The following is a 72,089-nucleotide window of genomic DNA, read 5'->3' on the forward strand; positions in this document are numbered from 1 at the left end:
GGGATATTAAAGGGGGGGGCATGGAGGAGGCAGCTGAACATGATGCACAGCTTAATGCTTTCTCCGTGACTGGACTGTTAAATTCTACCCTGAAGCAAATGCTAAAGAACTGGAGGCTATTGTTGATAAAGCAGGGTTATTTATATATATATATATAAATGCAGGAGAAACAATATTATCCTATTATCCCTGAATCTGTTAAAACTCCTTAACTATGCCCTTACTTGCAATGTCACAATCAACAGGGCACACCGGCTACCCAAACCAGCTCATCTACCAGAGAGGGTATCTAGGAGCATCATAGCAAGGATATCTTTTTTCCATATCAAAGATCAGCTGATGTGATTCTCTAGTCAACACCCTGCCCTGCCAAATCCCTACTTCGAAATATCCCCCATCACTGATTTTCCACAGGCTACCATGTCAGCACTTAAGAATCTTATCCCTATCACCAAAATCTTGCGCAATCACAAGATCATATACAGGCGGAGATTCCTCGCCAAGCTTCTAAAAGACCAGAATAATGAAATCTTTGCTGTGACCTCTTTGGAAAAAGGGTTGGATTTATGCTGCAGATGGGGTCAATCACTATTCCTCATGTTTTCTTATGACCCATTTAATCTTACAGAGCAAACTGGGCTTCCCAGTGTATGGCGGACCACAGGTTTTATTCCCCCAATGCCTAATTACAGGGGAATCCTATATTCAGTTTAATTGACTCTAAGTTGCCAGCCTTGTTGCAGTTTGGTTTATTTTTGTTTTTGTTACACCCACATTTTGGGCCACATGGTTTTCCTTACAATCTGGATGGTTTTCCTTACAATCTGGAACTCATGCAAACTTAACCCTGCTAATCCCTCTCTTCCTATTCCAAACATCAATAATTTGATCAACAGCAGACAACCATCCAACACTTCTAGTATCCAAACAGCCGATTTTTTATTTTTTTTAAAAAGACGTGCCATTTGGAAAGAAGCACTCTCCCAACATTGTGACATCTTATGCATCCAAGAGAACCACTTTATGGGCTCCAAGTTCCTAATTGTTCACATACTAAATTTCCCTTTGTTTTTTATTGCTAATGGTACCTCTAAAATGAAAGGTATATTAATTATACCTTTAATATTAAGGATTCAGTTACTTTTACGTTGATTGAAAAATGTATTGATGGTCAGGGCAGGTATATTATCATAGTAGCAGAGTTAAACAATGTATTACTTACACTGGTGAATGTTTCTGCTCCCAACAGGAGGCCTATACAATTTGTTTATGGGATCATTTTCAGTCCCCAGAAACCCATGGACTTGTACGTAGCTGGGAAGAGGTAGCTGTGGATCATGTCATCCTTAGTGACCCAGAGGACTCCGGATCGAATGCCTCAGCAAACCTTCGCTATATGGCCTCCCTGATCCTGAAAAGCCTGCAAAAGGACCCCTGAATTTTGGTATCAAGGAGAGGGATCATTACTGGCTGGCAACCCTTCTTGATCCACGTTACAAGGGTAATATTGTAGAACTTATCCAGCCTTAGCAGAGGGAGCAGAGGATGAAACATCTTTGGGAGGCCTTGCAGAAAGGTTTGTACAATGTGTTTCCAGAGCCTGGGAGGTTTCAATTTCCTGGTCCTCCTGGACAACGTGTTGCTGAGGCTTCGATCAGTCACAGAAGGAGTGGTGGAGAAGGTGGCCGTCTGACCGATGCGTTCAGACAATTCTTTAGTCCACAGTCCCAAGGTCTGATCGGTTGCGGCAACCATTGCCAGCATCTGATTTACATGGTGCAGGAATACCTAGGGGCAAGATCATTTGGAGACTGTTCCAACCGAAAATCCACTGGGTTACTGAGCGTTGAGGATGGATCACTGGCCAGAGCTTGCACATCAGAGGGGGGCAGGGTCACCCACACGTCATTGGGGAAGCCAGGCTTCCCCCCTTGCGTCAGAGGGGGGCGGGGTCAGGTGACGGGTGGCCCCGCAGTGTCTCCGCCAGTGGAGACAGAGGATGGATGGACTGCGCTTTACCGGATGGAGAGATCACCCGTCGCTGGATCAGATCAGCCATCGCTGGACCCTGGAGAGATGATCATCCGTCGCTGGATGGCAAGAGTGGATTACTGCCGCTGGAATCTTTTTTTTTTTTTAATAAAGGACTTTTTCAAAAGTGTGTTTGTCTTTTTTTAAATTCTTTTACACTTTCTTTGTGAAATGGTAGGGGTACTTTTGTACCCCCTTACCATTTCAAACGGGGGGCTGGGATCTGGGGGTCCCCTTGTTAAAGGGGGCTTCCAGATTCTGATAAGCCCTCCGCCCGCAGACCCCCTGCAACCACTGGCCAGAGATGTGGGGATGAGGCCCTTGTCCTCATCAACATGGGGACGAGGTGCTTTGGGGGTCACAGACCCCCAAAGCATCCTCCCAATGTTGAGGGCATGTGGTCTGGTATGGTTCAGAAGGGGGGGGCTCTCTCTCATCCCACCTTCTTTTCCTGCAGCCTGCCAGGTTGCATGCTCGGATAAAGGGTCTGGTATGGATTTTTAGAGGGAACGCAATTTTTTTTTAAAAATTTGGCTGGCGTGGAGTTCCCCTTCGGGTCTGGTATGGATATTTAGGGGGAACCCCACGTAATTTTTTTTTTTAATTTGACGCGGGGTTCCCTTAATATCCATACCATACCTGAAGGGCCTGGTAATTGAGTGATTTTAAATGACTTTTTTTCCTGCAGAAAAGACACTTTGTGCAGGGACAGTTATAAGCACGGGTAACATGCGCCCCCTTTACAGGCATACTATAGACACCCCCCGGGGGGGGGGGGGGGTGTTCGGCTCATCCTTAGTCACCACTGATGCTTTATCATCAATCCTTCTTTTCATAATATCCTCAAATTTTCAAAATCCAATTGGCATAGGGACAGAAAGTGAGGTGAAATCTTCTGAAAAAGGGCACAGACAGCAAAAAAAGTTACAGGGGTGATAACCCTGCCCTATATTATCCAAAAAGCTTAAACAAAGATTTTGGGGCTGGAGCTACACTTAAAAAATGTACCTGTTCCAAATTACAAACAGATTCAACTTGACAACAAACCTACAATCCCTACAATACTTCAGAGTATATAGAGCCTGGGGGGCCCAAGGCTTCCCCTTAATATCCATACCAGACCCAAAGGGCCCATGGCTAGTGAGCTGGGGGGGGGGGCAACATTGCATTACAGCTGCAAGCAGTTTTAAATGACTTTTTTCCTTTAGAAATGTCACGCATACTATAGACACCCCCAGGTACGATATTTAAAGGAATATTCCACTTTTATTTTTTTCACTTTAAGCATTATTAAAATCACTGCTCCCAAAAAAGGCAGTTTTTAAAATTTTTGTTTGCATTGATACATGTCCCCTGGGGAAGGACCCGGGTTCCCAAACACTTTAGGATAATAACGTGCATATAAGCCTTTAAAATTCGCACTTTTGATTTCTCACGTTCGAGTCCCATAGACTTTAACAAGGTTGGCGTGTTTGCACAAATTTTTGGTCTGTTCGCATGTTCTGCCGCAACCCGAACCGGGAGGGGTTGGCTCATCCCTATTCTCCACCTCTACCCTGTGCTCTCCACTCCCCATGCTCTCCACCTCTCCCTCTGTGCTCTCTGTCTCTCCCTCCCATGCTCTCCACCCTCCCATGCTCTCCAGACCCCTGGTGCTCTCTGCCTCTCTCCCCCTGTGCTCTCTGCCTCTGCCCATGCTCTCTTGGCCCCCCAGTGCTATCTGCCACCTGTGCTCTTAGCCCCCCCAGTGCTCTCTGCCCCCATGTACTCTGCCCCACCCCGTGTTCTCCACCCCACCCCCTGTTCTCTGCCCCACCCCCTGGTCTCTGCCTCTCCCGTGTGCTCTGCACCTTGCCAGTGCTCTACGAGCCCCCCCCAGTGCTCTCCAGCCCCCTCATGCTCTCCACCTCCCACTGTGCTATCTGCCTCCCCAGTGCTGTCTGGCCCCCCTGTGCTCTCCACCCCGCCCCGTGTTCTGTAATGCCCCCATGTTCTCTGCCTCTCCGCTGTGCATTCCTCATTTCCCCTCATGGTCTTCACCTCTTAAGCCCCCACGGTGTTGTCTGACTCTCTCCTTGTACTTTCTGGCCCCCCATGCTCTTTCCCAGCCCCCTCACCCCCCACAGTTCTGCCAGGGCCTATTTTTTGTCCGGTCCCGGTCTGGAGGGAGACATCCAGACCAGACCAAAGAGAGAAGGATCCTTGTGACTGTTGCTGCTGCTAACCTCTGCTGCACTAGTATTAACCACTTCAGCCCTGGAAGGATTGTGTCCTTTTTTTCCACGAATAGAACTTTCTTTTAGTGGTATTTGATCACCTCTGCGGTTTTTATTTTTTGCGCTATAAACAAAAAAGACTGACAATTTTGAAAAAAAAAAACTATATTTTTTTACTTTCTGCTATAATATATATCCAAATATATATATATATATATATATATATATATATATATATATATATAAATGTATTCATCAGTTTAGGCCAATATGTAATCTGCTACATATTTTTGGTAAAAAAATTGCAATAAGCGTATACTGATTGGTTTGCGCAAAAATTATAGCATCTACAAAATAGGGGAAAGATATAGGAACTTTTTTTTTATTGTTTTTACTAGTAATGGCGGGGGTGAGCGATTTTTAGCGGGACTGTGACATTGTGGCGGACAAGTCTGACCCAAAGTGACACTTTTTGGTGACTGGTGACACAAATACAGTAAGCAGTGCTATAAAAATGTACTGATCACTGTATAAATGGCACTGGCAGGGAAGGGGTTAATGGTAGGGGCGATCAAGGTGTTAAGTGTTCCCTAGGGAGGTGGGAGTAGAGAGTGCTTGCTTTCCTGGTCACTGGGAACAACTGACCTCTCTCTCCCCCTTTGTCAGAACGGGGATCTGCCTTGTTTGCCTAGGCAGATACCTGTTCTGGCTCTCTTCACAGTGTTCGTGGGTGGCCAGCAGACATCAAAGTCGGGGATTCACACATGCCCATAGTACGACATGCCCAGACCGACATATGAGTAAGTCGGTTTGGGCAGCTTAGCCGCCTTGCCGCAGTATATATGTGGAAGGAAGTCGGCAAGTTGTAAAAGTTTTTTTTTAATAACAAACATGTTATACTTACCTACTTTGTGCAAGGGTTTTGCACAGAGCAGCCCCAATCCTCTTCTTCTGGTGCTCCTGGCTCCTCCTCTTCATTGGGTGCCCCCCCTTGGAAAGACACTTTCCATGGCGGATCTGTTTCACGAGTCCTGCTGCTCTGTCCATTGACACAGACAGCAGGACTCGGCCCCATCTCCCCATCTCCCCACTCCCGTATCACTGGATTTGATTAACAGCGGCAGGAGCCAATGGCTCCTACTGCTATAAATCTATCCAATGAGGACAGAGACAGCAGCTGGAGTCTCTGGGCTTGTTCACATTGCTGGAACAGATGGGCTTAGGTAAGAAAAAGGGGGGGGGGGCTCTAGGGGCAGCTGCAGCACAGAAGGGTTTTCACCTTAATGCATAGGAGACTTTACAACCCCTTTAAGGCTTGCCTGGCCTGGAACATTGTTTATGGTGTTCCAATACTGTCCACTTTTCTTAACTCATTGGCGCCAGCTGCATTGCAAATATGTGGCCTCTCGGTGGGTAGGCCTTGGCGCCGAAACAGGGCATATATTTATGTGAATTGGTGAAACATAGCTGTGCCAAAAGCCTGTGCTCTACGTGCTCCCAGCACAGTTACCACAGTTATATATATATTCTACAGGGCACCAGGAATGTGTCCTAGATGGCAGATACATTCCCCCAATATTTGAGCTGTGATCCCTTTAAGAGGGACAGTTGCAGGGCTTTGTGGTACTCAGGGGTACTCACCAATACAGGATAAGGTGTCCCGGGTTAGGTTTGGCTGGAGAGGACTGACTTCCAGGACTCTCTGAAATACTACATTTATATTAGGGACTTGGGATTTCGAAGGTTCAATAAGACTTGGGTTGGGGGGGGGGGATGGGGGGCTTCAAACCCTGACTAGCAGGACTTTGGTCCCAAAGGGTTTAAGTCCCAGATGAGGGAGGCTTGAAAGGCAGCAGAGGGAGATCAGCACCTGTGTCAAGGAAGTAATTAGAAGAGAGAGAGACTCACAAGCTGTGCAGCAAGTGTGAGATCTCAGCCAAAGGGAGACACGGGCTGCTAACCCCCTGTGTGGCCTGCCTTGCACCCCTACTTGAAAGAGCCTAGCTCTGTATGGAACCAAAGACTAGCAGTGAGCATGCTGTTTAATTACCACTACAAGGATTTGGACTGTTTATTTACTTTGGCTAAAGTAAGCTATCTTTTCTCAACTAGAGAATAGAATGGAGGGGTTGTAAAGAATCTACTAGCTAACGCAATATGATACAATACTAAAGAGGAATCCTAGGCCGGCCTATTCAACCTTTAAGTCCTAATGAGAGACCAGATAGAATAGGATAAGGATAAGGGCCCTTTAACCAATAGCAACAGCAATGTCCAGAGTGCAGGCCTGCAGTAGTCTTCAGGTGGAGCTCATTGAATTATATTCAAAATGTGGCACAGTGATGTGATGGTATAACAGGACAGCTTAAACTGGCTAGTGATATTCCTTAGAGTAGTTCAGGCTATGGATGTCTAAGTACAGTGTCTTACGTAATGCAATAAAGTGTTTCCATGGGCAAGGTGTCTGTACACAGTGTTCAAGCAAGATAACCAGGTAGGAATTGTGAACGATGGGCCACTGTCCTCTCACCAACTGCAGAGCCAAATAGGAACTTCCTGAACAGTGGTCCTGGATTAGATGTCCTGGATTAGATGCTGGATGCAGGCGGTCGTGGTATCCATCTGATGAGGTGGTGCCGCAGGGACATTTTGTGAGCAGCAAGCAGAGTTGGGCCCACTGGGGCTGGGTCGAAGTCACTCAATAACCATGTGGTAGGCTGCAGATCTCTCACCTAGCAGCCGAGAGGTGCTTACTTGATCAGGTCACAAGGTAACTGTAGTCCATTGTCGACTACATCCTCCCCCCACTGTCTTTGGTCCCCGAAGACAGGACACAACCTGTGAAATCACTTTACTACCACATCGAAAAGTAAACAGTTATTTTACAAACCAGAAGCAAAACAATTGACTTAGAGAAGGGTTCTCTAACAATAAACTATATACTGTACATTGTCAGGCAGAGTCATATAATTTTGATGACAGGCCAGTAATAGATTAGTGGCCCCTCTAGTAATGTCAGGAGGTGGATCAAGGTCATCCTCTATCAAAGGTTTGATAAAGGAGGCAAGTGCTTGACTAGAACATTGAGCGGTAGTAATAAGTTCATCAGAGCTTTCCCCAAAGGCATAGTAAGTCAGTCTCTTAGGAGGGCAAATCTTCCGTCTCAACCTAGAATAGATGCTTTCCAATGGTTCCTGCTCACAATCTGTCCCCATAAACTACATCAGGGTTCTTGCTCAGGTTCTCAGGAACAATCTCACTTTCTACTTCATGACTGAGGGGAGTAGGAGTTTCCACAGGATCTGGCACCTTTAGATGATCACTTGATTCAATCTTAACTTCCTCCCTCCCTCTCAAAGGGGTGAGTACAGGCCCTTAAGCCTCAAACAGCAGAGGTTCTGTCCTTCTACATGGGGACGTTTTATTACTGTTCTCCCTAGGAACTTAAGAAACTGTAGGGTTGTCCTCAGGTGAAAAAACCCATAGTCAATAAATGATTAGTTCTTCTTCATCACCCTCCTCTTGAGGTATGGGTTCATGACTCCGACAGGTCCTGGATCTTAGAGTAGGAGACTGAAATATCTCTGGACAGGAAGGTGGGGACACTCTATTGGCTTTGGATATTGGCAGCAAGTGGTTTTGATGCCAAGTCTTGAGTGGTCCAGTCTTCCCTTCAGGAAAGATCTGATACACAGGAAGCCCTGGTAAGCGTTTGCAGATGTAGAGCTATGAACTCCATCGATCAGCCAACTTGTGCTTTCCTGGCACTTCTAAGTTGTGCAAAAGCTCACCCCAAGCTGTAGGTCTTGAACCCTTACTTTAAGATCAAAGTTGTTTTTGTTTCTCTGTTCTCTGACAGTAGATGCTTCCGTAGCTTTCTCATAAGAAGTCTACAAGTTTTTCCAAAGTCTATCAACGTATCCTCGGTAAGAGGCTTGAGATGTGTGATCTAAGGAGGTTCCAAATGCTAGATCCAGTGGCAAACGAACTTCCCTTCCAAAAATCAACCGGTAAGGGCAGTATCCAGTGGAGTCATTCTCTGTGCTATTGTAAGCATGAACTACTGCAGCGATGTAATCACTCCAATGTTGCTTCTTCTCCAAAGGAAGGGTCCCTAGAATGTTCAACAGGGTACTGTTGAAATGCTCACATTGTGGGTCCCCTTGGGGATGGTAAGGGGTAGTTCTTGATTTTTGGATATTCAGAAGTTCACACAATCTTCTGATTAACTTGCTCTCAAAATCCAGACCTTGATCCGAGTGCAGTAACTGAGGCAATCCATAATGATCAAAGAACTTCTCCGCTAAGGTCTTTGCTTGCTGGTCCCTGGTCCAATGATCTGTCACAACCAGGATAGACAATGATCTGTCACAACCAGGACATAACTCCGCCCATTCAGGTCAGGTTCCAAACACAGGAAATCAATACACACCAACTCCATTGGTCCCTGACTCTGCAGATGGCCCATTGGAGCTGCCCTGCCAAGCAAAGTCTTTCTTTGAATTCACCGAATGCAAGAGCAACATTAACTTTCCACTTCGACTCTCATAAAATTGATCCCTAACCAGCTTGAGAGTTCTATCTGGCCCTAAATGGCCATGGTCATCATCAAGAGCAGCCAACACTATCAGTCGGTCTTTCTCATGGAGGAATATGGGCCTTTTTGGTATATAACTCCATCTTCCAACCACATTCATTCCCATTCCTTACGTACTACTTTAGCACCCTTCAATGGAACTATTTAGCAGCATCTGAGGATCTCTAACTGACAAAGACTTCCTTATAAGCTTACCCAGTCGGTCTTCCCGTTGATCTCTTCTCACATCCTCTCTAGTCAGTTGGGGCATTTCTTGACTGCGCACTTGTGTCAAATCACAATAATATCTTGGCACTCCAGCAGGGGTGACCCGACAACTTCAGCCCCTGTAGCCCCCTTATGCCTATGCTCTATTCCTTTGTATACAGCGAGTACTCCCTCAAGAGGCAAATGGACCCAGATCTTCTGGCCAGCATCTGTGGCATAAGGTCTTCGGGAAAGGGCATCGACGTCCCGGTTTCCCACTCCTGTCCGATACTTCAAACTGAAGCTAAATTCAGACAATGCGGCTCACCACTGATGTCAGTGGCATCCAGTTTGGCAGTAGACAGCAGAAGTAAGTCAAAGGATTGTTATCCGTTTTCACCACAAATGCGGCCCCATATAGGTAAACTTGCAGCTTGTCTACCATGGCCCACTTGAGAGCCAGGAACTCTAACTTGTGCACTGGATAATTCTTCTCATGGGGAGTGAGGCTGTGACTCACGTAGGTCACCGGACAAAGCATTTTTTCTTCCGATGCCTGATACAACACTCCCCCTAACCTATCTTGACTAGCATCCACATACAATTTGTAAGGTTTTGAGGGATTAACATAGGCCAACACTGGTGCTTCAATAAGACTCCCCTTCAAACATTCAAAAGCCTTTTCACACTTCAACAAACTGCGTTTTCTGGATGACCAGGCGGAAGCCAGGCAGTCACTTTCCACCCTTCCCTCCACCCTTCCCTCCACCCCAGCTGAGGCGTCCCAGGAAGATCCAGGCCCTTCTGGATGAAGCTGATGCGCCCAACTGGAGCCAGGTATATTTTATTTTAGCAAATATTGATTGTCCTAATATTAACGATGTAAAGTTAAATCTTTGAATTGCTTCAAAATCTATGATTTCAGCACAAATTATATTATATATACATATAACTATACAGTAGTTTTCACAGATGTGGATAAAATATTGGTGAACAGCTGGGGGAAATGCTGGGGTCAAAATTATAGCCTTTTTGATTTCAGGAAAAACCTATTTGCAAGTGAGAAAGGGAAAATTGTCTGTGATTGATGAAGCAAACATTTTTTTTTACACAGGATGAGCTCACCCAGGAGGAGGCCGGGACCAGTGGTATGGAGGAGGAGGCCAGGACCAGCTGCACGCAGGAGATGGCTGGGCCCAGCAGGAGCCTGACTGAAAGCCAAGTCCCTCCCCTCTGCATAACCAGCAGAAGGTCCAGGAGGATGACACGAATGGAGGAGGAGTCATTGGCGCTAATCCGTCAGGCTAGCCAATTCCTCAGCAAACCCCCAATGCAGAAGAGGCCTACGCAACGTATTTGGCCAGCAAGTTGCTGGAGATGGAAAAGGGCGACTTATGCGAGGCAATTTTTTTTTGACAGTATTCAGAGGGGTTTGAAGGGTGAACTGACACTAAACACCCGACTATACAATGCAGACCCTACTGCTACTCCTCCTCCTCCTTCTGCTCCTCCTCCTCCTACCACAAGTCCACCACCAGAGGCACAGCCTCCAGCGAAGCGTGGAGGGAAGGCTGCACGGAAGAGTCGGAAGTGACTGCCTGGCTTCAGTTTGGTCTGACAGAAGACGCAGGCTGTTGTAGTACCACAGCCTGGGGACATAGATGTCATCTGCTGCTGTTCCAGATCAGTGGGATTCCAGGACCATGTTGTGCTCCCTATTTTATTGTTTACGCAGGATCCAAATTTTGTTGGCCACTGACTTGATGTGTGCCCTGGGGGACAAAAGGCTTCACAAACTCCAAAAGTGTCTCCAGTGTTGCCTTCCTCTTTATTTTATTTTACCCATAATAAATGGACATTTAATTTTCCCCAAATAATGTAATATGTGTTTTTATTCCAAAACGACAATACGTTTGTTTGTGAATAGGCAGGTGCATGTCAAAAGACTATGGGGGTTGTTTACAAAAGGCACATTCATTTTGCAATACAAGTGCTAACTACAAGTGCAATTCAAATTGCACTGCAAGGGCATTTGGAAGTGCAGTCGCTGTAAATCTGAAGCCGCGTACACACGTAGCCGTCTGTCCGACGTACTTAGTCTGGCGGACGTCCGCCAAACTGTCCGTCGGAATTTTCGAACGGGCTACTTGCCCACACACGGCACTTTTTCAGCGGATTAATACGGCGTACTAAGTCCGCCGTACTAAGTCCGCCGTACTTTCGAAATGAACGGACTCGCCCACACACGCGGAGGAAAGTCCGCTCATTTCGAGCGCGCCTCCAGGTAGGCGGGGCCCGCGAAGGAGACGATCGCTGGCCCCGCCGCCTGGTATGGACTTAAAGGGGAACCCCCAAGTCCACAACAGACCCTTGTCCGAGCACGCTACCCGGCCGGCCAGGAAAGGGGGGCGAGCGAGCACCCCCCCTCCTGAGCCATACCAGGCCGCGTGCCCTCAACATGGGGGGTGCCTTGGGGAAGGGGGGGCCGCGCGGCCCCCCCACCCCAAAGCACCTTGTCCCCATGTTGATGAGGACAAGGGCCTCTTCCTGACAACCCTGGCCGTTGGTTGTCGGGGTCTGCGGGCGGGGGGCTTATCGGAATCCGGGAGCCCCCTTTAATAAGGGGCCCCCCGGATACCAGCCCCCCCACCCTATGTGAATGAGTATGGGGTACAATGTACCCCTACCCATTCACCTGTAAAATAAAAGTACAAAAAAACACAACACACAAGATAAAATACTTTATTGCACAGCTCCGGGGGTCTTCCGTCTTCGGGGGTCTTCTGGCCGGACTCCTCCTCTATCTTCTTGTAGCTCTTTTGCTAGCGGAGGAGTCCGGCTTTCTTCCTCGCCGCCGGCCTCTTCTCCCGACTTCAGGGGTCTTGTCCCCCTCTTCGGTTCTTCTGCCGGGCCACCGCGCAGTAACTATGTAACTATGATAATGCAGAGTAGTAATGTCACTCACCCCCCCTGCCGCAAAACACCCCCGCTCTGGCACCAGGTCAGTTCGCGCTGTTCGCCGCTGAGCACCTCTCACTGCCAACTTCATACACGTTGTGAGCCTCGCTTGCCGCTCGACTCCTCCCCTTATTTAAATAATGTTCCGCCCCCTTCCATTCTGACTCTCAGCTCCTCCTTCCTTCTCCTCTTCTTGCTTTTAATTCAACTCTGTAGGGGTTTACCATAGCATCAGTCATGCCAGCCCTGCACCTCCGTCTTTGCCTACGTTTCCGTGCCTCCCTTTACTTCTCTCTCTCTTTCCTTCTTTCTCTCTCTCCTGGGTCCCTCTTTCCCTCTCCTTCTCCCCGTCTCCCCTTCTCTCCATCTCTATATCTCTCTACTTATTTCCTTCTTTCTCTCCTTCTCTAGGAGAGAGAGAGAGAGAGAGAGAGAGAGGTGGAAAGAAGGAGAGAAAGAAGGAGAGAGAGATGGGTAGAGGGGGAAAAGGAAAGGGGGAGTGGGAGAGAGAAAGATGGAAGGAAAGAGGGAGAAATACAAAAGGAAGAAAAGAGAAAGAGACAGAGAGAGGGGATGGGGGGTGGGGAGGGGGATGGGGGAGAGGGAAAGGGAGAGGGAAAGGGAGAGAGAAGGGAGGGAGGGAGGGCGGGGGGAGATGGTATAGGGAGAGGGGGGAGAGACTGGGCAAAGGTGGGGAGGGAAGGAGGGGGGAAATTAACCTCTAGACACTTTTTTGAAACTGAATATTATGGACAATCTTGAAAAAACAGACCTTAGTGGCAATGTTATAAACAAATATAAAACAACACTGGTGTGGTGTGGCAGACTGGCACTGGGCAGTGGCACTGGCAGACACTCAGACAGACAGTAAAACATCACTTCCTGGATGTGCCTAAATTATAAAAAAAAAAAAAACATGGATCACTGCAGTGCTGTTCAGCATTTGGGAATGTATAGATTTTTCTGTAAGAACCAGTGGCATCCGGGGTGGGAGGGGGTGGTACTTTTTGAAGCACCTGATTAGACCCATAGGGTCTAATCAGGCACCTGATTAGAGTCAGAGGCTCTAATAGGCTTCAAAATAGGGTGGGCTCAGTGCACAGAGTGTGCCCTGATCCCACCCAATTGTGTGAGGATAGCGAATTAACTTTCACTATTTTCACACTAACCATCCTCCCTGCCAATGAAGAGGCAGGATGTCAGACCTGTTTCCTAAATGTCCAAAGCACCAGGCCACCCTATTGGATGCCTGGTGCTTAGAAAGAGGAGAGGAGTAGACACACACTGGAGTGGAGGTCTATGTTGCTCTGGTGCTTTGGAGAAGAGCTGCTGCAGTGTTTTGCGGTAAGTCCCCTCAGTGCTGTCAGAGTCAGGCGCGCAGGGGGTTCGGAGTGCTGCCAGAGCCGCAAGCCCTGCTAGTGGGGGGGTGGGCACAGTAGCTGCATATAATGGCAGAAGTGGCTGCATATACTGGGCACAAGTGGCTGCATTTGAGGGGCACAAGTGGCTGCATATGACGGGCACAGGTGGCTTCATATGATGGGCACAGGTGGCTGCATATGATGCCCACAAGTGGCTGCATTTGATGGGCACAATTGGCTGCATATGATGGGCACAAGTGGCTGCATATGAAGGGCACAAGTAGCTGCATATGATGGGCACAAGTGTCTGCATATACTGGGCACAAGTGGCTGCATTTGATGGGCACAAGTAGCTGCATATGATGGGCACAAGTGGCTGCACATGAAGGGCACAAGTAGCTGCCTTTTATGGGCATAGTGGCTGCATTTGATGGGCACAATGGCTGCATATGATGGGCACGAGTGGCTGCATATGATGGGCACAAGTGGCTGCACATGATGGGCACAGTGGCTTCTTTTGATGGGCACAGGTGGCTGCGTGTGATGGGCACAAGTGGCTGCATATGATGGGCACAGTGGCTGCACACGATAGGCATAAGTGGTTGCAAATGATGGGCACAAGTGGTTGCATTTGATGGGCACAAGTGGCTGCATTTGATGGGCACAAGTGGCTACATATGATGGGCACAATGGCTACATATGATTGGCATAGGTGGCTGCATATTATGGGCACAGGTGACTCATGTGATGGGCACAGGTGGCTGCATATGATGCTCACAAGTGGCAGCATTTGACAGCCTGGGCCAGGTTTCTCCGCTCCCCATATTGCTTTTAATATCGTAATCATTATTTTATTTTATTTGTATGTTGGTTTTTATGAAAATAAACAGCCATCTCTTTTTTTTTTTTTTACCTTCACCATTGGAAGCCCTTGTTCCTTTTGTTTTACATATCACCTGCTCTATGAGCCTGTCTGATTCCCTTTGGGTGAGATATTGTTTGGTGGCCATTTCCTTACTTTCTGGATTCCATCGTGAGAGGATTCAATTTCCTGAGAACACCGCGGATCAGTCCACACTGATGGAGGGATCATCCGTGACCTGTCGCATTGTTCCTGTATGATCGCGGCTCCATTATTTTACGCTCGTCTGATCGGGTGTCACCGACATGTAGGCCCATTGGCTCTGGTAAGAGTATCCACCTTTAACATACTATTGATGTCATTATCTTCAGATGTCCATCCAACTTCCTGTTGTTTCTTACTATGAACCACTGTGTTTGTGGTAGACCTACCAAGTATTGGGACTGACTCTGTTCAATTTTTGACCTGTTTATTCAGGTTGATGGTTATTTTTGTATTGTGTTATGAGCACGTTAGAAGGCTGGCTGTAGGCCAGCCTGTATTTGTGGGAGGAGTCGGAGACTATATAACCCTCCTCCTCTGTCAGGGCCAGGGTGGGGGTTTTCTAGGTGGTCACTTCCGGTTAGCTGAGCAGCAGCATGGTTGCCTGCTGGAGCTATCATTGGTTCCTCTCCCAGTGATTGCAGTTCCGGTAGGTGCGGGCGGGTGGCATCAACGGGGGCCCATGTCGGATGCCACCCGTCCCGCTCAGGTGCTGGCCTGAGTCAGCGCGGGGTGGTGGTCAGCCCAATTGCGGTAATACGTCCGTTTGTGGGGGGGGTTATTTCACGCCAGGTGCAGCCCCATTTTTCTCCCCTCCTTGTGCTGCTGCTGATGTGGGGGGCACGCAGGTAGCAACTTTTACCTTTATGGGGCCACTCACTAGTACATCGACACTGTATGTATCGGCACACACTTCGCCCACTGCCTGGGGGGGGGGGGGGGAGTGTATGTTTGGCCATCAGCCTGTTCCTCTCCTCCCCATGTACATGTACTGCGAGCTCCACGGGGAGGGGCGGCCGCCTGCTCCTCTCTCCCTGCATTGACTTGCCAGAGGCAGTAGTTCCCTTCCATGCTCACACGGGGTGCCATCCATCCTCACTTTCAGAGCACCATCGAGGGGACCGGCGCCCGTTTCTCTAGGTTCTTTCTGGCCTGGGGGGGGGGGGGCGCCGCCGACGCCGCCGCCTGCCTGCTCTTCCCGGTGGTCACGCTGTTCACACATGTCACGCTGTAATGGTGGGAGGTGGGGGTTGGGCGGGCGGTTTCCCACATGGTGTTGCGAGGCATTTGGTGCACGGGTCAGTTCCGGACACGTTCGGGCAGCCGAGCCCCCCGTCCATTCATCACAGCCAGCATGTCACTTCAGTCTTAAGCTGCCCTGGCTCTGCTTCCTCCGCTGTTCTCTGCTGCAGTGATGGAGGATCTCAGTCCACTCAGGTTGCTGCTTTACTTGTTGGTGGTTTCTTTGGTCGGTGTTATATTGGGGTCTGTGGTAGCTTCCATCAGCAATTTTCTGTCATAGCGTTCTGTTATAGTGTTTTGCCAGCGTTTTCTGTCATAGCGTTTTTTCCAGCGTTTTCTGTCATAGCGTTCTGCCGGCGTTTTCTGTCATAGCGTTCTGCCGGCGTTTTCTGTCATAGCGTTCTGCTAGCGTTTTCCTGTCACAGCGTTCTGCCTGCGTTTTCCTGTCACAGCGTTCTGCCTGCGTTTTCCTGTCACAGCGTTCTGCCTGCGATTTTCTGTCACAGCGTTCTGCCTGCGATTTTCTGTCACAACGTTCTGTCCAGCATTTCTGTCACAGCGTTCTGCCCTGCATTTTCTGCCCAGCATTTTCTGTCACAGCGTTCTGCCCAGCATTTTTCTGTCACAGCGTTCTGCCCAGCATTTTTCTGTCACAGCGTTCTGCCCAGCCTTTTTCTGTCACAGGGTTCTGCCCAGCATTTTTCTGTCACAGCGTTCTGCCCAGCATTTTTCTGTCACAGCGTTCTGCCCAGCATTTTCTGTCACAGCGTTCTGCCCAGCTTTTTCTGTCACAGCGTTCTGCCCAGCATTTTCTGTCACAGCGTTCTGCCCAGCATTTTCTGTCACAGCGTTCTGCCCAGCATTTTCTGTCACAGCGTTCTGCCCAGCATTTTCTGTCACAGCGTTCTGCCCAGCATTTTCTGTCACAGCGTTCTGCCCAGCATTTTCTGTCATAACATGCGGCCCAGCATTTTCTGTCATAACGTTCGGCCCAGCTTTCCTGTCATAGCGTTCTGTCAAGCATTTCGGTCACAGCGTTCTGTCCAGGTTTCGGTCATAGCATTCAGTCCAGTTTTTGTCACAGCATTCTGTTCAGCATTTTCTGTCATAGCGTTCGGCCCAGCATTTCTGTCATAGCGTTCCGTCTAGCTTTCCTGTCATAGCGTTCTGTCCAGCATTTCTGTCACAGCGTTCTGTCCAGGTTTCGGTCATAGCATTCAGTCCAGTTTTTGTCACAGCGTTCTGTTCAGCATTTTCTGTCATAGCGTTCGGCCCAGCATTTCTGTCATAAGCGTTCCATCTAGCTTTCCTGTCACAGCGTTCTGTCCAGGTTTCATTCAGCATTCAGTCCAGTTTTTCTGTCACAGCGTTCGGTCCAGCATTTCTGTCACAGCGTTCGGTCCAGCATTTCTGTCACAGCGTTCGGTCCAGCATTTCTGTCACAGCATTCGATCTAGCTTTCCTGTCATAGCGTTCTGTCCAGGTTTTGGTTTTAGCATTCGTCCAGTTTTCTGTCACAGCGTTCTGTTCAGCATTTTCTGTCATTACGTTCGGCTCAGCATTTTCTGTCATTACGTTCGGCCCAGCATTTTCTGTCTTTACGTTCGGCCCAGCATTTTCTGTCATACGTTCGGCCCAGCATTTTCTGTCATACGTTCAGCCCAGCATTTTCTGTCATACGTCCGGCCCAGCATTTTCTGTCATAATGTTCAGCCCAGCAATTCTGTCATAGCGATTGGTCCAGCATTCTCGGTCATAGCATTCTTTCTAGCTTTCCTGTCATAGCGTTCTGTCCAGGTTCGGTCACAGCATTTAGTCCAGTATTTCCGTCATAGCGTTCGGTCCAGTATTTCCGTCATAGCATTCGGTCCAGTATTTCCATCATAGCGCTCTGTCCAGCATGGCGGTCATAGTGGTTTGCCCCTGGGTTCCTGTCATATCATTCTGCTCGGCATGTCTGTCATAGCATTCCGCCCCAGGTTATCTGTCAGTGTTCTGCCCCTGGAGTTCTGTCATAGCGTTCTGCCAGCATGTCTGTCATAGCGTTCTGCCCCGGGATTTCAGTCATCGTTCCACCTAGGTTAACTTTTAGCATTTCTGTCATGGCATTGTCGTGACATTTTTCTGTCAGTTTTTCTGTCATAGTGTTTCTGTTCAGTGGTTCTGTCATGGGGTTTCAACCTCTGTGTTTGGCTTCAGAGTTCGCAGAAGGGCGTTCACTTATGACATATTCTGGTTAGGTTTGTCTGCATTCATTGTCATGTCTTATCGTATCTGTGTTCATGTTTGTACCGGGGTCAGTTAGCTAGGGCTCGCACATCGGGATCTGTCACGTCTACAGATCCATACGGGCTGAGGTTTCGTTATTAATGATTGTTGACCACAATCTTCTCGCCTGTATACCATACGTCATACGATGCATGTTCATTCACCACACCTGTACGTCTACCCACCACGGTCTGTGGGTACTCTAGGCCTGAGTTTCTGTTAATTACCTGTCTCTGCGCAGGTTACTCGGGTTAACTCACTATTTCTCAACTCACACATGGGGGGGGGGGGTTCACCATTAGGTTCATTCATGCGCTGTGGTCTTGACTTTTCTGCCATGTTCTCATTCTTAGGTAGGCAGAGGGGCGTTGTTGTTGTTCTCATGTCTGGTTGTCTGTCTTTCCTTCTAGTTGCTTTTTCAGGTTGGGCCGTCTTGGCATCCATACCAATATCAACCATGCCTGCACTCACGTACAGATGTCTTTTCGCCACTGGGCGCACCCTCAGGTTGGAAGCAGACAACAATTTTCTTTAGTGGACATCCTGTTGCATAGAGGCCCTGGTTACCGCCCTGGGATTCATACTCTCAGGGTGTGTCCAAGCTATGATCCTTAGGTGGTAGGTTGGGCGACGTCGTCACCATTCTGGATTCCACTCTCAGCTCCGATCTCTTGCCTAGGAGGTTGCCTGGAGTACTGCTCAGGGACGTCGGTCCAGTCATCTTTGCTCCTCCCCGGTTTGTTCCAGGTGGGGAGGGGGGTGCTTTAGTCACTTTGGGCATGGCTGGTTCATGCTATGGGACTTATTCCCCTGGGTTGGAGTCTGTTTCTCCTTCCTCGGTTCAGGATTCGGTCTCGGTGGGGAGGTCTCGGGCAGTAGCATGACCTGCTCGCATCCGGTGGGACCAGTTTGTCTTGGTGTCGCCATGTTGATGATGCTTGCCATGGCATCCACTCCATCACATCCATCAGGCAGCCAGGTTTCCTCTCCTATCACTGGTATTTTTGCCACTCACCCTCTCACATCCTCTTACCAGGTATGGGAAGGGGTGTTTTCACGGTGCTTCTTCTGGTGTGTGTTGTAGGGGTTCTTCGGGTCAGCCCTTGCTCTCTTTTCCCCACGTATCCTCTCATTCATAGCAGTGCATTCTCATGTCCGGGTCACCTTGGGCATCAGGCTCATCCTATCCTTCACGGGACGTTCAATTGGGTTTGCGTAGCTTGCAGGCTCTAAGGAGGTTCCTTCTCATCTCCAGGTCTGGAGTCGGTGGGTTCTACTCTCACAGCGGATACTTACCGGTTACTTACGGTTGGCGTTTGGGCATACGTCATTTTAGGGATGGGATCTCTACCTTCCCTCTCCCACCTAAACTTGTGTCTTTTTGCCCTCTTTTCAGGCATACTGACCATCCAGGCCATGGCACACCTCAGGCCTTGTTTCTTAAGTAATATTGCATTTCCCACTTGAAGACTCCGATTACAAGTTAGAAGGCTGGCTGTAGGCCAGCCTGTATTTGTGGGAGGAGTCGGAGACTATATAACCCTCCTCCTCTGTCAGGGCCAGGGTGGGGGTTTTCTAGGTGCCCACCCACCCGTTTCCCCCAGGTTATTCACTCATACTCATAGTATTTTTCTTATTCTTACATTCAGGGTATGCCCTCTTTTCAGGCATACTGACCATCCAGGCCATGGCACACCTCAGGCCTTGTTTCTTAAGTAATATTGCATTTCCCACTTGAAGACTCCGATTACAAATGTTGTTTATGTAATTTACAGTACACTAATACTATTCTAGACACTAGCACTACATTTTTATCTCTTTTTTTGTATGAATTTTGTCACATTCGTACGTAGCAGGTCTTTTGTTTTTCACAGATTAGCACAATAATTTTTTTTCACTTTTACATATTCTTGCATTTGACAGGCACAAGTGGCTTTATATACTGGGCACAAGTGGCTGCATTTCACGGGCACAAGTGGCTGCATATTATGGGCACAAGTGGCTGCATATGATGGACATAGTGGCTGCATATGATGGACATAGTGGCTGCATTTGATGGGCACAAGTGACTGCATTTGATGGGCACAAGTGGCTGCATGTGATGGGCACAAGTGGCTGCACATGATGGGCGCAGTGGCTGCACATGATGGGCACAAGTGGCTGCATATGATGGACATAGTGGCTGCATTTGATGGGCACAAGTGGCTGCATTTGATGGGTACAAGTGGCTGCATGTGATGGGCACAAGTGGCTGCACATGATGGGCACAGTGGCTGCACATGATAGACACAAGTGGCTGCATATGATGGGCACAAGTGTCTGCATATGATGGGCACAAGGGGCTGCATATGATGGGCATAGTGGTTGCATTTGATGGGCACAAGTGGCTGCATGTGATGGGCACAAGTGGCTGCATATGATGGGCACAGTGGCTGCACATGATAGGCACAAGTGGCTGCATATGATGGGCACAAGTGGTTGCATTTGATGGGCACACATGGCTGCATATGATGGGCACAATGGCTACACATGATTGGCACAAGTGGCTGCATATTATGGGCACAAGTGGCTGCATATTATGGGCACAAGTGGCTGCATATGAAGGGCACAGGTGACTTCATATGATGGGCACAGGTGGCAGCATATAATAACCACAAGTGGCTGCAATTGACAGGCACAAGTGGCTGCATATACTGGGCACAAGTGGCTGCATTTCATCGGCACAAGTGGCTGCATATGATGGGAACAAGTGACTACATTTGATAGGCACATGTTGCTGCATATGAAGGGCACAAGAAGCTGCATTTGACAGGCACGGGTGGCTGCATATACTGGGCACAAGTGGCTGCATTTCATCGGCACAACTGGCTGCATTTGATGGGCACAAGTTGCTGCATATGAAGGGCACAAGAAGCTGCATTTGATGGGCACAGTGGCTGTGTTTGATGGGTAAAATGGCTGCATATGATGGGCACAACTGGCTGCATTTGATGGGCACAAGTGGCTGCATATGAAAGGCACAAGTAGCTGCATTTGATGGGAACAGTGGCTGCATTTGATGGGCACAATGGCTGCATTTGATGGGCACAATGGCTGCCTAAGATGGGCACAAGTGGCTGCATATGATGGGCACAAGTGGCTGAATATGATGGTCACAGTGACTGCATTTGATGGGCATAAGTGATTGCATTTGATGAGTACAAGTACCTGCATATGATAGGCACAGTGGCTGCATATGGTAAGCACAAGTGACTGCATATGATGGGCACAAGTGGTTGCATTTGACATGCACAAGTGGCTGCATTTGATGGGCACAATGGCTACATATGATGGGCACAAGTGGCTGCATATGAAGGGCACAAGAAGCTGCATTTGATGGGCACAATGGCTACATATGATGGGCACAGAGGCTGCATTTGATGGGCACAATGGCTGCATATGATGGGCACAAGTGGCTGAATATGATGGGCACAGTGGCTGCATTTGATGGGCACAAGTGGCTGCAGGTGATGGGCACAAGTGGCTGCATTTGATGGGCACAAGTGGCTGCATATTATGGACATGGTGGCTGTATACTATAGGCACAAGTGGCTGCATTTGATGGGCACAAGTGGCTGCATTTGATGGACACAAGTGGCTGCATTTGATGGACAAAAGTGGCTGCATTTCACGGGCACAAGTGGCTGCATATTATGGGCACAAGTGGCTGCATATGATGGACATAGTGGCTGCATTTGATGGGCACAAGTGACTGCATTTGATGGGCACAAGTGGCTGCATGTGATGGGCACAAGTGGCTGCACATGATGGGCGCAGTGGCTGCACATGATGGGCACAAGTGGCTGCATATGATGGACATAGTGGCTGCATTTGATGGGCACAAGTGGCTGCATTTGATGGGTACAAGTGGCTGCATGTGATGGGCACAAGTGGCTGCACATGATGGGCACAGTGGCTGCACATGATAGACACAAGTGGCTGCATATGATGGGCACAAGTGGTTGCATTTGATGGGCACACATGGCTGCATTTGATGGGCACACATGGCTGCCTATGATGAGCACAATGGCTACATATGATTGGCACAATTGGCTGCATATTATGGGCACAAGTGGCTGCATATTATGGGCACAAGTGGCTGCATATGATGGGCACAGGTGACTTCATATGATGGGCACAGGTGGCAGCATATAATAACCACAAGTGGCTGCATTTGACAGGCACAAGTGGCTGCATATACTGGGCACAAGTGGCTGCATTTCATCGGCACAAGTGGCATCATATGATGGGAACAAGTGACTACATTTGATAGGCACATGTTGTTGCATATGAAGGGCACAAGAAGCTGCATTTGACAGGCACGGGTGGCTGCATATACTGGGCACAAGTGGCTGCATTTCATCGGCACAACTGGCTGCATTTGATGGGCACAAGTTGCTGCATATGAAGGGCACAAGAAGCTGCATTTGATGGGCACAGTGGCTGTGTTTGATGGGTAAAATGGCTGCATATGATGGGCACAGCTGCTGCATTTGATGGGCACAAGTGGCTGCATATGAAAGGCACAAGTAGCTGCATTTGATGGGAACAGTGGCTGCATTTGATGGGCACAATGGCTGCATTTGATGGGCATAATGGCTGCCTAAGATGGGCACAAGTGGCTGCATATGATGGGCACAAGTGGCTGAATATGATGGTCACAGTGACTGCATTTGATGGGCATAAGTGATTGCATTTGATGAGCACAAGTACCTGCATATGATGGGTACAGTGGCTGCATATGATAAGCACAAGTGACTGCATATGATGGGCACAAGTGGTTGCATTTGACATGCACAAGTGGCTGCATTTGATGGGCACAATGGCTACATATGATGGGCACAAGTGGCTGCATATGAAGGGCACAAGAAGCTGCATTTGATGGGCACAATGGCTACATATGATGGGCACAGAGGCTGCATTTGATGGGCACAATGGCTGCATATGATGGGCACAAATGGCTGAATATGATGGGCACAGTGGCTGCATTTGATGGGCACAAGTGGCTGCATGTGATGGGCACAAGTGGCTGCATTTGATGGGCACAAGTGGCTGCATATTATGGACATGGTGGCTGTATACTATAGGCACAAGTGGCTGCATTTGATGGGCACAAGTGGCTGCATTTGATGGACACAAGTGGCTGCATTTGATGGACAAAAGTGGCTGCATTTTATGGGCAAAAGTGTATGCATTTGATGGGCACACGTGGCGTCTTGTGATGGGCACAAGTGGCTGCATTTGATGGGCACAAGTGGCTGCATATGATGGGCACAGTGGCTGCATATAATGGGCACACGTGGCTGCATTTGACAGGCACAAGTGGCTGTATTTGATGGGCACAATGGCTCCATATGATTGGTACAAGTGGCTGCATATGATGGGCACAAGTGGCTGCATTTGATGGGCACAAGTGGCTGCATTTGATGGGCACAAGTGGCTGCATTTGATGGGCACAGTGGCTGCGTTTAATGGGGACAATGGCTGAAATTGATGGGGGCAGTGGCTGCATTTGATGGGCACAGTGAGGCTGCAATTGATGGGAGGGTTTTCAGTATTTTCAGTTTGTTTGCACCCCCCCCAAATATATTTTGAGAACCAGCCACCACTGGTAAAAACAAAAGTTGATCCACATGCTCTGGTTTGAGGGTGCTTATTTTTGCAGTTACCACATCTCCTGCAGTGGAGAAAACCCACACTGCAGATGCACTTGTGCCTGGGATACATAAGTATTGCTTTGACAGCTGAAAGAGGAGGGGAAATATGGCCTCATACTCACACCACCAGTTCAAAGGGTCCTCAGTGAGAGGCAGAGGTGGGGCTTTACAATATTTTTCCATTTCCTTTTCAGCCTTGACATAGAGGGTCTTGGGTTCTATTGCACCTTCAGTGTCAGTGAAAGACTGCCCCAGCAAAGTCATGAAAGCAATCTGGCCTTTATTTTGGGAGGAGATGGAGAATGGTTGTTCTTGATGGGTGAAGTTTCTTCTTCCAGATTGTAGAATGCTAAAAGATGTGGAAGTGTCTGGGCAGTTGCTGATGCTGACCCCTAAACATCCACATCTATAAGGCTTTGGGTTTGAATGGACTATCTAATATTTCGCCATTAGGCAACGTAAACCATTTCCCCTCAAGGACCCAAGAGCAGCGGGGACAACCTCTGCATCTAAAGGTACCATTGGGTCCCATTCTAGAGGGGTTCCCGGATGTATAATGGCTACAAGTCAATCGATCAAGCAGGGAGCAAGCCCTGCGAAATACAAGTTCAGGGACAGGTCGCACATGTTTGCTCAAAATATGGCATTCAGTGAGCAAATGCCAGTTATTGGCTAAAATATTTCTTGGTATTTTGTGGTGAGCTGAATATGTGGTAATGATTCTTACCGAATTATTAGAAGGAGGGGATTTTTTTGGCGATTGTACAATACAGAACTCCTGGAACGTGCAAAAGCTTTATCAAAAGCTTTTCTCAGATTAGTAGAAGAGTACCCATGTGATAAAAGCCTCTCACGTAAGGCGTTGGCCTGAATCCTAAAATCACTGTCAAATGTGCAGTTTCTGCGCAGGTGCAAATATTGCGTAAAAAAGTTAGAATGTGCACCAGTGATGTAGGGTGAGCACTGGTAGCATATAGCAAAGTATTGCTAGCAGTCGGCTTTCGGTAGAGGTCAGTGCCTAGAGTACCGTCTGGTTGTTTGATAATGGACAGATCCAAGAATGGGATCTGGCCAGTATCACACTTGAATGTAAATTTTATATTGAAGTCATTGTCATCCAGTTTATGAATGAATTCCAGAAGTTTGTCCCGGTCCATAGCAGGAACAAATCATCTATGAAATGATACCATAGAAGAACATCCAAAAAACCTGCATATCTTTCATCAGAATGGACATACCTCTCCCAGCCCCCTAAATAGAAGTTTGAAGACTTCCTGTATTCATTAAATATCATATATTTTTTATTATTTTCTTTCACTTGTTATTCACTACCAAGTACTGAGATAGTCCATTCAAACTCAAAGCCTTATAGATGTGGATGTTTAGGGGTCAGCATCAGCAACTGCACAGACACTTCCACATCTTTTAGCATTCTACAATTACAAATTTGGATGATGGTACTTCTATAAGTTTGATGTATGTCCTATTTGAACCTGAGGCTATACTCACCATTTGGTTTTCTTCTTCCGGAGTTTTTCCCCTAGGCACTTGATCCTTGTGTGCCCTCTTATTAGATGTAATCTGTGTTTGAACAAAAGAATAGAAACTAGCATTAAGAAAACACATTGTCAACTGCCTGTGATTCTGATGGGGTGAGGAAAAAGCACAGGAATTGGTGCAGTTCCCTCACTGCATCAGAAGCAGGGCTTACAAAATGACAATGTAGCTAGCTAGCTAAGCTAGTTACAGCTAGGCTAATGCTACTTTAAGAAACATGATGAAATTCTAATTAATTACCTCCAAGGATTCAGCCTTCTCAGTCACTCCTCTGTACATTTCCAATCTCTCCTCCTCTGTGAGGATAAAAGGCAGCCTCTTAAAGCGAGGATCCAGTGCAGAGGCTGTATGAAGTATCTTCTTCTCTGCCTCAATGATGTACCTCTTCTGGAGATCTGCTCTGATGTCATTCTTGATCTCATGCATCATGGCTGTGTCTCCCATGGTGTCTATCATGCTCTGGAGGAGTTGTGCATTTAGAGGGGCAATGTGAGAAACTGTTGGGTTGCACTCTTCTGATATCAGCGTGGTTGCATTCTTCATTGGCTTTAATGCACTCACAGGGTCCTCTGCATTTGACACATCTGTTTTGTTGAGAGGGCAGAGATCTGACTTTCCTTTTCTTACTTCTGAAGACAGCAAGGTGGCACAGACTGTAGGCTGTTATTCTCAGAACCTCTTGACCATGTCCATCTTGTTGACATATCAGTTATCAGCTCATGATTCTTCAAACCAAGGCATTTCAGTTTCTATTTTAGACAGTGGCTTGCTCTAGTGCTGAGGTGAAAGAATGTGAAAGAACTCTGCCAACTAGCCTGGAGAGTGTGGACACTTTCAGCGCCCACTGGGAGGCAAGATTATGTGTATGAGCGAAGCATTTTACATAAGGAAATTTCCCAACTTGAGCTGCAACTATCATGTTTGATGCGTTGTCGGTCACAAGCACTACAGATTTATTGGACAGCTGACATTCTTCCACAACATGAGACAGTAAGTAGCTCCACCAGATGAGCACCCGTATAAGACTCATAAATGGCTCTCATTTGCAGTACATGCGAAAAGATCTGCCAGTCCTTACTAATGTAATGTGTTGTTATTGTAACATAAGACTTCGTCGTGACTGAAGTCCATGAATCACATGTTATTGCAACTCAACTTGCTTGCAGGGCTGGTGCAAGGATTTTTGACACCCTAGGCGAAACCTCATTTTGCCGACCCCCCCCCCCCCATCGGCCCCACCCCTCTTTGCTGTGCTCATGTGACAGGAGGCGGTGCTATACCAGAAGCATCGGTTCTGCTTCCTCTAGCGCTGGCTCCAGTGCTGCACCTCTAATTACACTACCGGTCAGACGAAGCAGCTGCCTGAGACTGAGTTAGTTACAAGCTGCAGCCTGCAGACACGGAGGAAAACCAGTGGTCGGGCGCCCCTAGGCAGCAGTGCGCCCTAGGCGGCTGCCTAGTTTGCCTAGTGGTAGCACCGGCCCTGCTTGCTTGGCTCATTGACGCAAATACCTGAACTTTGGTTTTCGTGGTAGAGTTCAGGTATAACATTTTCTGTAAAGTGACTTTGTGATGGGATCTTATAATGCGGCTCCATCATCTTCAACAGGTAGCGAAACCCAGTGTTGTCTACAACAGAGTAAGGCTTTAGGTCCTTAGCTATGAAAGCTGCCACAGCTTTTGTTATTCTCTTCCCTTTTTCAGACTTGATGGTATAGCATCCTTTCTTGGCTGAGCTGGGTCTCTTTCCTTGACACTGGGGGTGGTGGTGGCATCAAGTGTTAGTATCTTAGAGTGAAAACGGCTAATGTGGTTTCTTAATTTAGTAGTAATCCCTAGATATACAATTTTTGTGTGACAGGCTTTACACATCGCATGTGTCTTGTCCAATTTGTGCTTCCCAGGTTGTTCATAAAAACCGAAATGTGCCCAGATCTTTGCTTGTAACATGCTAGGTGCATTTTACTATTACCATTTTTTTGCCATTTTACTTGAGCATGAAATGTGATTGTGGTAGTAGCTGCTAGTGGTGACGACAGTGACAACAATAAACTGTCAGTATTAAAAAAAAATAAAAAAAAGCACTGAGTGACTAAGCTGTGACCAGAAAAGAAACAAGTTTCCTATAAAAATTAAACAAATATTACTGCCACAAATCCATCCTAGTCCTCCTACCCTGTCCCCTACCCCTACACAATAGCTATTTAAGTGTTAAATGAATAATGCGCCCTCATCTTGTCTGCGATCTGTTCTAGCCGGGTGGGCTGGTAGGCATTTCAATTAAGTATTTGTGAAAAGATCACTAAGACAAAAAAACACTTATTTATGAAATTATAGTAATAAAAAAGGTATTATAATAATATTATAGAATGACATGAATTTATAAAATAATATATATATTGCAATTACTGAGTGAATGATAATATGTGCGAGCCAATATATATTATATACTACAAACAAACAGCTACAACAAGTGTCTCCATAACATGCATCCTGTCCCCCCAAATGAAAGCGTATGACATTTCATTAATTATGGTTTATGTTTGTTTTTATTATTGTCTTAGTGATTGATTCACATCACAACTTCATTGATTTATTACCTTTTTTTTTATTGATTTATGGTTTTGCTCATGATGCCATGGATTGCATGCATCCCAGCCATGCTATGCATTGCCTGTGTGGGGCAGTGATGAGCAAAACCATAAAATCATACAAACAAATGGCATCAATTTCAAATCAATGAAGTTGTGATGTGAATCAATCACTAAGGGAATAAGACAACAATAGACAATGACATACATAAGCCATAATTAATGTTGAAATGGCATTGGTCATGCTCATTAGTCACTATAATGTTTTCATATTTTGGCAAATTTGCAGTCCACATAATGGCACATCAGAGATATAATATATATAATATGTTATATTACTAGTAGTACTGTTGTCAGTGTCCCTGCATAAGTATTACACATACATAGGATGGCTAATACCACACACACACGACCGGACATTCCAGCAGACTAGGCCCAACGGAATCAATCCGCTGGGCAATCCGATCGTGTGTGGGCTAATCCAATGGTTTTGCATTTAAAAAATCAGATGGACCTAGAAATAGAACATGTTTCAAATCTGTCCGACGGACACAATTTCTATTGGGAAAACCATTTGTCTGTATGCTGGTCTGACGGACCAAATACGACGCAGGGGAAGCTATTGAACTTCCTTTTTTAGTCCTGTCTTACATCATCACGTTCAAAACGAACAGACTTTCAAACGGACTTAGTCCATTCATGTGTAGCCAAACTCAGCCGAAAGTCCGTTGGGAAGACTGTCGGACCTAGTCTGCCGGAAAGTCCAGTCGTGTATACGTGCTATTAGGTGTATGCAACTTTTGTAACTACACAAGACAGACAGTGACACTGCACCTACTCTCCTATGAGTTCCTCTCCCAACTCTATCCTTGCACAAAGACTACCACTGCTGGCAGATGTTTACTTAAAGTGGTGTAGGAGATCTATAAGAGATCACAACATTTGTATATTTGCACAAAGCCTACTGTTCATCTGACTATGTGTAATGCCCAGTCCACTCTTCAAGCCCCAAGATGGTGCTGTGCTGTCCACAGGAGAAAATACAATAAAATGGTGGTTGGTCAGTACCTGATGATGATGACTCGTCTCAAGTGCACTCACTACTGTTCTCCTGTCAGTGTCCTCCTGCCCACAAAAGTAGCCTGTGAGGAAGACTGGAGGACAGAGGGCAACTGCGGCTGTCTGGTGGCTGGCCTGGCTCGCTTGGGTCTGATCTGAAAAAAAAAATTGCTGCTCTACATAAAGATGGCCTAGGCCAGGGGTAGGGAACTTCGGTTCTCCAGCTGTTTTGAAACTACAAATCCCATCATGCCTCTGCCTCTAGGAGTCATGTCTGTGATTGTTAGGGTCTTGCAATATCTCATGGGACTTGTAGTTTCAAAACAGCTGGAGAGCCCAGGTTCCCTACCCCACAACAGGACATAGGATAGAAAGTGTTTACCACTCTGGACCACTTCCTTGCTAAAGAAGCTAAGGGTAAAGGTGATGGACTGGCCAAGCATGTCTCCAGATCTAAACTCTTTTGAGCATCTGTGGGGCATCCTCAAATGAAAGGTAGAGGAAAGCAAGGTCTCTAACATCCATCAGCTCTGTGATGTCATCGTGGAGGAGTGGTAGAGGACTCCAGTAGCAACCTGTGAAGCTCTGGGGAACTCCATGCCCAAGAGGGTTAAGGCAGTGCTGGAAAATAATGGTGGATACACAAAATATTGACACTTTTGGACCAATTTGGACATTTTAACTTAGGGATGTACTAATTTTTGTTGCTAGCTGTTTAGACATGAATGGCCGTTGAGCTGATTGAATTATATACAAAATATGGCACAGTAATGGGATGATAGGCAGGACAGCTTAAACTGGCTAGTGATATTCCTTAGAGTAGTTCAGAATATGGATGTCTATGTACAGTGTATTATGTAATGCAATAAATTGTTTCCATGGGCAAGGTGTCTGATTGTGAACGATGGGCGGCTGCCCTCTCACCAGCTGCAGAGTCGAAAAGGAACCTCCTGAAGAGCGGTCCTGGATTAGATGTCCTTCTGAAAGACCAACAGAGTTGACACACCAGCTGCTGGACACGGGCGGTTGTTGGATCTGTCTGATGAGGTGGTGCCGCGGGGATGTCACATGAACGGCAAGCAGAGTTTGGCCCTCTTGGGCTGGGCTGGAGTCACTCGATCACCACAATCAATCAGGCTCAGGAAGAGGAGAGCACGTGGGAGGTCTGCTGGCCCTTTCATTGTTCCTCCCAGAGGTCTATTTGTTTTGCAGAGGGACCTCTGGGATGTGTAGTCCAGGGGTAATATCACAACATCGGAATAGCTGCTCAAGAAACGACTAGTCCCACAATCCTCCCTGCTTGGCTCAAAGATATGATGTCAGTCACTAGAGCTCAGCACTAGTTGGACATTGGGGGTTGTCAGCTGAACAAGGTAACTGTAGTCCACTGTCGGCTACATTACTTGCTATCCACAACTATCCTCCATGCCATGTGACATCACCAAGTGACCTCGCCCCTTGTCCCTATATAAGTCGCTGCACAACGTGTCCCTGCCATTACGGCCAGAGGGAGCGTCGTGTCACCATCAGAAGGAAGAAGAGAAGAAGAAGGCTCCAGCGACAAGACCGGGCCAACGCTAGTAAAAGAGCTGTAAGAAGATAGCAGAAGCCCGGCAAGAAGAACTGAAGAATAGGGCAAAACCCCCGAAGTCGTAAGAAGACCCCCGGATGGCGGAGACGGCGAAGAAGAAAGCAGGGCTCCTCCGCTAGTAAAAGAGCAGCAAAAGAGCAGAAAATAGCAGAGGAGCCCAGCGAGAAGACCCCCGAGATGGAAGAAGACCCCCGGAGCTGTCTAATAAAGTACTTTAAAAACCTGTGTTGTGTTTTTTTTATTAACACTTTTTCCCCCCAGGTGAATGGGTATGGGTACATCGTACCCCATACTCATTCACATAGGGTGGGGGGCCAGAATCTGGGTGCCCCTTCCCCAAAGAGCCCCCTTATGTTGAGGGAACGCGGCCTGGTATGGCTCAGGAGGGGGGCGCTCTTTCATCCCCATACCCTTTCCTGACGGGCTGTGTGCTTGGATAAGGGTCTGCTATGGACTTTGGGGGGACCCCCACAACATTTTTTTGGCATAGGGGTTCCCCTTTAAATCCATACAAGGTGAAGGGGCTAGTGAGGTGTCAATCCCGCCGATGGAGGTGGCGACATTCACATCCTTTGCTAGTTCTGTCTACCTGGAGCCACATTCAAAATGAATGGACTTTACTCCTTGTGTGGGCAAGTCCGTTCATTTCAAAAGTCCGGCGGCCCCTCAGTCATAGTCTGGCGGATTGTCCGGCAGAAAAGTCCCGTCGTATGTGGGCATGTGTGGGCAAGTCCGCTTGTTTGGAAAGTCTGGCGGACCTCTGCTGCAAAGTCCGGCGGGTTGTACGCCGGACTAAGTCCGCCGGATAGTCTGATTGTGTGTACGCGGCGTTACAGACACCCACAGTATGTGAGTAGTTGATTTTATTATTACCTTGTCTGCAATTTATTTTAATACATTTACATTCAACTCCTTGGATTTCTCATAATGCTTATGATGGAATGAGAGCCCTTACCATAAGGATTGCCAGTCTAGGATATAATAGGATAGAGGTAACCATCACATACAGTTTCACACGGTGGATTGAGTGGTGAATTGGGACTATTTCCTAGTGATTTTTCATATTATATATGGACTCACACCAAGTTAATTCTGTTTCAATATACAATGTACAAATTGTATTAATTGGTCGTGGATAGTGAGCAATAGTGGCATTCATTCATATACAGGCGAGTAACTAAGCGCCCACTTTTTGCTATTTTCTGAAAACAGGTGTTTGTACACTATAAGGGGGTAGATACTTCTACCAAGTTCTGTATTTTATAATACCTACGAGCATCCAAGGAAGTGCCTCTGCTGTGTATTGTTATATAGTTTTATATACCTAAAATAAACTAGTCGTGCTTTCAGTCCCATTAATTGTTAATGGTATACATGTGCGTTCGTTTTGTTCCGAATAAAAATTCAGATGAATTTTCGTTACTCAAATAGTATCGAAAATAGTTTTCAAATACTTTTCAAATTCGAATAGTTTTCAAATTCAAAAACTTTTCGAATTCAAAAGGTTTTCAAATTCAAAAACTGTTTCAATAGTTTTCAAATTCTAAAACTTTTTTAATAGTTTTCAAATTCTAAAACTTTTTGAATTTGAATAGTTTTCCGGTTTCCAAAGAGAAATAAATATAATAGAAAATAAAGGAAAATAATAGAAAACAAAAATTTCCATACAAGCATGGTATATCTTTCCCAGGATAAGGACAGTGGCACAAAGTTCAATCAATGTACCTTGGCACCTGGGCCTGAAGCTGGTTATTGTAGCACCAAATTGTAGGTGAGGTCAAATTACATCAGTGGAAGGGGCTTAAAGGGGCACATGCTTTAATGAAGCAAGTGTGTAACAGACACATGCAAACCCCAGCCTGCTGATCTTAATGAAATGAAACTATTCCATTACATGACATGTTTTTCTACACAGAGTCTAAATTTATGAAGAATGTAATGTACAGTAAAACCTTGGGCTGAAAGCGTTTTGCAAGACAAGCAAAATTTTTTCAAATAAATGTTGACTTGATATACAGGCGATGTCTTGATATACAAGCAGCACCATGTAACAACTGACTATAAAAGAGAAGAGAGGCGCCTCTAAGTGTAGCAATATTGTTATATTTAATGAAGGTACAACATTTAGCAACATATTGTTATACTTAGAGGCGCTACTCTTCGCTTTTATACTCAGTTGTTACATGGTGATGCTTGTATATCAAGACAACATTTATTTAAAAAAATGTTGCTTGTATGGACATTTTATGGTTAAACAACCTATCACATTGCTATAATCTTTTTATATGGACTATAAACTGAAGGACCTACTGTATGAATAAATGTTTGTGGAACAAATCATTTGAGTTTTCATTATTTCTTATGGAGAAATTCATGTTGATATACAAGTACTTTAGATTACAAGCATGTTTCTGGAACGAATTATGCTTGCAATTCATGGTTTCACTGAACTTAGGGTGGAGTAGACAGGAGTAGAAAAACTAAATCACGGTGCAGGGAGTTTATCAAAATTGGATCAGACAGAATTTGAAGCAGCTGTGCATGACAAACAATCAGCTTCTATCTTCAGCTTCTTGAATTAAAGGCTAAGTTCATCTTTTCAGGCAGAATTTCACTTTTCATAATAAATAAAAGTATTTTATAAAGGTAATTTCTGGCCAAGCCAACCCAATGTGCTTATCTCTCACTTACTTCATCTATAGTAGCTTAAAATGTTCACCTGTTTTTAAAAACGTTTTTTTTTACTTGCATCACTTCCTGTAGATCATATCCCATCATGCACTGACTTGCTGCATCAAAGAACAGGACATAGGATAGAAAGTGTTTACCACTCTGGACCACACCTCTCTCATTACTTTACCACCTGTTGTTTTATTTCCACCCACTTTCTGTACAATCTCCTTCAGCCCTTGTAAACACGGTCGGACAGTGCGACGAAAAATGTCCGATCGGACCATGTTGTCGGATAATCCGACTGTGTGTGGGCTCCATCGGACTGTTTCCTTCGGAATATCCGAGGGACAAAGTTTCAGAGCTGGGCTATAAAATTTTCCGACAACATGATCCGATCTGAGTTTGTCCGATTGTTTGTAGAGAATTCCAATCTGAGAAAGTGCCACGCATGCTCAGATCAAATTCCTAGACCAAAGCTATTGCCTACTAGCCTGAACGTAGTCCCGTCGTAACGAAATAACGTCATCGCGTTACGTGCGATCGGATTTTCTGACCGTGTGTATGCAACGCAAGTTTTGCACAAAATCCATCGGACAAAATCCGACGGATTTTGTTGTCGGAATGTCCAACCGTGTGTACAAGAGCTTAGATCTACCATCAGCTATGTAGTGTAAGGGCCTTCCTGATTTGATACAGATTGAATAGATTGTTCAGGTGGGTCCTCCAATTCCTTAGTTCTGGTAAATCTAAAGGAAACAGAGATTGTACAATTTGATTGCATAGTGTATAACCATCTGTATACAAGTACAAAGGAGGGAGTGAATGGAGGCACTCTTCTGTCAAGCCCAATTCACATCTCAGCATAGCATTGCTGTTTTGGAGCATTTCTGAACGTCACACATAGGGCAGCTCTTCATTTGAATGGGCTGCCCTATGTGTGATAAATGTCCCAAAGAAGCGGCAGAACTTTTTTTGGAGTGGCACCTGGTTAATCTTTTACTGCATTTTTTTTGGTGTATTTGCAGTGTGCTTGTTGCATGGCAAGCGCATGCCTGCTACACAGCCTTGGGGTACCATTAACATTTAATGACAATGCAAGTACAACACAAGCACACCACGCAGTTTGCCATGTGTTCAGAAATGTGCAGATGTGAATGGAGTCTCATTGTTCTAGTGTGGACCAATTTCACATTCAGGCTCCATTAACAACTAGCACAGTGGGAGCGCATGTTTTTGACAACTTTTTTCCACAACCCGCATACTCATTGATTTCAATGGACTGTCCTACACATGGCAAAAGAGCTCATGGGACATTTTGTCATGTTGCGATTTGAACATATTTTTACTGTGCATTTTGCTGCATTTTCCGCTTGTTTCTTCACGCAGCAAAATGCATGGTTTCTTCTGCATTTGGGGTGCCATTAACAATCAATAGCACCAAAATAGCGACTAATTCATTTTAGGTGTATAAAGGTGGCCATACACTATACAATCTGATTGTACAATCTCAGCAAAATCTCCTTTAGCTTTACTACATTTTTTCAAAAGGAGGACTTTTGAAATCTATCCAATCAATCTATTTCCAATCAGGCAGGCCCTTGTGCTATATAATTCATGGTAGATCTACAAGAGATTGTACAATAATATTGTAGTGTATGGTGATTGTTACAGACTTCTCAAGGGACACACTTCTCCTGTTTTCAATACTACAGAGCTATCCACGTAGAATGTTATCTTGGTTGCATCGGTTAGTTGATTGCATTGGAAATGTTTGAACCTGCAGAGGTGGGCAGGAGCAATCTCCTGGAGGAAAGGGGCAGGTACAGGGTGTGTGTTAATGAGGTCAGCTGGTGAACTTCTTTCTTCTCCTGGTTCTCCTGTCCTGAATACTAAATTCAAGACAGCTAATGGAGGAGTTTTCACTAGGACACTAGGAGACCAGAGGTAGTGTCTGGTCTAGGACAAATAGAAAGCTTTTTCTTTTCTGCAAAAGAAGCACATTAATGGTGCATTGGTACATAGGAGAGCTAGAATTTAGAACAAAAGGTGAAAGCTATGAGCTGATTGGTTGCTATGTATAGCTTCTCCTTCCAGATTCCATTTGCTTCAGTTTTGATAAATTCCCATCAGGTTCTATAGTATAGAGATCAGGAGTGAGTAATACACAGGGCACTTTACAGAGCACATCCAACAAATGCCCTCATCTTCCTAATACAAATCCCAATCCCCCCCCTCCCCCCCGCAGCAAATATACAGATCTCCCCTAACATCCCTAAATTCCCCCTTCCAAGTTATACCTTCAGTAAAAACACCTCAGTACAGAATCCCTGTGCAGCACAAACTGACCTCCCTAAAACGGATCAACCCCTCTAGCACATAAGAACCCCCCCCAGCACAGATGGACACCAGCAGTACAGGTCCCACAGTACAGAAACAACAGCTCCCACCATTAATACAGAAGCATCCCCCAACGCAGACCGACCCCCGAGTACAAATCCCTCAAATCCATTTCCCCTTAGTATAGACACTCCTCAGTACACAACCTTTTATTACAGCACAAATTCCCCTCCCCCTAAGTGTACAGAATCCTCAGTACACAATTCTTTTCCCCAGAACAGACACCCCTCCCTACACTCAACGGATGCTATGCGGGAACTAAGTGTGAGATGAGGGGCTCACTGGAAGTGCTGCAACCACCTGACATTTTTTCTCGTTTTTGTGTTGCACAACACTTCAGGCAGATGAATAAAGCTGACCACAGCTCCCCCAGTGAGTCTACACCGGGTATTGACCACACCTCCGTTAGTACAGCACTGCTTTTACCTTTTCTAGATGTTGTGTACAGTCCATAGGCTTTTTTTTTTAACAGCCAGTTGGTCCCTCTTTAGTGATTCATACGTTTTGGCATCCAGTGTTAATTTTGGCAGCAAATTTCAATTTCATTTTATTCTTCGTCTTTTGACTAAAATGCTTATTTTTAGTTTTACTCCCAAATTAGTTATCTGCAATTGTTTTAGTTTTAGTCATGTTTAGTCAACTAAAATCTCCAGTATATTTTAGTCAAATAAAATCATTTTAGTCGACCAAAATCAAATGTGTTAATTTAAATTGTAATGCATTTCAGAACTCATTACACACTCCTGGAGTAAAAAAAAAAACCCACCTAATATCATGTTATTATTTATGGTAAGGTTTGAACAAACTATACACACAAACGCAGATTTAGCCCTTATATATATATATATATATATATATATATATATATATATATATATATATATATATATATACATACCGTATATACTCGAGTATAGGCCGACCCGAATATAAGCCGAGGCCCCCAATTTACCCCCCAAAAAACTGGCAAACTTATTGACTCGTGTATAAGCCGAGGGTGAGACATGCCTGTCCATCCCTGTGTGTGTGTCCGTCCATCCCTGTGTGTCCGTCCATCCCTGTGTGTCCGTCCATCCCTGTGTGTCCGTCCATCCATCCCTGTGTGTGTGTGTGTCCATCCATCCATCCATCCCTGTGTGTGTGTGTGTCCATCCATCCATCCATCCCTGTGTGTGTCCATCCATCCATCCATCCCTGTGTGTGTGTGTCTCCATCCATCCATCCATCCCTGTGTGTGTGTGTCTCCATCCATCCATCCCTGTGTGTGTGTGTCTCCATCCATCCATCCATCCCTGTGTGTGTGTGTCCGTGTGTGTGTGTGTGTGTGTGTGTGTGTCCAGCCTACCTGTGTCCCGAGCCTGTGTCCCGAGCCTCCGTCCCGTGCCTTGCCTCCTTGCCTCCGTCCCGTGCCTTGCCTCCGTCCCGTGCCGTGCCTTGCCTCCGTCCCGTGTCGTGCCTTGCCTCCGTCCCGTCCCGTGCCGTGCCTTGCCTTGCTTCCGTCCCGTGCCTTGCCAGGATCGCCGCTCTTCGTCGGCGCCTCGGCGGCCATTCTAAAATTCAAAAGCCGCGCCTCCGCCTTCGCCTGTGATAGGCGGAACACTGAATTTCCCAGCAGCCTGTGTTCCGCCTATCACGGACATCGTCTCATCCTCGTCCGTAGTACGAGGATGAGACGATGTCCGTGATAGGCGGAACACAGGCTGCTGGGAAATTCAGTGTTCCGCCTATCACAGGCGAAGGCGGAGGCGGAGGCGCGGCGTTTGAAGGGTAGAATGTCCGCTGTCTGTCTGCTCGACACGCTGATCGAGCAGGCAGACAGCGATGACTCGAGTATAAGCCGAGGGGGGCACTTTCAGCCTCAAAAAAGAGGCTGAAAATCTCGGCTTATACTCGAGTATATACGGTATATATATAATGAATATAGATATATATTATATATACACAGAAAATGAAAGAACTTGAACCATCATTTTGCTTCATTCATTCTTTTATCCAAGTAACTGAGTAACTGATGAAATGTTCTCGTCACTTGTAGCAGCTGCTTGTTTAGTTAACCTTGCCGTCTGTGGAAACCCTTGTTGATGTGGCTGATGATAATATTCAGGAACTACTTAAGAAGTCAGAGGAGTATGCCCCTGCTGTAAGACAATCCACATTGCCCCACATAAAACAAGATGAGGATCTGTCTGACTCTGAAGATGATGTGTAAGCCCTTGTACACATGGTCGGATATTCCAATGGACAATGCCCGATCGGACCGTGTTGTCGGATAATCCGACTGTGTGTGGGCTCCATCGGACTGTTTCCGTCGGAATATCAGACAGACCAAGTTTGAGAGCTGGGCTATAAAATTTTCCGACAACATGATCCGATTACGTCAGTTCCGATCATGTGTAGCCTAGTCTAACGGACAAGGTGCCACGCATGCTCACAATAAAATTTTGAGACGGAAGCGCTCGCTCAGGTAAAACTACCGCTCGTAATCAATATAACACATTCGTCACGCTGCAATGTTAAAAATTCTTTCATGCAGCGCATTCTCTTTTTCATTACAATGCTACAAGAATGAAGTTGTTTTTCTCATATTCACACACACTTCTCCCAAACTTATTTCTTTATTCTTTTTACTCATTTCATCAATACAATATTTTAATTCGTCACATATCCCCAATCTTTTTTTTTTTTTTTTGTGGTTGGTTTTTTTAATCAACATCTCCTTTTTTGACAGTTTGCTCATCTTTGCATTTTTTTGGTGTGTTTTGTGTGTCAACTTCCCACAACACCATTATTATCTTTTTCATTTATTGTTTTCTTTTTTTACTTTCAATATATTTTTATTAAGCAAGAAGTATGTAGCATACAAGGTAAGGAATTATTCTTGACAATGAGTCGTTGACAATAGATAATGCAATACTGGTACATTCAGTATACATACATAACAAAGGGAATACAAACTGGTGAAGAAAGGGTAGGTCTATAACAGTACAAAGACTGAAATATAAGGGGAACGGCCCCTCGTTCCAGGCACCCCATATGGGATCACACTGTGCCCAAAAGCGAGGATCCGCTACCTCGGTCAAAATTTTGACGTGAACGGTCAATGTGCAATTCATACATTCTCCTTGAACGTTGCTTCAGCAAGTTTTACTATCGGTAAGTACAAAATAGATTCAACCAAGGAATAACCAGAACAGTAATAGTAACATAGGAAATAACTCGAGGTAACCTGTTGGCAGTAATCAGTAGTGATGAGTAGATTACATAGTGGGGAAGAAAGTAAGAGAAAGAGAAGAGAGAAAAAAAAAAAAAAAACGAGAGGGGGGGAGGAGGGAATGAACAGGTAAGCAAGGATCTGAGTAAGATGAGCCTCTCAGTGAAGTAAAGGCTTGGTTCTGTTATACCATTCTAGCCAGACTGTCCATCTGTGTGCCAGTTTAGATAAGGAACCTTCTGCCGATGCATACATGCGTTCATACATGCCGTGTATATGTGTTAGTTTGATGACTTCTATATGAGATAAATGTTCAGGGGATTTCCAGTTACGTACAATGGTCAGTCTTGCTGCCAGGCATATATGAGTGATTATGTTTTGAAGGTTACGTGGGTATTTATCAATTCCTATGTTAAGGAGTGGCAATTCAGGAGTTGGGGGGGAGGCGATGTGTGTGATATCTGATATGAGGTGGAAAGTGTTTGTCCAGAATTGAGTCAATTTAGGGCATTCCCACAGGATGTGGTATAAGGTACCTAGGGAACCGCAGAGTCTCCAGCAGTTAGGATCGGTGGAAGGACTAAATCTGTGAATTTGTGTAGGGGTGAGGTACCACCGCAGATTACATTTGAGGGAGAGATCCCAAAGGTTAGCTGATTTAGTCGCTACGAAGGTAGCGCGTAGAGCGTTGTGCCATTGTTGTGTAGAGTATGTGGAGTTTAGATCTTTTTCCCAATTTAGCATAGGGGGTAGTTTCTCAAAGCTATTTTTATCATCCAGAAGAGCATAAAAGAGAGAGATACCTTTGGTCGATGTATTTTTTTTTGATAGGTAGTGCCAAGCTACTGTCGGTAGGGTACGTCGGAGAGAGGGAGTATTTAGGAGGCAATGTGATATTTGGACATATTTGAAATAGTCCGTGGTTGGCAATGAGAATTTTTCTTGTAAGGAGGTGAATGGGAGTATATATCCGTTATCAGTGTCGTATAAGTCTGAGATGTGGGATATACCTTTGTCCCGCCAAGTGGAGGTCTGTAAATCCGCTATTAGTAAGTGTAGCATCTCTATGGGGAGAGGAACTTCACAGGTAGGGGCTGTTGTAGGTAAGTGATCGAATAGATAATTAAATGCTGCCAAGGATGCCTTGATGGTTGGGGATAGACGGTGATCTGTCTTCCTAATTTTAGGTGCGGATAAAAGCCAATTTCCTAAGTGTTTGCCCAGGATTTGAGAAGCTTCCATATTGCTCCAGTGATTGTTTGGGTCAGAGATGAACCAAGCTTTGAGTTGAGCTAAAATTGCTGCGTAATAGTAGTGTTTAATATCTATGTAACCCATGCCCCCTATCCTTCTGTGTTTTGTAAGAAGATGTCGTGCTATTCGAGGTTTTTTATCTTGCCAAACATATTTAAGGAGCAAGGATTGTACTTGTGTGAAAAAGGAGGATGGTAGAGGTATGGGTAGAGCTCGGAATAAATAGAGTAGCTGGGGGAGTTTGAGCATCTTAAATGCTGCGAGTCTGCCTGATGCGGAGAGGGTGAGCTTAGAGATGTTGGCAAGGTCTGCGGGAAGTTTAGCTAAGAATGGAACAAAATTTGCTTTATACAAGGCAGTAGGGTTGGACGTAAGAGCAGTAGGGTTGGACGTAAGGGCAGTACCCAGATAAGTGAGGGAGTTTGAAGACCAAGCATATTGATATTTGTTGCGCAGGTGTTGTTGGATTGGTTGAGGCAAGGCTAAAGGTAATATGAAAGATTTTGTTACGTTCACCTTATAATACGATACACAACTAAAATCATCTAATAAGCTTTGCGCAGAAGCCAGGGAAGAGGAGGGGTTAGTCAACGTGAAGATCACGTCGTCAGCAAAGAGGCTAATCGTGTGTTCTTTATCGGCAATTGGAACTCCCGATATAAGTGTGTGGAATCGCACTTTAGTCGCGAGGGGTTCAATTAACAAATCGAAGATTAGCGGTGAGAGGGGGCATCCTTGACGGGTGCCATTGGATATGTTAAACTCAGTGGATAGCATGGATGAGCAATAAACTTGTGCTGAGGGGGTAGAGTACAAGGCCAAAATAGCCATTAATATATGACCCTGGAAACCAAATTTTTCCAATGTTTGTTTTAGGTATTGCCAGTGGACCCGATCGAATGCCTTCTCCGCATCCAAGGATAGAAGCAGAGAAGGCATTCGATGGGCCACCGCATGATGGATTATGTTGACCATACGTCGGGTTGCGTCAGACGTTTGGCGGCCTTTAATAAATCCTGACTGGTCAGGGTGTATCAGTTGTGGCATAATATCATTCAATCTATTAGCTATTACTTTAGCAAAGAGTTTTACATCATGGTTTAGTAGGGATATAGGACGAAAATTTTGTGTGGAGGTGGGTTCCTTCCCTGGCTTCGGAATTGTTATGATTAAAGCTTTCAACATTTCATGTGGAAGAGAGGCCGAGGAGGCAGCCGAATTAAACACTGGAGTGATGTGTTTGGTGAGAATATGGTGAAATTGTTTAAAGTATTCACCCACAAAGCCATCAGACCCGGGTGCTTTGTTGTTAGGTAAGGATTGGATGGCATGAGTAATTTCTGCTACCGTGAAGGGTGCATTTAGTTCAGTTAGTTGGGAGGGAGATAGGCTGGGCAAACAAGTTGTATCTAAAAATGCTTTGATTTGTAGGGATGTTGGTTGGGGTTGATCTTTGTTATCTTTCAAGTTATAGAGAGCACTATAGTAGGTGCTAAAGGCGTTTGCGATGGCTTGTGGATCAGTCAGTTTGACATTGGTATGTGGGTGATGGACGTAAGGAATATGGGACTTAGTGGAGTATCCCTTAATTTGATGGGAGAGCAGTTTGCCTGGCTTATTACTTTCCGCATAAAATCTCATTTTTGATCGTTTTTGGTGTTTGTCATGAGTTTCAATCAATAAGGCTCTGAGTTCTAATCTGGGGGCAATGAGTTTCGCCTTAAGTGCTTGTGTGGGAGTGTGCTTGTTAAGGAGATCAGTAGTTTGGATGTCTGTCAATAGGGTGTTCATTCGCTGCCTCCTTTGCCTCTTATCTCTAGCACCTAGTTGAATAAAAAGACCGCACATATATGCTTTATGCGCTAACCAAAGAATATGAGGGTCAGTCACTGAGCCTGTGTTTTGTTCAAAGAACGATATTAGATTGTCCTGTAGAACCTGTGCATGTTGTGGGGATTGTAGTATCCTGGTGTTCAATCTCCATAAGTAAGTCGGATTACATTTAGTGGTATCCTCAATGGTCAAGCTTACAGGGGAGTGGTCAGACCAGGTGGTCAGATGTATATTTGAAGCAGATATTTTCTGCAGGGTCCATTGATCTGTGAGAAAAAGGTCTATACATGAGTATGAATTGTGACAAGGAGAGAAAAATGTGAAGTCTTTTTCGTCTGCGTGGATACATCGCCATGCATCGTAGAGTTCCAGTTCATGAAGAAGCGAGTTTAGTTCTGGACGTTTCCTTGTGGTGTGAGATGATGCATCTAGGATAGGGTCAGGGGTGCAGTTGAAGTCGCCACACCATACAATAGCGCCATGTTGGATTTCCTTAACTTTTTTATGTAACTTTCGTAGGAAACGAGATTGATGTGTATTGGGGACATATACATTGACTATAGTGTAAGGGGCATCATTAATATAACATTTCAGAATAATATACCGTCCTCCTGAGTCAAGAAAACATTGGTCTTGTCGGAAAGTCAAGGAGTTGTTAATGGCTATGAGCACTCCCTTTTTTTTTTGATCCGCGTTGGCTGTGTAGATGGTAGCAAAGTTTCTGTTGGTGCAGGAGGGGGGGTTACTGGCTAGGAAGTGTGTCTCTTGTGCACATAATATGTCGCATTTGGTTTGTTTAGCTAGAGCCCATAAGGAGGCTCTTTTGGCGGGATGGTTCAGACCCTTAGCATTAATTGTAACAATGGTTATTGTCATGGTGTGAGCTTGAGGGATAGCTGTTGTACCTGAAAATAGAAATACCGTCGCTTACTTCAGAGATGAGGACGATGGCCGCTTCGTGCACAAGAATCTCGTCAATATATGTCGTTGGGGAGAGATCGTCTATCAATCTGCGTGTGTGGTTCCGAGAAGGGTTGCAGAGGTAGTCCTTAGGATGAGAAACCAGCAGTAGAGCTTGAATACCTGTAGAGGATGAGGGAGAAGGAAAACAAACAAAAAAAAAGAGAGAAACAAAGAAAGAAGAAAAGAAAAAAAAAAAAAATAGGGAACGAGACTGAGGTGCTCCCCAGGGATTGGTTATTAGATCAACAGGGAGAGAATGATGCTTGGGGTGTAAAAGGGTGAGATTGGAACAAAAACAGTTCTCAGGGTACTGGAACGACACTCCGGTGTCCGGAAAAAAAAAGGGACCCTGGAGGGGGGTAACAGTCTAATGCGACCGAGTGTGATCAGGAGTCACATCCAATCGGCCATAATAAGATATTGTACCGCAGCCAATTAATTAGGCAGTGCGCTCCTATGCCCTCTCTGTGGGAGAGGATGGGTTAACATGGAACCTGTGTTGCTTTGATCCATTGGTATCAGATCAGTATTGGATGGGATAATGGCCCACTCTCGCAACATATGCAGCCCTTGTTCAACTGAGGAGACCACATGCTTTGATCCAGCATGATTGATGGATATTTTGGCAGGAGCAATCCATTGGTATTGGATTTGGTTGTTACGTAAGGTTTTAGTAATGTTGTTCAGTTGCCTACGTCTGCTCAGGGTGTGTTGGGAGAGGTCGGCGAAGATTTGGAGGTGAGTATAAGGTTCAGGTAACGTTGGCATAGCCCTCACCTTCTGCATAAATTGCTCCTTAATATGAAAAAAATGCACTCTGAGAATGACATCTCTGGGAGTGGCATCAGGCAAAAAAGCAGGTTTTGGTAGCCTATGAATACGGTCCACAAGCAGTTCCATATTTTTAGCTTCAGGGAGTACCGATTTGATTAGGCCTTTCGCAAAGGCAGGAAGTTCAGTATTTTGCACTGATTCCGGGACCCCACGGATTTTAAAATTATTGCGGCGGGCTCTGTCCTCCAAATTTGCCAGTTTGTCAGTTAACCATTTTGTTTCCTGGGCCTGTGCTTCTTGTGAATCAATTATGTCATTTATGGTGGCAGTCATGGCGTCAACATTAGATTCTAAATGTGTGACTCTGTTATCCAATATTGCCAGATTATTGCCAAAACCCTGCATGACCGACATTATGTCTGACTGTAAGGAGCTGCGGAGGGACATAAGCATTTCCTTGAGGGTAGTGTCCATAAAAGCCTGGCCTACTGTGGGAAAGGAAGCAATGGCATCCGTTTGAGGGCTCTGTGTTGGTAGGCCATAGGAAAGCCCTGTTCTACTGTCTCCCTTCTGGCTTGTTTCTGAGGCATCCATCCTCATTTTGCTTTTAGCAGGGCTGTGTGAGGTAGGAGACCCAGGCGGAGATCGTAAATTGTTCCCTGATGCGCAGGGACTTACCCGCGTATCGTCTGTAGTGGAGCGGTCGTTTCTCCCTTGAAGACGGCTGGGATGCTCCGCTGTTGTGTCACGTTCGTCTGCCGCGGCGCCATCTTGGCCTCGCCGTGCGGACGGCTGATACATAAAGGCCGTCAGTTTGCGGGGAAGCCTGGTCTCCTTTCGTTTCAACGACATGATCCCGGGATGCAGCGGGTGTTCGCACTTCCGAACGAAATATTTATAAAGGCTGGGGTCCGCTTGTAGCCGATGTAAGTCGCCGTGGATGTGGAGAGCTGTGAGCTCAGGCAGCCATTCCAGTCACGCGCCGGCCACGCCCCCCTATTGTTTTCTTTTTTAATCTACAGGAGGTTGTTTGGTGTTGGTGCCCCTTGTTATTCATTTGACTTTGTATTTTTGAAATGTACCTGCCTACTCACAAATAAACTGTTCCTTTTGAAGTAAAACACATACGCAAGTATTTCTTCAACCAAAAAAAACCTTTATTTAGGTGTCAAACAAATAAACAGGAAGGCAACGCTGGAGAAACTGGTCAATTTGGCGAAGCCTTTGGCCCCCAGAGCAGACTAATTTGAAAATGCAAAATTGGTGGCCTGAGGAGTACATATCTCAGGGAGAGCAGTGTGGTCCAGATGTCCAAGAGATCAGGAAGAGCAGATGACATCTATGTCCCCAGGCTGTGGTTCTACAAGAGGCTCATCTTCTGTCAGACCAGACTGAACCCAGGCCATCACTCTCTAGTCTTCCTTGGGCACTTCCCTCCATGCTTCCTTCCAGGCTGTGGCTCAGCTCCTGTAGTTGTGGCAGGAGGAGGAGGAGGAGGGCGATGGTCGACCTCCTGGCTGCCACTTGCCACAGCCTCCTTCCAGCTGAGGTCTTCCTGTGTATGAAAATGGGACATAGTTTTAGTTTTTTGCTCATCAATCCCACAATTTTGTGCTCATGACTGTTGCAAATTGAATGTTACCAAATAGAACAGACTATCATTCTGAGCCCAGCATTTTTCATTCTAGTACCAATCATTTTTGGTCACCACTGTCTATTGAGATGTAAACCACCTTGTTAAATCACAACTTACTGATCAATAATAAAATCTAGTTAACATCATTAACCAGTTCCCGACCAGCGCACGCCGATGTACGTTGGCAGAATGGCACAGGCAGGCATATTGGCGTACAGGTATGTCCAATCTTCAATGCCGCCCTGCCGGCAGAGCGCTCACATGCTGGTCGGGACCCCCGTGAGTCTGGTCGCAGGTCCCGCGGACTCGATCGCGGACTTCTCCATTTAGCCACCCCGCGATCGTCTCATGGGGTGGCTAAATGGAGAAGTGCCATTGTAAACAGTATTTCTCCATTCTGCCTAGCAACTAGTGATGCTGATCTTTGCTCCATGTGATTGGAGCAGAGATCAGTGTTCACTAAATGAAAGCCCAGCCCCCCACAGTTAGTAACACACCCCTAGGAACACTTAACCCTTACACTGCCACCCACTGGTTAACCCCTTCACTGCCAGTGTCATTTACACAGGAATCACTGCATTTATATAGCAGTGATTGCTGTATAAATGACAATGGTCCCAAAAATGTGTCAAAAATGTCCGATGTGTCCACCATAATGTTGCAGTCAAAATAAAAATCGCTGATTGCCGCCATTACTAGTAAAAAAAAAAATATATTAATAAAAATGCCATAAAACTATCCCCTATTTTGTAAATGCTATAACTTTTGCGCAACCCAATCAATAATCGCTTATTGCGATTTTTTTACCAAAAATATGTAGAAGAATACGTATCGGCCTAAACTGAGGGAAATTTTTTTTATATATATATATATATATTTTTGGGAGATATTTATTATAAAAAAAAGTAAAAAATAATGTGTTTTTTTCAAAATTGTTGCTCTATTTTTGTTTATAGCGCAACAAATAAAAACCGCAGGGATGATCAAATACCACCAAAAGAAAGCACTATTTGTGGGAAAAAAAGTACGTCAATTTTGTTTGGGAGCCACTTCGCACAACTGCGCAATTGTCAGTTAAAGCGACGCAATGCCGAATCGCAAAAAGTGGTCTGGTATTTGACCAGCAAAATGGTACGACAAGAAATATGTTCAACAATGCTATACCTGTCTAAAGCTGGGCCCCTCCACATGTTGCTGCCTGGAAGGCCCAGGTTGGACATCGGAAGCATCAGCTGGGGGTGAAGGAAGCCTTGAAGGAAGACTGGAGAGTGGTGGCCTGGGTTCTCCCTGGTCTGCCAGAAAATGCAGCCTCTCATAGTACAAATGGATGCACATAGTGTGTCAACATGTACTATCTTCCATCATGGGGATCAATGTACGTGTTTTGTGGGTGCAACCCCTTCCTTGCTACTAAAGTGACTGAGATGAAGGGGTTGCACCCCCAAAACATGTACATTGATACCTCATGATGGGAGATAGCACATGTTGACATTAGGCATGGGATCAGGAGGAAAATGGCCACTTTTGAATTCTCAATGTGTGTGCATCTTCCAAATTTGGCTTTTCCAGGGGTGACACCCCATCTGATGAAGGCAATACCAGCACAGTTTGTACATACTCATGTCTGATATTGACTTCACTTTTCAAAGTTGAACTTTGTAAGTTCCTGTGTACTGTATGTTATGCTTTGATACATGCCTGTTTACACAAAAACGCCAAGTTATAAAAATGTTACCCAAAATAATGTTTTCTATACACCAAATATGTTGGTTTGTTGTAAAACCCTTTTCTAAACGCACATGTGAATGTGCTTTGAGTAAAAAGTGAAATTATGAACAATGTGTGGCTTCCTTTTTCAATGCGCAAAAGCACTATTTGTAGTAAAGTTGTTGGTTTCTGTGGCAATGGTGTTAATTACTAAAGGCCAATCCACTTTGCACTCCAAGTGCAGTTTCATGTGCACTTTTGCAGTGCATTTGTAGTGCATAGTGGATGTGCCTTTAGTAAAAAACACCCACAGTGATGTTTAAATTTCCCCAATCACACCATTTTCATAACCCCACATAATTCTGCCATGGTGCTGAAAATGAGCAATATTTTTGTCAGTAAGAGCCGGTTTACACAGGGGCGACACAACTTCCAGGACGACTTTGTGAGGCAACTTGGAGATGACTTGAACACGACTTAGACACGACCTGGGGCGACTTACAACACGACTTTAAGTCGCCCCAGGCCAGGCGACTTTTTCCCTGGCCAATCAGAGAATGACCTCTGAAGGGGAACTACATTTTTTTATGACAAAAATTTGGCGTGGGTTCCCCCTCCAAGAGCATACCAGGCCCTTAGGTCTGGTATGGATTCCAAGGGGAACCTCTACGCCGAAAAAACGGAGCTAATAATTCTGTCAAAGTCGCCTCCGTATAGACGGAGATCCGACTTGGAGGTGACCTCCATTGAAATCAATGGGTACCAGTCGCCTACAAGTCGGATTAAAGTAGTACAGGAACCTCTTCTGAAGTGGGAGCGACTTCAGTAGCGTGCATTAAGACAGCTCTCATTCACTTACATTGATTTTTAAATGTTGTCCAACCTGAGGCGACTAGGGGCGACCTGAAGTCGGATCTGAGTCGCGCCTGTGTGAACCGGCTCTAATGCACTACATACATTATCAACAAAAACAAGGTGTGTGTGTAGCAGACCCACAACATAATAAGATTATCTGAAGAAGAGACTGTCACCTCATCTTGCTCAGAACTTGGGTTTGCACTGTTGTTAAAAAAGGCACAAAAAAAACGGGAAAAATACCTATGAGACACCTAAAACAAAGCCAAGCAGTAAATGAAAACAAAGATTATTGTAGTTTCAAAGAAAAATGTATTAAAAAAAATGCCTCTCAGACATTGTCTGGAATATCAATGGCCCCCCTACCCACAAAGTACTCCATGTATTGGTTTCTGACCTCGCGGGTGCTTTGGGGGGGGGGGCAAGCCAGGACGAGCAGCTTCAAGGGCCGTGAGGTTGTCATTTTCCAGCAAGTCTGCATCTGGGCAAACTGAGACCACATAGTTTGAGGAATGTTTTTTCAAAAAATTATGCAGAACGCAGCAGGCAAGCACTATATGATTTAGTTTATATTCCGCCATGTGGATTGGCGTAAAAAATAGGTGGAACCGGCTGGCCAGTATTCCGAAAGTGTTCTCGACGACTCTTCTGGCTCTGGCCAGCCGGAAATTAAAGATCTTCTGATCCGGGGTGAGGGTCCTAATCGGAAAAGGCCGCATCAGGTGTTTTGCCAGAGCAAATGCTTCATCCGCATTGAAAACGAACAGGAGTTCTTCTACATTCTCCTCTGGGGATGGCAAGCCCAGACTGCCACTCTGGAGATGCCAGTAGAATTCCGTCCGTGCGAACACTCCACCATCCGACATCCGGCCATTTTGCCCCACGTCCACATAAAGGAAGTCATAGGTCGCTGACACCACCGCCAACATCACGATACTATTAAACCCCTTGTAATTATAATAGTACGACCCGAGTTGGGGGGTGGGACGATGTGGACGTGTTTCCCATCAATTGCACCTCCACAATTGGGAAAGTCCCAACGGCTGGAAAAGTGGGAGGCCACAGTCTGCCATTCCTGTGGCGTTGAAGGAAACTGTGGAGTGAAACAAGAAAACATTGCAAGCAGATTAGACACAAACATTTTTGGACAATATCAGTATAACATTTTGGGAAATTAGTATTTAAAGCCTAAAGTATAAGGTCCCCTTATCAGAGTCATAACCCCCTATCCGTCCCCCACCCCCCATCCCCCCATCTGATGGGCCTTTGCAAAAAATGAGGGGGGGATGTTTTGGACAGGTAACCCTCTCCACTTCATTGATAGCTGAATGCAGAAATAATATGTGATACTTTGGCCAGCCCCTCCTTATTTACACTATTGGCAGCCCACCGGACAGGTAAGAAGTGTCATAATACCAAAAAAAGGAACAAATGGAAGCACATTTTGACATTCTGCTATTACCTATCAAGATAATAATAGGAGAAAAAATACTTGAAACTGTAGCATTTGAAAGTATTGAGACCCTTGCACTACATGCTTTGGTGAATTCGTCCATAAATCTGACCAGAAAAAAGGTAGGTATAGTGTGTATTGGGTTTGGCAAAGTCAGCAGATAGGGGATTGCTATCAGCTGACCTAGCAATTGGGGGGAGGGGGGTTCCTAATGAGTTTGGCCAAAAAAAAAAAAAAATCTGGCACTCTGCATGAATTTAAGCACACACATAACATTTGTACACATTTTAGGGGGTGTTTAGGGGAAAGCAATACTATGGAGCTGAATACAAAATACATTGCTAAGTGACTAGACTATAGGTTTATGGGCCCAGAAGAGCATGCTGGGGAAGTTAGTGAAGGCAAATATGCATGAAGGACAAAAAAGGAACTTGAAAAACTTCCAGCATGCATGAGGACAAAGGGGCACAGCATATCAATTAGAGCATATTGCAATCATGGTAATTAGGGAATGAGGAAAGAAATCCAATACATTAGCAATCATTAAATACATAGAATGTGATGTTAAAGGAGAAAATGTACCTTCATATAGTCCTTCTGCAGGACCTGAATGATGGCAGAACAGGTCTCTGGAATGATGATCCCCAGAGCCTGGGGGAGATGCATGTGGAGAACTTCAGGTCCTGAAGGCTTCTCCCTGTCGCCAAGTAGCGCAATGTGGCGAAATGAGCCTCTGCTCCAGAATGATGGCTTGCAGCATGCAGGTATCCTGCCTGCTGATATAAGGGGACAGCAAAGCCAGCAGACGGGTCCGCCATCCGGAGATAATTCCTGAAATCATCAGGATTATTCTCCCGGATCTCACGAAGCAAAGGCATGTGCGAGAACTGGTCACTCTGGTGCAACCAATTCTTGGTCCACAAACTCCTCTTCACCCTGTTCATGGACCGGGCTTGTGTCAAAGCTAAAAGCCCAACACCAAGCCCCTGCATAGCACAAACTTTACGATGAGTACGTACACGAAACATGGCTTAAAACGGTCGGCTGGTCAGAACGAACAACAGAAAGCACCGATAAACAGCAATGCCTGAAAGAACGACCTGAAAACCAGAAACGAGCAGACAATAAGCAATGGAAATCAAAGCGTACTATACCAAGATATAGTCCACAATGAGCAACAAATGCCTACTGACTACACGCACTGATGAGCAGATACGCACCGGCAAGCACAAACTGAAGAGCAGTAACGAACTGAAGCACAAATCTTAAAAGCGCGAATCGTCTCTAACCAAACTTCTACTAACACGCGATAAACACAAGATCAGCAGAAGGAGCCCAAAGGGTGCCGGACGTGGTGCTAAACTTCCCTTTTCTAGTCCCGTCATACGCGGCTTATGTCACTGCGTTCTTGGCAACCGGAAATTTCGACAACTGAATCCGACCGTGTGTATGCAACACCACTTCCGGACCACTTCTGGACTAAATCCGTCAGAATTTATCTGACGGATTTGGTTGCCGGAATGTCTGACCGTGTGTACGGGGGCTAAGAGGAGAATATTGAAAAATCACAAGAAGTGGATGAAGCATCATTCAAATCAAAGCAGCAAGTCTTTTGGTTTCTTTCAAAGTGCCAAAGAAAGACCCAGGCAGAGCATCTCCTCAAACAGCTAGCATAGAGCAGCAGAGTGGTCTGGCTGGTAATCCATTTTTCTATGGCCTATTTTTCTATTTTTCTATGTGTCAAAAATGTCCGATGTGTCCGCCATAATGTTGCAGTCACAATAAAAATCGCTGATTGCCGCCATTACTAGTAAAAAAAAAAAAATATTAATAAAAATGCCATAAAACTATCCCCTATTTTGTAAATGCTATAACTTTTGCGCAACCCAATCAATAATCGCTTATTGCGATTTTTTTACCAAAAATATGTAGAAGAATACGTATCGGCCTAAACTGAGGGAAATTTTTTTTATATATATATATTTTTGGGAGATATTTATTATAAAAAAAAGTAAAAAATAATGTGTTTTTTTCAAAATTGTCGCTTTATTTTTGTTTATAGCGCAACAAATAAAAACCGCAGGGATGATCAAATACCACCAAAAGAAAGCACTATTTGTGGGAAAAAAAGTACGTCAATTTTGTTTGGGAGCCACTTCGCACAACTGCGCAATTGTCAGTTAAAGCGACGCAATGCCGAATCGCAAAAAGTGGTCTGGTATTTGAACAGCAAAATGGTACGACAAGAAATATGTTCAACAATGCTATACCTGTCTAAAGCTGGGCCCCTCCACATGTTGCTGCCTGGAAGGCCCAGGTTGGACATCGGAAGCATCAGCTGGGGGTGAAGGAAGCCTTGAAGGAAGACTGGAGAGTGGTGGCCTGGGTTCTCCCTGGTCTGCCAGAAAATGCAGCCTCTCATAGTACAAATGGATGCACATAGTGTGTCAACATGTACTATCTTCCATCATGGGGGATCAATGTACGTGTTTTGTGGGTGCAACCCCTTCCTTGCTACTAAAGTGACTGAGATGAAGGGGTTGCACCCCCAAAACATGTACATTGATACCTCATGATGGGAGATAGCACATGTTGACATTAGGCATGGGATCAGGAGGAAAATGGCCACTTTTGAATTCTCAATGTGTGTGCATCTTCCAAATTTGGCTTTTCCAGGGGTGACACCCCATCTGATGAAGGCAATACCAGCACGGTTTGTACATACTCATGTCTGATATTGTCTTCACTTTTCAAAGTTGAACTTTGTAAGTTCCTGTGTACTGTATGTTATGCTTTGATACATGCCTGTTTACACAAAAACGCCAAGTTATAAAAATGTTACCCAAAATAATGTTTTCTATACACCAAATATGTTGGTTTGTTGTAAAACCCTTTTCTAAACGCACATGTGAATGTGCTTTGAGTAAAAAGTGAAATTATGAACAATGTGTGGCTTCCTTTTTCAATGCGCAAAAGCACTATTTGTAGTAAAGTTGTTGGTTTCTGTGGCAATGGTGTTAATTACTAAAGGCCAATCCACTTTGCACTCCAAGTGCAGTTTCATGTGCACTTTTGCAGTGCATTTGTAGTGCATAGTGGATGTGCCTTTAGTAAAAAACACCCACAGTGATGTTTAAATTTCCCCAATCACACCATTTTCATAACCCCACATAATTCTGCCATGGTGCTGAAAATGAGCAATATTTTTGTCAGTAAGAGCCGGTTTACACAGGGGCGACACGACTTCCAGGACGACTTTGTGAGGCAACTTGGAGATGACTTGAACACGACTTAGACACGACCTGGGGCGACTTACAACACGACTTTAAGTCGCCCCAGGCCAGGCGACTTTTTCCCTGGTCAATCAGAGAATGACCTCTGAAGGGGAACTACATTTTTTTATGAAAAAAATTTGGCGTGGGTTCCCCCTCCAAGAGCATACCAGGCCCTTAGGTCTGGTATGGATTCCAAGGGGAACCTCTACGCCGAAAAAACGGCGTGGGGGTTCCCCCCAGATCCATACCAGACCCTTATTCGAGCACGCTACCCGGCCGACCAGGAAAGGGGGTGGGGATGAGCGAGCGCCCCCCTCCTGAGCCGTACCAGGCCGCGTCCCCTCAACATGGAGGGGTGCCTTGTGCGCCCCCCCACCCCAAAGCACCTTGTCTCCATGTTGATGAGGACAAGGGTCTCTTCCCGACAACCCTGGCCGTTGGTTGTCGGGGTCTGCGGACAGGGGGCTTATCGGAATCCGGGAGCCCCCTTTTATAAGGGGGCCCTCGGATACCGGGCCCCCACCCTATGTGAATGAGTATGGGGTACAATGTACCCCTTCCCATTCACCTGTGAAAAAAAGTAAAAAAAAAAACACAACACAGGGTTAAAATAGTTTATTGCACAGCTCCGGGGGTCTTCCGTCTTTGGGGGTCTTCTCGCTGGACTCCTCCGCTATCTTCTGCTAGCTCTTTTACTAGCAGAGGAGCCCGGCTTTCTTCTTCGCCGCCGCCCTCTTCTTCCGACTTGGGGGTCTTGTCCCCCTCTTCTTGCCGGGCCACCTCTTATTCCAGCTCTTTTACTAGCGGTGGTCCGGTCTTCTGTCGCCGCCGCTGCCGCCTTGGAGATGTTGACTCGTCACTCTCTCCGGCCTCAATGCCAGAGACGTGGTGCGCGGCGACTTATAAAGGGACAGGGGGCGGGTCACCGGTTGATGTCACATGGTGACCCCGCCCCCTTACGATGTCACAGTCCCGGAGGATGCTGGGACTGTGACATCGTAAGGGGCGGGGTCACCATGTGACATCAACCGGTGACCCCGCCCCCTGTCCCTATATAAGTCGCCGCGGACCGCTTCCCTGGCATTGCGGCCGGAAAGAGCGTCGAGTCAACATCTCCAGAAGAAGAAGAACGGAAGGCGGCAGCGGCGGGCGGCGGCAACAGAAGACCGGGCCATTACTAGTAAAAGAGCTGGAAGAAGAAGCGGTGGCCCAGCATGAAGAACCGAAGAGGGGGACATGACCCTCGACGTCGGAAGAAGAGGGCGGCGGCGAAGAAGAAAGCTGGGCTCCTCCGCTAGTAAAAGAGCTAGCAGAAGATAGCGGAGGAGTCCGCTGAGAAGACCCCCGAAGACGGAAGACCCCCGGAGCTGTGCAATAAACTATTTTAACCCTGTGTTGTGTTTTTTTTAACTTTTTTCACAGGTGAATGGGTAGGGGTACATTGTACCCCATACTCATTCACATAGGGTGGGGGGCCAGTATCCGGGGCCCCCTTATTAAAGGGGGCTCCTAGATTCCGATAAGCCCCCCGCCCGCAGACCCTGACAACCAACGGCCAGGGTTGTCGGGAAGAGGCCCTTGTCCTCATCAACATGGGGACAAGGTGCTTTGGGGTGGGGGGGGCGCACGGCCCCCCTCCCCAAGGCACCCCCATGTTGAGGGCACACGGCCTGCTATGGCTCAGGAGGGGGGGGCGCTCGCTTGTCCCCACCCCCTTTCCTGGCCGGCCGGGTAGCGTGCTCGCATAAGGGTCAGGTATGGATCTGGGGGGGACCCCCATGCTGTTTTTTCGGCGTAGGGGGTTCCCCTTGGAATCCATACCAGACCTAAGGGCCTGGTATGCTCTCGGAGGGGAACCCACGCCAATTTTTTTTCATAAATTTGGCATGGAGTTCCCCCTTCAGAGCTAATAATTCTGTCAAAGTCGCCTCCGTATAGACGGAGATCCGACTTGGAGGTGACCTCCATTGAAATCAATGGGTACCAGTCGCCTACAAGTCGGATTAAAGTAGAACAGGAACCTCTTCTGAAGTCGGAGCGACTTCAGTAGCGTGCATTAAGACAGCTCTCATTCACTTACATTGATTTTTAAATGTTGTCCAACCTGAGGCGACTAGGGGCGACCTGAAGTCGGATCTGAGTCGCGCCTGTGTGAACCGGCTCTAATGCACTACATACATTATCAACAAAAACAAGGTGTGTGTGTGTAGCAGACCCACAACATAATAAGATTATCTGAAGAAGAGACTGTCACCTCATCTTGCTCAGAACTTGGGTTTGCACTGTTGTTAAAAAAGGCACAAAAAAACTGCAAAAATACCTATGAGACACCTAAAACAAAGCCAAGCAGTAAATGAAAACAAAGATTATTGGAGTTTCAAAGAAAAATGTATTAAAAAAAATGCCTCTCAGACATTGTCTGGAATATCAATGGCCCCCCTACCCACAAAGTACTCCATGTATTGGTTTCTGACCTCGCGGGTGCTTTGGGGGGGGGGGGGGGGGAAGCCAGGACGAGCAGCTTCAAGGGCCGTGAGGTTGTCATTTTCCAGCAAGTCTGCATCTGGGCAAACTGAGACCACATAGTTTGAGGAATGTTTTTTCAAAAAATTATGCAGAACGCAGCAGGCAAGCACTATATGATTTAGTTTATATTCCGCCATGTGGATTGGCGTCAAAAATAGGTGGAACCGGCTGGCCAGTATTCCGAAAGTGTTCTCGACGACTCTTCTGGCTCTGGCCAGCCGGAAATTAAAGATCTTCTGATCCGGGGTGAGGGTCCTAATCGGAAAAGGCCGCATCAGGTGTTTTGCCAGAGCAAATGCTTCATCCGCATTGAAAACGAACGGGAGTTCTTCTACATTCTCCTCTGGGGATGGCAAGCCCAGACTGCCACTCTGGAGATGCCAGTAGAATTCCGTCCGTGCAAACACTCCACCATCCGACATTCGGCCATTTTGCCCCACGTCCACATAAAGGAAGTCATAGGTCGCTGACACCACCGCCAACATCACGATACTATTAAACCCCTTGTAATTATAATAGTATGACCCGAGTTGTGGGGTGGGACGATGTGGACGTGTTTCCCATCAATTGCACCTCCACAATTGGGAAAGTCCCAATGGCTGGCAAAGTGGGAGGCCACAGTCTGCCATTCCTGTGGCGTTGAATGAAACTGTGGAGTGAAACAAGAAAACATTGCAAGCAGATTAGACACAAACATTTTTGGACAATATCAGTATAACATTTTGGGAAATTAGTATTTAAAGCCTAAAGTATAAGGTCCCCTTATCAGAGTCATAACCCCCTATCCGTCCTCCACCCCCCATCCCCCCATCTGATGGGCCTCTGCAAAAAATGAGGGGGGGATGTTTTGGACAGGTAACCCTCTCCACTTCATTGAGAGCTGAATGCAGAAATAATATGTGATACTTTGGCCAGCCCCTCCTTATTTACACTATTGGCAGCCCACCGGACAGGTAAGAAGTGTCATAATACCAAAAAAAGGAACAAATGGAAGCACATTTTGACATTCTGCTATTACCTATCAAGATAATAATAGGAGAAAAAATACTTGAAACTGTAGCATTTGAAAGTATTGAGACCCTTGCACTACATGCTTTGGTGAATTCGTCCATAAATCTGACCAGAAAAAAGGTAGGTATAGTGTGTATTGGGTTTGGCAAAGTCAGCAGATAGGGGATTGCTATCAGCTGACCTAGCAATTGGGGGGAGGGGGGTTCCTAATGAGTTTGGCCAAACCAAAAAAAAAAAATCTGGCACTCTGCATGAATTTAAGCACACACATAACATTTGTACACATTTTAGGGGGTGTTTAGGGGAAAGCAATACTATGGAGCTGAATACAAAATACATTGCTAAGTGACTAGACTATAGGTTTATGGGCCCAGAAGAGCATGCTGGGGAAGTTAGTGAAGGCAAATATGCATGAAGGACAAAAAAGGAACTTGAAAAACTTCCAGCATGCATGAGGACAAAGGGGCACAGCATATCAATTAGAGCATATTGAAATCATGGTAATTAGGGAATGAGGAAAGAAATCCAATACATTAGCAATCATTAAATACATAGAATGTGATGTTAAAGGAGAAAATGTACCTTCATATAGTCCTTCTGCAGGACCTGAATGATGGCAGAACAGGTCTCTGGAATGATGATCCCCAGAGCCTGGGGGAGATGCATGTGGAGAACTTCAGGTCCTGAAGGCTTCTCCCTGTCGCCAAGTAGCGCAATGTGGCGAAATGAGCCTCTGCTCCAGAATGATGGCTTGCAGCATGCAGGTATCCTGCCTGCTGATATAAGGGGACAGCAAAGCCAGCAGACGGGTCCGTCATCCGGAGATAATTCCTGAAATCATCAGGATTATTCTCCCGGATCTCACGAAGCAAAGGCATGTGCGAGAACTGGTCACTCTGGTGCAACCAATTCTTGGTCCACAAACTCCTCTTCACCCTGTTCATGGACCGGGCTTGTGTCAAAGCTAAAAGCCCAACACCAAGCCCCTGCATAGCACAAACTCTACGATGAGTACGTACACGAAACATGGCTTAAAACGGTCGGCTGGTCAGAACGAACAACAGAAAGCACCGATAAACAGCAATGCCTGAAAGAACGACCTGAAAACCAGAAACGAGCAGACAATAAGCAATGGAAATCAAAGCGTACTATACCAAGATATAGTCCACAATGAGCAACAAATGCCTACTGACTACACGCACTGATGAGCAGATACGCACCGGCAAGCACAAACTGAAGAGCAGTAACGAACTGAAGCACAAATCTTAAAAGCGCGAATCGTCTCTAACCAAACTTCTACTAACACGCGATAAACACAAGATCAGCAGAAGGAGCCCAAAGGGTGCCGGACGTGGTGCTAAACTTCCCTTTTCTAGTCCCGTCATACGCGGCTTATGTCACTGCGTTCTTGGCAACCGGAAATTCCGACAACTGAATCCAACCGTGTGTATGCAACACCACTTCCGGACCACTTCTGGACTAAATCCGTCAGAATTTATCTGACGGATTTGGTTGCCGGAATGTCTGACCGTGTGTACGGGGGCTAAGAGGAGAATATTGAAAAATCACAAGAAGTGGATGAAGCATCATTCAAATCAAAGCAGCAAGTCTTTTGGTTTCTTTCAAAGTGCCAAAGAAAGACCCAGGCAGAGCATCTCCTCAAACAGCCAGCATAGAGCAGCAGAGTGGTCTGGCTGGTAATCCGGTGCACACAATCCATTTTTCTATGGCCTCCTCCTTGGCCTCATTGGCTTGTTGTTTCTGTATATGTGAGATTGAATTAGGGGAAAAAAATAAAGTTATTCTGATTTTACTTTCTCTCTCACCCCACACATTCTTCTCCAAGCTGTCGCTCTATAAAAAATTACATGTATGGCCCTTCCCAGGGCCGGCCTTAGACCTTTATGCACCCTGTGCTGTGCGAAAGTTTTTGACAGTGCCCCTCCCAGTGACCACATCCCTCTATATATATTTTGGTGAGATGCTTCAATTCTGAGAAAGCAGTAGCTGATAGATATTATTAAATCACTCCCATTACAATGCAGTGACTAAGTGCATAACATGGACAGACAAACAAACGGCTATTACTTTAAAGAAACAAAAGGTATTCAATCTGACGGAAACAAAGCGTGTTAAAAAAAATCCCTGCAATGTACATAGATAAGACTGTTCTCAGCAAAAGTGAAGATAAGTATGCTGTGCTTACCTTTGTATGAATTGTATGAGTTGTCCGCAATTGGCACCTCAAGTTTGTTGTATTTTTACCAGCGAGTGTCACTCCACATGGTTTGTAAAGAGCCTTATTGTCTTTAACATCAAATATGAAATACATCCATAGATCTTCTCTTGTCTTTCTACAAGTCACAGACACTGACATTTCCTGCATAGTTTGTGCAGCAGTGGGGATGGGAAAATAGGAGCGATTCAGTCTTGGTCCAACTTGCCTCAGTGAGGTCTGGACGTAGACAGTGAGGAGGGGGCCTGCAATGCACAGTGCTCTGGATGGTCTGAGGATAGTGAGGAGGCCTGTAATGCTGCACAGTGCTCTGAACAGTGGCTGTAATGCTACACAGTGCTTTGGGTGTTGGCTGCAATGCTGCACAGTGCTCTGAACGGTGGCTATAATGCTATGCAGTGCCCTGGATGCCTGTGGTCAGAGAGGCCTGTAATGCTGCACAGTGCTGGATGGTGGTCTCAGTTCTAAAGGATAGCCTGTAATGCTGCACACTGCTGGATGGTGCACAGTGCAGCACATCCATGAGATCAGCAGAAGACAGTGAGCTTTTCAGGAGATCATCAAGGAGAAGACAGCCAGGTGGCTGGTGAGTGTGACATTCTGGAATGACCATGGGAAGATTAGCCAGGAGGGCTAGTGAAGGGAGCAGCTGCAGCCAGGTTGGCTGACAGTGCTTGAAGAGGTTGTGCTGGGATTATTAGCCACAGAAGAATAGCTGGGACTTTTTCTACACACCAAAGGGGCCCACGGTCCCTGCCTGTAATGGACAATTGCTGGAGCTGACAAGTGGCCTGTCAGATCACATCCAAACAGTGTTCCAGCTGGATCTCTCATTTGTTCTGCAAGTGAGTTTTGCGCAGGAGGCAGATGAGGAGTGTATATAGAGATTGTACATAGAGACTATGTGTAGTTGTGTGTTCCTGAATAAGTTTTGCAAGTCAAGTGGGCATACTATAATACCCCTATCCTCACCTAATTTTTTTCCCCTCAGTAAAAAAAAAAGAAAAAAAAAAGCACTGTACTGTTTCCTGAATGCAGTTTGTGAAGATGCAGTGTGCTTGGCTGTGCAGTGTGGGGGGTCCCTTTTCTACTTGTGCCTCCCTAGGGGGTACGCTACATAAGCAATGTTAGAGCCCTCCTCTTTAGTGAGGTCAAGCTAAAAGGAAGTGCTATTACATGATTACTAAGCACCAGACCTTGGTTCACCATAATTGGTATTTTTTGTATCTGATAATTCTGTATATTCCCCATTTTATGTTGCTTATCTACTTTGTATGCCAGACTGAATTTATTGCTTCAAAAACCATTCTGGCAGCAGCCCCAATGAATGAGTGGTTGGATCACTGAAGCATTAAAAGAGTCTGTCAGGTTCAAAAAAAAAAAAAAAAAACGGCAGAAAGCAAACTCTCCCACTTGAATGTATTCAAAGATGCTGAAGTTAGAATGTATGTTAGTTGGATGACTGCTACTTACTTCAGTGGAAGCTACCTGCAATCCTTATATGTCACCATTGCTAGGCAGACCAAACTTTATACATGTTTTTTGTTCAACCAATGGTTTGAGCAAAAGAAAAAATGTGCCAAATCCCTTAGGCACATATTTGAGATAGATGAGGGACTCCCACTGTGCTATTGTGTTCTCATGGTGGCGAGCCTACCGCTCCATCAGAACACAATTATTGGTGCTGCCAGCTATAGCCAGTGGCACCGATCATTCAGAAAAAAAAATGTCAGTATGATTGTATAGAAATTGATCAATAGATTCTTGAATCATTTGTTAATTTGACGATCAACCCCTGCTTACAGCTTGAACCCAATTGGGGTGGGCAGGATTTGATTATCAAGTATTATATAAACATCTGTTAACCCTTCATTTTGTTGCAAACTATTACTATATTTGTTAATCTTACCACTACGACCAACCTTTTATAGTCATAACTTATGTTACTGAATATTTGTAATGATGTATATTATATTCAAATAAAAATGTATTGTTAAAAAAAAAAAAAAGAAATGATCGATAGATTGACTTCTGTACAACCAAGGAGATCATACATGCATCAAAATGTGGCTGGTCCCTGCTCAACTTCCCAAATTTCGTACCATGTCTGGCCAGCCTAAATGAGGAAGCACAGGAGAATCAAATATGCCATCCAAAATAAAAACACATGTTCTAGTAGAAATGGATAGCATAACAGTGTCAACATTGTTTTGATACTGTATAGTATTTAACATTTATTTTATTTATTTTATTTTTTTATTTTTTTTGTGTGTGTAAAATTCCACTTTAAGTGCAATTTACCGATAAACCAAGCTAGTTCTGTTACATGTTTTGTTAATCTATTCTATAGTGTTTTATAAAAGTGCATATTAAGGCTTTGTTTTTTAGAAAAAAAACATGAAAAATCTATAGAAAACTCATGCCTTGCCTTGTAAAAGAATTTGCCCAGTAGCCTTGCATGACAGAATTTGTCTTATTCTTATTATGATCTGTGTATCAGTGAAATAGGAGCACCTTACATGGACAATACCGTTTTCTGAAAGGGCAGTCTAAAAAGTAAATACAAGCATGGTATTTTCCTAATTTCTTATTCAGTGTACTGCAATGTATGTTTCCAAGCACATAGACCTAAGTCAAGATGCAATCTGTAGATGAATTAAATGTTTTTTTTTAGCAAAATGAGCACACACTTCACAATCCACTGCCCATGTAGCACAAGGGGCTTATTTATGTGAATCTGAAACTATGTGAATCATCTTAATCCCTTCACCAAAATTTGTTGATTAATGGCTTGATGTTTTACTATATAAGATGGACTGACAACCTAAATCTGACCCACAATGTATTATAGTATGAATATCTTGCTTCATATTATGAAGTGACTGTAAAAAGCTGCATGAAATAAACAAATTGGTGGAGTAAACCTAACAACAAAGCAAATCTGACTATGATTTATATATTTATTAAGTTTCATTCATTTTTAACTTGTGATTTAGTAACTAATTGGTTGCTATGAGATATGAGCCATGCACATACAGTATTCCTTTTTCTACTGTCTAAAAAATATGCCTAAGAGTATTCAATACTACTCCCAAAGTACTAAATCCTAACAGTAAAGTAACCTACATATGAGTACTTACAGTATAATCATTAACTAGATGTAAACCCTAACCAAGGGAAAATAAGCCTGCTAAAAAAAGCCTGGTTATGAAAAAAAATTTTTTTTTTTTAAATAAAATACACATGTTCACCTTCTTTTGATTGATTCTTCACTTTATCTTATATCTGTGCTATGTTTTACCTTTATCTGTGCTATAATCTCCTGCAGCCTCTTTGTGATGGCAGGAGTATATGCATATAGACAGGAAGTGGCTGTGCAGAGCAGGTTTCCTAATGCTGGTCACAGTAGACAGTGCCTGTGCAATATGTGTTTAGCACATCCACTTGTAATATCCATTTAAACCCCTTTGACAGAGTGACAACATAGAAAAACTCAATTTGACTTGATATCATCCTCTTGCAGAGCTATCAAAATATTTCTAGCGCTCCAAGGACAGGGAGCATATTGCTAATAAATCCTATGTACTCAAAGAAATTAAGATGTCTCAAAATGCATAATAGGGTTGAAGGAGGACTATTTCACAGTGAAAAATGTAACTTGATATACTTATAAACATAGTATACAAAAAATCCATATCCATAAAAATCCAAATCCATATTTTTTGCTAGAAAGTTACTTAGAACCCTCAAAAATGATATATATATATTTTTAGCAGAGACCCTAAGGAAAAAAATAGCGATTATTATTTTATGTTACATGGTATTTTCACAGCGGTCTTTCAAACGCATTTATTTGGGAAAAAAAAAACCTAAACAGTAAAGTTGGCCCAATTTTTTTTTTATAATGTGAAAGATGATGTTACGCAGAGTAAATAGATACCTAACATGTCATGCTTTGAAATTGTGAACACTCGTGAAATGGTGACAATGGTACCTAAAAATTTCCATAGTCAATGCTTTAAAAAAATGTAACGGTTACCAGGTTAGAGCTACAGAGGAGATCAGTTGCTAGAATTGTTGCTCTCACTCTTACAATCCCGGTGATACCTCACATATGTGATTTGAACACCATTTACATTTGCGGGAGTGACGCGTGACTTATGTATGTGTTTTCTTTGTTGCGTGAGCACGTGTGGACAGAGGGGGTACTTTCAATTTTAAAAAGTTTTACTTATTTATTTTATACTTTTTTTTTTGCACTGTCTTTCTGGCTTTGTTTCAGTCTCACTATAGCTGGCAGAAGTTCTGGATCATCGATTGGGTCTCCGCGTGGGACCGGAGGCTAGGCAAGAGTGGCAGAAGGTGGCGGGAGGGGGGACATCCACTCCCACTCCTTCGGGATAACAGCCGAGTGGCTTTTAGTTGCATCGTTTGTTATCCCTAAAGAGCCGGCCGCTTGCTCTGAAAACCGGTACCAGGGTGATGCCTGCAGCAGCAGCCATCATCATGGTATAACCTCTTCATTCTGAGGCTGCATATATGCGTAGGTCGGCATGAAGGGAATAAAAGAATCCACACTAACATTGGAGAGAGAGGTGTAGTGATGTTTGTATAGGAACCAATATAAACAATATTTATAAACATCCCTTCCTAACCTTATAGTGAAACTGAATAGATATCTTGAAGTATCTAACTTCAAAATTAACTTCCACAAATCGGAAAGCCCTCAATATTATTCTCCCACCCACCAAACTCAACAATATCACTCTTAACTTTCCTTTCCACCATAAAAAAACACTCATATAACTTACTTGGGAATCAAAATCACCCCATTGCTAAATAAAATCATTGAATACAACCTTTATTACATGTGATCCAACATGACCTTACGCAAATTATCACACACATGTAAAGATAGTTATCCTGAAAAATTAATATACTACCCAGTATTCTATATTTACAGTATTTCAGACTCTTCTGATTATGATACCAATGGCCTTCTTTAAAATAAGGTTGTGGAAGGGTTAACTTCCCTTACCCTTTGCATTATTACCAGGCCACACATATCTTTCAAATCTTAAACTGGCTACACATTATACTTTTTTTTTTGTTCAATTTCTTGTTCAAAGTGTTTAGGCTTTGACCTCCTATGATATGTGTAGTCCGCTTTTGACTGGTGCAGGGTTTTCATATATAAACAGTGGTTTGACAAGTAGGAACTAATGTTCTACTACACTGCATCCCTTGAGTGAGAACCAAACATAATTGACTTTCAGTGCAGAAGCTATGTGCTCTCTCACTGCACATCTATCCCACTGGATCCTTAAGATTTAACTTTTATTATATCAACTTATAAAGTAAATAAATAATAGTTTAACTGAAAATAGACAGTAGTCCCTGTATACTAGAGCAACATTTGCCCACAACGTAGTGCAAACTAATATCATATCAAATTGAGTATAGAGCAGCCTTTTTCAACCAGGGTGCATTCCGGTGTCTTCAGGGGTGCCATGACAAAATACCTCGAAATTTCCCAAAAACTGTATACAAGTCAGCGGGTGGATCGAGCCAGCCTATTAATTACACAAAGCCATTTTCATTGTGTCACATTACAACTTTCTAGCTGCCAGTGTCCGAACAACCGATGATGTCATCAGTTGAAAAGGAGGATGTCTGGCACCTTCAGAGCATCCTTGTTTGCCCCACCTCTGCCCCTCTGTTTGAGCATCAGGGTCATAATTGCTGAGTGACAGAGAGAAACCGAAACAGAAGAGAAACAATGGAATACTAATCAGTGCCAGTGAGCAAAGGTGTATTTGCCTTGGAAAAATAAATCACTGCTAAAATTGGGTGTCCTATGCATGTGGATGTTGCTACATTATGCAAAACTATTAGTTAAGTTTTAGAATGGGGTGCCTTGAGATTGTCTGGAATTTTAAAGGGTGCCTTGACTGATAAAAAGGTTAAGAAACACTGGCATAGAAGACTACCACCAGGATCATCTTGAGTACAGAGCTTTGTAATTATTTCAAATAGACCAAAAAGTTTGAGGTGATCCTTCTCTTCTTACTGTAGTAGATTTTCTTAAAATCGAGAATCCTAGCATTTGCCAAATTAAATAAAATACACTCTTTCAAAAGAAAAAAGAGCAAAACCCAACATACTGTACTTTGCTTGAGGATCTTCATCGAGGTTGTAATGACCAGACTTTCCAGCAGACTAGGTCCGACGGTCTTCCCGACTGACTTTTCAAGTGAGTTCCAACAGACTTTCCGAATGAACGGACTTGGCCACACACAATCACACCAAAGTCCAACGGATTAGAACATGATGACATACGACCGGATTAGAATAAGGAAGTTCATAGCCAGTAGCCAATAGCTGCCCTAGCGTCGGTTTTCATCTGTCGGACTAGCATACAGACGAACGGATTTTTTGACTGGACTTGAGTCCATCGGAAAGATTTGAAACGTTTTAAATCTAAAGTCTGTCTGATTTTTAGACAGCAAAGGTCCGATGAAGCCCACACACGATTGAATTTTATAACCTTCATCCAGACTAAATAGTATACACTGATTTGGGTTATGTTTACCAAAGCAATGTACATTTTGGCCTACATTTATGAAGAAAGATTTTTTATTTGCAAAATTGTATACCAGAAATTAAGAAAAACTTTTTTTTTATGATATTTTTTAATTCATATATATATATATAAAAAACAAATGATGATTAAATACCAAAAAAATAAAGCTCTGTTTGTGTGGAAAAAATTACTTTTTTTTTTTATATATATATTTTATTTTAACCACAAAAAGGTAATTCCAGATTATCACCATTCTCACCAGAGCCATGTATACACAGAAACATAACAAATAGCACCTTCTATGTTTATTCTATAAAGATATAGCATTGTTTTTATAGTGACCTGAGAAGAAAGAAAAAGAAAAAAAAATCACAATCCTCAGCAGCTATGCCCAGATTCACCTTATCCATTTTCCGTTTCTTAAATCAAAAAAGAAAAAAAAAAGAGAAAAAAAAAAACAAGAGGGGGGAAGGGTGGCCCTAATAAGCAATGGGAAACTTGTTTATCAGCTATCTGACTATATTGTCTATGCCCGACAATCATGAATTGAGCAAAGTCAAACCTCCTTCAGAGAGGATAAATGTATTCCACTGTCTCCATAACTCAGAGTATATTTCTTGTTTTTTTTGTGCCGAATGTATAAGATCTTCCATCTTATTAATCTCTTCCACCTTATGAATGCAAACATAAAGTTCCAGCTGACACCATAATTTTTTTTTTTTCGCCGTCTGTACCTATTATGACGCATGGAATATGCGTCTACTGTGCAATATGAATAAGATTTAACACTTTGTGTTGTCACGGGCTTCTCTAGTTGGAATGAATCCCACTTGGTCAAGGTGTATCAATGGCTGTAGGTGCTGTGCAATTCAAAATAACAATAATCTTCGTAAATAATTTCAAATCACAGTTCAAAAATGAGATAGGCCTGTAACTGCCACAGCAGGTAGGATCGTTTCCTTCTTTAGGAATTACTGTTACGTGTGCTTTTAAGGTGTCTCTAGGAAAGGAAGTTTCAGAGCTTACTTTATTGAATAGGTCTACCATGTGAAGACCTAAAAGTGGAAAAAATTCCTTATAGTACTGTAATGAAAACCCGTCAGGGCCCGGTGTTTTGCCCAATTTGAAAACACTGAGTGCTTTCTGGAGTTCATCTAAGGTTATTGGTGTCTCCAAATTTTCTCGAACCTCCAAAGTTAACTGAAGGAGTTGGGAAGAAGCAATATAGTCTTCCATTTGTATCTGAGAGGGGGACTGCTCTTAAAGGTTACGTAATGAGGCATAAAAGTCTCTAAATCCAAGTGTAATTTGCTTAGGGAATACCAATTTTTCACCTCCAGCTGTAATAATTTGGGGAATATATGAAGCCAATTTTTGTTCTCTAACTGAGCATGCTAGCATTCTCCCAAATGTATTTCCCAATTCATAGCCTATTCTGCGGCCTCGCTGTATATCAGCCTTGGCTTGGTATCTTAGCAGGTCCGTTACCTGCTTGTGGATAGAGAAAAGGTTTTGTTGCATGTTTATATTGAGCCTCTATTTTATGAATGTCATGTAAAAGGGATGTAGACTCTTCTGTTCGCTGGCGTTTAAGTCATGCTCCGTGTTTGATCAGGACCCCTCTTATGACTGCCTTGTGGGCCTCCCATAGAATCCCAACATCACAGTCAGGTTGTTTATTGATTTGAAAGCACTGATCCAACTCACGTTGCACGTCTTAGGGTTAGGTTTTAAAAAAAATGTCCCAAGCTTTGAACATCTCATGGAGCACTGTTCAATCCATCATCCGAAAATGGAAAGAGTATGGCATAACTATAAACCTACCAAGACATAAGCGTCCACCTAAACTGACATGCTGGGCAAGGAGGGTCAGAGGGTGAGCTGTGGACAGGTGGGAGGGTTTAAGGGTTAGCTGTGGACGGGTGGGTGGTGAGAGGGTGAGCTGTGGACTGAGGGGGTGAGAAGGTGAGCTGTGGATGAGGGGAAGAGGGTGGGCTGTGGACGAAGAGGTGGGTGAGAGGGTAAGCTGTGGATGGGGGGAAGAGTGTGAACTGTGAACAAGGAAGTGGGTAAGTTATGGATAGGGGTGAGAGGGTAAGCTGTGGATGGGGTAGAGGGTGAGCAGTGGATGGGTGGGGGATGGAAGAGGGTGAATTGTGGACTGGGTAGGTGAGAGGGTTAGCTGAGGACAAGGGGAGAGGTTGAGCTGTGGATGGGGGTAGAGGGTTAATTATGGATGGGGGAGAGGGTTAACTGTGGATGGAGGGGGGTGTGTCCGGGCATCTTGCGGTAAGTATGCAAGGGAGCCGAGCTCCGCATGGAGACCGTACAATCAGGTGCTATCCACTTTGCCGGCATTGGTGCCTGAGCCACCCTGCTACACCCTCATCAGACTATCGACCGTAACTGGCCGTCCGGGGATTAACCCCCGGTGTCCGCATCCAGCTCAAGCCAGTGGGAAGCCCAGCGCCATCTTTTGGGCCTTCTTCCCGACGGGGGATTGCACTTTCTCCCTCCGTTCATGAGCGGATCATCCCCCCAACCCAACACTCTATACACAGCACCCCCAGAGCCTTAGAGGCCGGCTGGGTGGTGGGGGAGAGACCGGATGTTCACCGGAGGATTTTCGGCCTGTGGAGGACGGTGCCATTCTATGGCCTACTGTGCAGGCCCATCCACCGGACACAGTGAGTAGCTGCGGGGGCTGGTCTCTGGCTCCCCAAAGGACTGAGACCTCTGGGGGTGTCCCCATATCTGTGCCGCTTGTGGTGTGTGACACCCTGGGCTGTCTGGGAGGGCCCTAACCACATATCAGGGGAGCCCTGAGTGTCCGGGCACCATACTTGGGACAGACCGTGGCTTTGGCCTACTCACGGCCCCAGGCAGCCATCTTGCTACCCCTAGTGCACCCTCACTCATTTGCTTTACCGCTGATGGGGGAATGGAAGCTTGCAACGGAATAATGAAAGCAACAACCATTGTTTAACATGACACCTATGTGAGCTCCTGGTCCAATCTGCTCACCGAGACCCCCGCAACACTACTTTAGGGAGTTAAAGCACCGGGGGTAAGCATACCCTTACTTTACCATACCAGCACATCCCATGGGCAAAATTGGCCAACAACAGAAATATTACAAATCTTTGTCTGGACAGTATAAAGGGCCTAATATGGACCGCTTTGTTACTAGGACCCAATTGTCTCCCTCAAACTACCCCACAGATCCCTTTACCACTATGGATCCCTCCCTGGGAGGGTCTTTCAGATGCCACCTCCCAGGGCCCTGATCTGAACCCACCCTCCCCACAGGGGATCCTCACCCCAGACATCCTAAATGCCAAACTGGATGCTAAACTACAGCTTTTATTACAAGCAATGTATCGGCTGAGGTGAGCGAACGAGCCGTGGAACTGCAAAGGGAAATAAACCATCTCGGGGAACGCACAGATACACATGAAAACACATTTGATGAGATGGTCAGCTATGTTCAGGCCGTTGAAGATGAAAATCATAATTTACGCCTTTCTGTTTCCCAATTACAACTACAGTAGGAGGACTTGGAAAATAGAGAAAGACGTCAGAACCTGCGCTTTAGGGGCATTCTTGAGTCGGTGGGTGATTCTGACCTATGCACTTACCTCCTGGGCCTTTTTAACACACTTGCTCCCCCAGTGGTGGACATATACTGGCGCCTGGACAGGGCGCATCAATCGCTGGCTCCTAAACCCCCAGCTGGAGCTAGGCCCAGGGATGTTATAGTGAGGTTTCACTTCTTTGAAAGTAAAGAGGCACTAAACCTGGCCACATGCAACAAATTCCAAATTGTATACAAAGGGGCAAAATTATACATTTTCAGTGACCTTTCTCCCATTACCCTGGCTAAATGAAGGTACCTGCACCCAATTACTTCCCACTTACAACATCACAAGGTCCCATACTACTGGGGGTTTCCCTTTTACCTTGTTGTATCCAAAAATGGAGCCCAATATTCCCTATGGGATCTGCATGAGTGTGAGGCCTTTTTGAAAAACCTCGGGCTGCCTCTGTTGCCAGATGAAGACCTGCACCCCTCTGCTGTCCAGAATCGTCCGATTCCCAACACCCCTAGTCACATCTGGACCCCCGTGAGGGGCAAACCTAAGAAGCATGCTTCCACACCACAGCTTATACTTTCCTCTAAATAACCCCCTTGAACTACAGAATGGCTCTTCTGAGACTCATTCCTTAATGCTGTCTGCATTTCCATTTCCCTACAGAATATAGAGAAACAATCCTGTTGCTCTGGCTATGTAAAGTTTTGACTTCTGCCCTGTCTTTTGTTCAGGGTAGAGACGTACTTCCCCAACCCATGGGTTCTCTTTGTTATCAATGTCTTCCTGTTGTTAATTTGCCTTGAATGTTAACAAGTTCACAAGGTGAGCAGTTGGACCTCCCCATTTACCTATGCAGAAACTCCTGGTGGCTGTCTGACCACGACCCCCTTTGACCTGGGTTTGTCTCCTGGGTCTCCTGAGGTCTTCAAGATCTTCAGTTTATTTTATTCTCATTGTTCTTGTTTTTGTTTAATGTCACTTTCTGTACTCATCTATAGATCTGTTCCATGGACTGATAGTGCGAAGCCTATACTGGTGTAGCATGTGGCCGAATTGTTACAGGGTATACCCAGGTTTCTCTAGTTATAAAAGAATGATTGTAATTGATGCTGTCTGCAGACAAACTGATATCTGTTCCATTGATGTTTATGTTTTTGCTAGCTACGATTTTGTGTTGCGAACCCAAGCTTTCATCCCCAATCCATACATAGGGCTTTGAAGATTATGTCATATAATGTGAAGGGTTTGGGCTCTATCCGTAAACACTGGATGGCCCTGAAAGGGTTCAGGACCTCAAGCGCAGATGTGATAATGATTCAAGAAACCCATTTCAGGGCGGGTGGTTCCCTTAAATTTGCATCCAAGCATTCCCCCACATCCTTCCTTCCCTTTGATTCTATGGGCAGGGCAGGAGTGGCAATCTTGGCTAAAAGGTCATGCCCCAACAAGGTTAGGAAAACTCACGCTGACCCCCATGGGAGGTTCCTTATCCTAGACTGCCAATTTTTAAACACCTCCCTAACCCTTGTAAATGTATACGCTCCTAATACTAATCAGATGGACTTCCTTAATGGACTTTTTAACTCCCCCAATTCACTTTCTATTCCCCAGCTCATAAGATGTACTGGCGGCTGGACCACTGTTTTATTTGGCTCCACTCATTCCATATATGGTTGACTCTGATGTATTGTCTATTACTTGGTCATACTATGCCTCCATCACATTACACCTTATGTTCACTCAGACTTACCCTAGATCATGCCATTGGAGGCTTAACAACCACCTTTTACAGTCTGACATCTCACGCTCTATTTTGGCAAAGGGTCTGTCAGAATTTTTTCAATTAAATGAAGGGACGGTCTCTGACTTTTCTAGTCTGTGGGAAGCGCACAAGGCCGTCTTTTGAGGTGCCTGCATTGCTGAAAGCTCCAGACTTAAAAGGAATGAACTCATACGGTCTTTGACCTCTGCTATCGTTGCTGCAGAGAGGAGGCTGTTGTGCTCTCCCACGGTGGCAAAGTTGCGGAGGGTTGCCTCACTTAGAGAACAAATTAAAATGACACAACTTGTTAAGGCTGCTAAATCCCTGCTTTGGACAAAGCAAAAATTCTATGAATTTTCCAATAAACCTCACAAAAATGTTGGTTAATAAGCTACGCCCATTTAACTCATTCCCTGACTTCCTTTTGACTTCCTTTTCTGGCCAGATGGAACCAAGACGCATTGCCCTCGTGAGATGTCAGACACTTTTGGTAAATTTTATCATAAACTATACAACTGCTTGACTCTGGAGAATCACTTTCATTTCACTCAAGATAAGTTCGAGGCGTTTTTCTCCACCTTAAAACTCCCCAAACTCTCACCATCAGACTTTGAGACCTTAAACAAGGCCGTGACAGCTGATGAACTCTCGGCTATAAGGGATCTCCCTTCACATAAATCCCCTGGCCCTAATGGTCTCCCCTATTTATATTATAAGACATATTAAGCCCGCACATGCTGACCCTGTTTAGTTCCCTACTCAAGGGCAGACCCCCCCATCCTCATTTCTCCCATTCTTATATCTCAGTCATTCCCAAACCCGGTAAGGACCCTTCTATCCCTGACAGCTATAGACCCATAGCCCTTCTAAATTCAGACTATAAGATTTTCACTAAAGTCCTTGCCTCTAGAATGTCTGGTCTTATCCCTAAACGAATCCATAGAGATCAAGTGGGGTTTTTTCCTGGCAGACACGCTGGGGACAATACTCGCCTCACAATTGATCTGATAGACCTCCTGGATAGATTCAAACTGTCACCATTAATTCTAAGTTTTGATGCACAGAAGGCCTTTGATAGGTTGAGTTGGCCTTACATGTTTGCTACACTGAAAGTATATGGTTTTTCTGGCCCCTTTTTAAGTGCTTTGGGAGCCCTGTATTCGTCAGTCACGGTCCAGGTGCAGATGTCGTCTTTCTTGTCGCCTCGCTTCCCCATGAAGAATGGAACTCGGCAGGGGTGTCCCCTATCCCTGCTACTTTTTATTTTATGTCTCAAACCCCTTGCCGGGGCCATTCGATCTCACCAAGATATACGTGGGGTGGTGATGCAACAGGGGGAGTACAAGTTGTCGCTCTTTGCAGATGATGTCCTGCTCACTATTACTAATCCACTTATTTCTCTCCCTTCACTACATAAGCTACTCTCCTCTTTTGGTGATATTTCCGGCTATAAGGTTAATACCTCCAAAACTGAGGCACTGCCAGTGCACATCCCAGCAGCATTACTCTCCCAGCTCAGGGACACATATCCCTATAAATGGTGTAGCATCTCCCTTAAATATCTGGGGGTTTCCCTCACTCCTTCCTACTCCCATCTATACTCAACTAACTTCCCCCCTCTGGTTCAGGATATAAATAGATCCCCTGCTATCATGGACAAAGTATGCCCTGTCCCTGTTGGGAAGGATTCATGTTTTAAAAATGTCAATCTTACCCAGATTACTTTACCACTTTGAGACGATGCCCGTTGCCATCCCATCCTCACAACACAAAGTGCTTCAGAGAGGTTTTCTAAAATGTATCTTGGCTGATAGATCCCACCGTCTAGCGAGCTCTGTGGTATTTGCGCCTAGATCCAGGGACGGCTTGGGTGCCACGGATGTTGTCAAATATTATCATGCTACACATCTGAGAGCTGTTACTACATGGTCTTCTTTACATGCAACTAGTCAGTGGGCGGCCATTGAGAAAGGGGTTCTATACCCGACACATCCATGCTCCCATTTTTAGGCGCCTGTGCACGGCCCCATTGTCCTCTACTTTGGACAGCTGGCAGAAATGTCAAAAGAGATACTCTCTCGCCTCAGCAT

Source organism: Lithobates pipiens, unplaced genomic scaffold (genome assembly GCF_037356315.1).
Source record: "Lithobates pipiens isolate NorthernLeopardFrog02 unplaced genomic scaffold, aLitPip1_a1.2 Scaffold_19, whole genome shotgun sequence".
NCBI classification, from domain to species: Eukaryota; Metazoa; Chordata; class Amphibia; order Anura; family Ranidae; genus Lithobates; species Lithobates pipiens.